The sequence below is a fragment of the Monodelphis domestica genome, chromosome 8 (assembly GCF_027887165.1).
Source record: "Monodelphis domestica isolate mMonDom1 chromosome 8, mMonDom1.pri, whole genome shotgun sequence".
Classification (NCBI taxonomy): domain Eukaryota; kingdom Metazoa; phylum Chordata; class Mammalia; order Didelphimorphia; family Didelphidae; genus Monodelphis; species Monodelphis domestica.
In genome coordinates, this window is record NC_077234.1 from 181627349 (window position 1) to 181699437 (window position 72089).

The window sequence follows — 72089 nt, forward strand, 5'->3', positions numbered from 1 at the left end:
CAGTCATCTGGGAAGAGAGCTTCCAGGATGAGTCTCTCTGTTGTCTTCGTTTTTGCAGTCAGGTGGCGAAGGTCAAATAGTGAGCCATCCAGTCAGTATTTGATGTAGACTCCCAGGTCTAGATCCATCACAGCATGTTGTAATACTTGGGTGAAAAATAGGTTGAATAGTACCAGAGCGAGGACACAGCCTTGTTTCACGCAATTGGAGATGTTGAAGTGATCAGAAGTCTCTCCACCAGATAGGACTTCCCCTGTCATGTCGACATGAAAGAGCTGGATCAGTTTGATGAGTTTTGCTGGGCAACTGAGCTTGCTGAGGATCACCCACAATGCTTCCCTGTTCACTGTGTTGAACGCCTTCGTCAGGTCTATGAAGACAATGTAGAGACTCAGGTTCTGCTCAAGGCATTTTTCCTGCATTTGCCTCACCGTGAAGACCATGTCGATGGTGCTGCGATCTGGTCGGAAGCCACATTGTGATTCAGGCAGGTTCTGCTCTGAAACAGATGACAGGAGTCTGTTGAGTATAACACAGGTGAGGATCTTTCCAGCAGTGGAGAGTAGTGAGATGCCTCTGTAGTTGTCACAGGCTGCTCGTGAGCCTTTGTTCTTGTATAGGGATACCATGGAGGCATCTCTGATCATTATAAAGATCATTATAAAAAGAGTTAGTGCTGGGTGGGGCCAGCTAGGTGTCTTGGGAGACTGAACAACAGACCTAGGGATGGGAAGCCCTGAGTTCAAATCTAGTTTTAGATACTTCCCAGCTATGTGACCCTGGGTAAGTCCCTTAATCCCCATTGCCTGGTTCTTACTACTCATCTGCTTGGAAGCAATACACAGTACCAATTCTAAGATGGAAGGTGAAGGTTTTTTAAAAAAGGGATAGTATTCCTCAGCTTTGATGGATAACCTACTGCTATGGGAGTCATCATACTGTGACAAGGAAATCACTTTAAAAGACTGATATATATTAATTTAAAGTCGCCAAGGAATTCAGCTATGTAATTCCTAAATGAAAACTCAAGTCAGCCGTCAACCTTTTATAGAGTTTAATTACAAACAGGAGGAAGAAAGGAATTAGAGATAGAGAGAGAGAGGGAGAGAGAAAGGGGAGAGAAGGGAATAGGGCTTAAATACCCCTTCTGTTTAGGCTGGGCCAAAAGGCCCAAGCCCTTAGATAGTTGGGGCAAAGAAAGGAGATCAGTCCCTATTACTCACGTGACCAAAATGGAGAAACAGTCTCAGGGCCCCCACCTCCAGCTTCCTTCAGAGCAAGCTTCTCAGAGCACCTCTCCAACCACTCAGAGCCAAAACTCTCCAACCACAACCACCCCTCAGTCCTCAGACCCCTCTATCTTTAAGGAAACCATCCAAGTTCCCTCCCCTCAGTTCTCACATCTACCAATCACTGTCTATGTCTTCCCTGTGCCAATGGTGGCTCTAGCTTAACCCAGGACCGCCCAGAGGTTTGTGGCTTTGCACATGTCTGTTGAAGGTCATATTCTCAAATAATTAAATCTTTGATCCTTTGCTACAGCCCTTCCTCAATCCTGTTAACCTGAGTAGGGTAGAGATTGGAATAATTAAATTTTGATCTATGCTGCAGCCCTTCCTAAATCCTGTTAGGACTGAGTGGGGTGGAAATTGTATTTTCCAAGACCTGGTTCTGTCATTCCAAGTATCTCTATTGTATCAATTCTAAAATCAATCATGACTCAAAGAAATCCCTGTTCTGTGCTTAAGCATAGGTCAAAGCCCTTTCCATTGTTCAGCAAAAGGTTTCTGTCCTAAAGTAATCTTAAGAAGGGAGGAGGAGGAACCTCCCATGCCAATGGGGTTCACATTCCAATAGACTATCACTAAGAAATTTTCCAAGTATGAAATTTCCCAATGGTGAAATTTCCAACATTTATAAGTCTAAGAAATTTTAAGGTTTACAATACCTATATGACTCCATATCTGGTGACCAGATATATTCCTGTACCGAGGTGAAAAGGGGTCCTGCCTACCAGAACCATTACTATGTCTTTGCTGAGAATCCTTTTCATGTTATTGTTAAGTAAACTTTGGGGGGGATGGATGTTAAATTATCTGCCAATGTCTCATTTCATTCCAGTCTTGAGCCTGGACCAATGGGCTGGCCTAAGTTATTTCTGGCTTACAACAAAAGCTTTAATATTGTACCAAAAGTTACCCCTTTCTCACTCCTTAGATTTTGGTCCTGTGCCAAAAACATCAACAAAGAGACAAGATGAGTATTTCCCAGGCCCCACAGATCTGGAAGATGATAGTTTAGGTGGTGTGCAAGTGCTTACCATTTGATTTTTCCTTATTATTTTCTTCCCTACAATGTTTAATTAAATGTCTTTGCATTTTGAGTTAATGTGTCTTTTGAATTAGTCTGAAAGAAAAGTGGAAGGTACTGACTGTCCTTTATTGTAAGGTTTTTGTCCTTTCGCCTTTCACAGGCGAAATTCAGTAAAGGTACACTGAGACGCGTGTTCTCCAAGCAAGATAACAATTTATTAACATGACACGAATATGATAATAAAAGGATCTAATGACTGCCTCAGTGAGCCAAAAGACCCCAGATGAAGACGTAACACATTTTTGTAAGGTTAGAACAAAGAAAAGAATGGGATAAGTGAGGAAATAATACAATTAGTTGTAGGTTGGTGACATCATGGGGTGGAGGACAATGTGATTGGGTTACATAGCTGAGGCACAGAGGACAAGATGATTGATTGGAAGTTTAAAATGAGGTTCTTTCAATTGCCTTGTCCTTCCCTCCCAAGACTAAGAAATATTCATTGTTCAAGTCCACCTGCAAGGTCAAAGGTAGTGAGCTAAATATTCTTGAGAGATAGTTTGGTGGTTTATAGATACAGGACAAGACTCCCTGGTATCCACCTGTGTTCCTCAAGAATACTAGATTCCCTTGAGGCAAGAATAGAACAGTGATCTAGCTAGAGAACAGAAATTGAAACTGAACTCATTGCAAACCAGATGAATTTCTGAACTAAGTACAGAGTCAAGAACCACTACCTGGGCGGTTAGAGGACCAAATCAACTAACCATAGGTAAGATGAATAAAAAAAGATACAGAATCAGTTTAATCTCAATATGGAGCATTTTGGTATTGAATGGGATAGAAAAAATTACTTTGCATAGAGACAAAAATTAAATTGACTTTGACTACTAAAAGGAGGAGGAAGAGAAACAAGAAAGAAGAAAAAAGGCCTAAAAACACAAAAATATTTGTAGGAATTCTTTCAGTGATCATCAAAGAGCTGGAAACCATGGAAGTTCCCATCATTTGGGGAATGGCTGAATTACCTGATGGTATATGAACATGATTGTTTATACTATTGTGCTATGAAATGATGGAGACAATTTCAGAGAAAGTTAAGATGAACTAAGGTAAAGTGAAATTAGCAGAGCAAGGAGCACAATTTATAGAACAACAACACTACAAAGACAGACAACTCTGAAAGACGGAAATATTCTGATCAAACAATGATTAGCTAGAATTCTAGAGGACCCAAATTTAATTAAACATGCTACCTATCCCATGACAGAGAGATGATAGCCTCAGGGTGAAGAATGAGATATATTTTTTTAGACATGAACAATGGGAATATTTGTTTTCTTTGATTGTGCATATTACATTATTACAAGAATTTTGTTTTTGTTTTTGAAGGCAGAAGGGGGGAAAATAGATGTTCATGGGTCAAAAAATTAATTTTTGAAAATGTTAGCTTATGTAAGGAAAAATAAACAGCAGGAGATAAAAAGGTCAATTCTGTCGGAAGTGTAAAAAGAAGCAGGTTTTGGAACAATCTTTACCTCTTCAACTACTCTTAAAATCCAAGTATACCGGGAGGGAAATATTTTGGAGAATAAGGAGTGAAAGAATGATAGGAGGGACTAAGGGAAAATGATAAAGGAGAACTTCACAGAAGGCTTCAGTTTGCCAGAAGAAATCGACTGAAAGCTACTTGTAATATTCATGAGAACAAGGACTTTTTCAATTCAATTTAATGTCATTCAATTTACCAAGCAATTAAGATCACTAATGTGTAGAAGGCACTCTGCAAAGGGTTCAGGATATAAAGACAAGGAAGAAGCTTTCTCTGTCTTCTAGAACTTTAGGACTTTCATTTGAGCTAAAACTTGGAGAAAGCTAAGGATTCTAAGAAGTGGAGGGAAAAAAGATGGGCATTCCAAATCTCTAATTTCAGTTAGGAGAATTACATGAGTTCTAGGAAAATTATGGGAGATCAGTTTGGTTAGGTTTCTAGAGGGCACAATGGGCTACATTTTCAAAATTCCTACAACATTTGTACCTTCTCATGCCCCTAGTAGATTAAATGAGTCCAGTAATGTTCAACATCAAATCTTTTTTCCTTGAGAAGAGCCTGGTACCAATTTTTTTTAAACCCTTACCTTCTGTCTTAGAATCAATATTGTGTACTGGTTCCAAGGCAGAAGAGTGGTAAAGGCTGGGCAATGGGGGTTAAGTGACTTGTTCAGAGTCACATATATAGGAAGTATCTGAGGTCAGATTTGAACCCAGGACCTACTGTCTCTAGGCCTGGATCTCAATCCACTGAGCTACCCAGCTGCCCCCTCTGGGACCAATTTTTAAAGAAATCTAATCTTCTAAAAGTGAGTATAGGTGGAATATGAAAGATACTCCCTTCACTTGAGAAGCTGCAAGGTAGAATAGAGAGCTATATGAATAGATGCCAAGAAAGAGGAAAAAGACCATAGAAAAGTTGGGATCCTTTCATTCTCTATTAGACAGTCTGGTACTATATGTGTGAAGACTAATTTTAGTTCTAGGAGAAAGGAGTCAAGGAGAAAAGCAACTACTAAAGTCCACAGTTTCATGATTAATGACCACAAACTTAAAGCCTGGGGGAAAATTCCATTTCAAAATGTCTGCCATACTTGTCAGCTTTTAGGTTCAATTGATTCAAATAGCTCTAGATACTAATCACAGAAATCAAGTTTAATTATGTTAACGCCGTGGATGTGCGTAGATTTCTAAGTTGAAATGACCATATTTGAGTTATTGATGACTATTTTTAAAACAGTAGAAAAAGCATTTCATCTCACCTTGAGAGTCATTACATTGAGGACAAGTTATAAATACATTTAGAAGCAATTTAAAATGCAATTTCAGTTAAATGACCAGTATTCTAAAGTCACATATGCCATCTGGACAGATGTCAAACACCATGCACAAGGACCCAACAGTGATGCTTTCTGTCTCACCTCACTTAAAAAAAAAAAAAAACCTTTACCTTCCATCTCAGAATCAATACTGTGTATTGGTTCCAAGGCAGAAGAGGGGTAAGGGCTAGGCATGGGGGTTAAGTGACTTGCCCAAGGTTACACAGCTAGGAAGTATCTAAGGTCATATTTGAACCCAGGACCTCCCATCTCTAGGCCTGGCTCTCAATCCACTGAGCCACCTAGCTGCGCCCTTCAATTCCCTTTTAATCCCAACTCTAGAAAATTGAAAAATTCTTCACAATCTATTATTTGTAGAACTTCATGAATTTGCATCTGCTAATGCCAGGAACACTGGTTCAACTAAAAAGGGAAAAAAACAACCCAGGAATCTGTTTCCTTGTTAATGAGCTGAAAAGCTGACAAGGCAAGTAATAGTCTCCCTGCTTACAAACTGCCATAAAAACTGTTCTTTTCAACCTGATTTCTGAAAGGCCTGTGCCCTTTTCATAACACAACCACTGGAACAAAACTTTTTTTTCCAAGTTATTTCTTATAGACTTAGTAATTATCAACAAAAACAAATCTTCAAATTCACAAATGAGAACTTAAAATACAATTGGACAGCTCCCGTTATTTACAGTCACTCAAAAATTTTAGGGTCATGAGAGAATAACAAAATTATTTTGCTTATTTCTCCTTTTGAACTTTTCTTTCTGTGTATTTTCCAGGGCTTCGTTGCTGTAATTGTATCCACATGGTCATAATCAGTGTGTATATTGTTTTTCAGTGTTGCTTTCTTTTTTTCCACTCTGTATCATTTCATATAATAAATATTCTCATAGCAAAATGAGATATTTTCTCTGAACAGAAATTTAAGGTGGTGGAGGCTGTCCACCAGTTTTCCAATTACCAGGTAGGTGGCCACTTCTTCTGCCTACTCCTGAGGTCTCTGAGGATTCTTAATAGGCCTTTATACAGACAGTAATTCAAAGAGGCTAAACTGAATCCCATTTTTGCTTTCTAGATGACTCTTCTTCTGTATGACATTTGACACTGGTTTCAGAGGAGGTCTTAGTTGTAGGATCGGAGTGCCCATAGAACGAGGAGCAACTTTCTATTCATTATTGTTAATGAGAGTTCAAGCCTCAGACTCAGTTATTTAAGAATCATACCCAGTTGTTCTAATTGAAAGTTAACTAATTCAGTTTTAAGTCTTTCTCCTGGGCATATGGCCACAATGTCACCCTCTTTGAGAAAAAGCATGACAGATCAGGAGCTCATCAATTTTGGGGGAACCTATATAGACCCCTTTGGCATTTTGATAAAACCAATAGACTCTTCGGAATCATGTTTTTAAAAGCATAAAATAAAGTGCACAGAATAACAAAGGAAAGAAAAAATAATGAAATAGAATGTTAAAATATATTTTTAAAAACTACATTCATGATCTATCTCCTGAGACAAACACAGGAACTATATGAACACAACTACAAAACACTCTCCACACAACTAAAACTAGACTTGAGCAATTGGAAAAACATTAACTGCTCATGGATAGGACGAGCCAATATAATAAAAATGATCATCCTACCCAAACTTATTTATCTATTTAGTGCCATACCCATTGAACTTCCAAAATATTTCTTTACTGATTTATAAAAAACCATAACAAAATTCATCTGGAATAACAAAAGATCAAGGATATCCAGGGAAATAATGGAAAAAAAACACATATGATGGGGGCCTTGCAGTCCCAGACCATAAACTATATTACAAAGCAGCAGTCATCAAAACAATTTGGTACTGGCTAAGAGACAGAAAGAAAGATCAGTGGAATAGACTGGGGGAAAGCGACCTCAGCAAGACAGTATACGATAAACCCAAAGATCCCAGCTTTTGGGACAAAAATCCACTATTCGATAAAAACTGCTGGGAAAACTGGAAGACAGTGTGGGAGAGATTAGGTTTGGATGAACACCTCACATCCTACACCAAGATAAATTCAAAATGGGTGAATGACTTAAACATAAAGAAGGAAACCATAAGTAAATTGGGTAAACACAGAATAGTATACATGTCAGACCTTTGGGAGGGCAAAGACTTTAAAACCAAGCAAGACATAGAAAGAATCACAAAATGTAAAATAAATAATTTTGACTACATCAAATTAAAAAGCTTTAGTACAAACAAAACCAATGTAACTAAAATCAGAAGGAAAACAACAAATTGGGAAAAAATCTTCATAGAAACCTCTGACAAAGTTTTAATTACTCAAATTTATAAAGAGCTAAATCTATTGTACAAAAAAATCAAGCCATTCTCCAATTGATAAATGGTCAAGGGACATGGATAGGCAGTTCTCAGATAAAGAAATCAAAACTATTAATAAGCACATGAAGAAGTGTTCTAAATCTCTTATAATCAGAGAGATGCAAATCAAAACAACTCTGAGGTATCACCTCACACCAAGCAGACTGGCTAACATGATAGCAAAGGAAAGTAATGAATGCTGGAGGGGATGTGGTAAAGTAGGGACATTAATTCATTGCTGGTGGAGTTGTGAACTGATCCAACCATTCTGGAGGGCAATTTGGAACTATGCCCAAAGTGCTACAAAAGAATATCTACCCTTTGATCCAGCCATAGCACCGCTGGGTCTGGACCCCAAAGAGATAATGGACAAAAAGACTTGTACAAAAATATTCATAGCTGTGCTCTTTGTGGTGGCCCAAAACTGGAAAACGAGGGGATGCCCATCAATTGGGGAATGGCTGAGCAAATTGTGGTATATGTTGGTGATGGAATACTATTGTGCTAAAAGGAATAATAAAGTGGAGGAATTCCATGGAGATTGGAACGACCTCCAGGAAGTGATGCAGAGTGAGAGGAGCAGAACCAGGAGAACATTGTACACAGAGACTAATACACTGTGGTATAATCGAACGTAGTGGACTTCTCCATTAGTGGCGGTGTAATGTCCCTGAACAATCTGCAGGGATCCAGCAGAAAAAACACCATTCATAAGCAGAGGATAAACTGTGGGAGTAGAAACACCGAGGAAAAGCAACTGCCTGACTACAGCGGTTGAGGGGACATGACAGAGGAGAGACTCTAAAGGAAACCCTAATGCAAATATTAACAACATAGCAATGGGTTCGAATCAAGAACACACGTAATACCCAGTGGAATCACGCGTCAGCTATGGGGGGGGGGGGGTGGGGAGGAGGAAAAGAAAATGATCTTTGTCTTTAATGAATAATACTTGGAAATGATCAAATAAAATATTATAAAATTAAAAAAAAAAAGAGTAGGATAGAGAGCCAAGTCTGAAGATAGGAGGACCTGGGTTCAAATGTAGCTGTGTGACCCTGGGCAAGTCACTTAATCACCATTACCTAGCCCTTTCCACTCTTCTGCCTTGGAACCAATACTTTGTAGCCATCAAGACAGAAGGTAAGAGTTTAAGAAAATAGTAGACACTTAATAAATATTTATTGAATTGAAAAAAAAATCTACATTCATGGGGGCAGCTAGGTGGCTCAATGGATAGAGAGTCAGGACTGGAGACTAGAGATCTAGCCACTCCTAACTGTGTGACTGAGCAAGTCACTTAACTAGTCCCCAGGTTAATAATCTCTGTCTTAGAGGATAGAATTTTGTACTTTGTGGAAGTACAGGAAGATCATAGGTTCAATTTTGCCTTCAGTACTTGTAAATTCTGTACTTGGGTCTAGTCATTAATTTCTTTCAGCCTCAGTTTCCTCATCTGACAAATGGGGGTAATAATATTATCAGTAGTACTTGTCTCACAGAGTAATTGATTGTGTCTTATGAGTGCTTTTTAAACCTTAAAGCACTATTTAAATATAATATGTTGATATAGACATATTTAAACATAAATATACAAATAAAGCACTATGTGAATGTCACTTATAATTTGCAAAATCCTCTGACAAAGGTTTAATTACTAAAATTTATAAAGAACTAAATCAATTGTACAAAAAATCAAGCCATTCTCCAATTGACAAATGGGCAAGGGACATGAACAGGCAATTCTCAGCCAAAGAAATCAAAACTATTAATAAGCACATGAAAAAGTGCTCTACATCTCTTATAATCAGAGAGATGCAAATCAAAACAACTCTGAGGTATCATCTCACACCTAGCAGATTGGCTAACATGACAGCTATGCAAAGTAATGAATGCTGGAGGGGATGTGGCAAAGTGGGGACATTAATTCATTGCTGGTGGAGTTGTGAATTGATCCAACCATTCTGGAGGGCAATTTGGAACTATGTCCAAAGGGCGATAAAAGACTGTCTGCCCTTTGATCCAGCCATAGCACTGCTGGGCTTGTACCCCAAAGAGATAATGGACAAAAAGACTTGTACAAAAATATTCATAGCTGCGCTCTTTGTGGTGGCCAAAAATTGGAAAATGAGGGGATGCCCTTCAATTGGGGAATGGCTGAACAAATTGTGGTATATGTTGGTGATGGAATACTATTGTGCTAAAAGGAATAATAAAGTGGAGGAATTCCATGTGAACTGGAACAACCTCCAGGAAGTGATGCAGAGCGAAAGGAGCAGAACCAGGAAAACATTATACACAGAGACTGATACATTGTGGTACAATCGAAGGTGATGGACTTCTCCATTAGTATCAATGCAATTACCCTGAACAATCTGCAGGGATCTAAAAAAAAAATACTACCCACAAGCAGAGGATAAACTGTGGGAGTAAAAACACCGCTGAAAAGCAACTCTTGACTACAGGGTTGGAGGAGATAAGACTGAGGAGAGACTCTAAATGAACACTATAATGCAAACTCCAACAACAGGGAAATGGGTTCGAGTCAAGAAAACATGTGATAACCAGTGGAATCATGCATCGGCTATGGGAGAGGGAAAGGCGGGGGGGGGGGGGGGTTAGGGGAGGGGAGGAAAAGAAAACGATCTTTGTTTCCAGTGAATAATGTATGAAAACGACCAAATAAAATAATATTTAAAAAAAATAAAATAAAATAAAAAATAGCAACTAAAAAAAAATAATTTGCAAAATCCTTCAGTCTATTTGAATGTATATTCAAGACAAGCTCTATAGAACATCTCTAATAAGATACCAGAAACATAACTAAAATAAAATGATGAGCTTTGCCCATGGTTGGCATATGGGAGAAAATGCTTCCTCCCTGAAATTGTCCTCCAGTTGTGGTCCCCGGGTCTCAGGGACTTGACACATAGCCATGTAATAGTGATGAATCCAGAGCATCATCCTCAAAGGTGCCATTGGTCTCTGGGGAGCTGCCTTCTCCCCATCTGATTCTACCCTTTCCCCCAGCCTCCTCCCAGAAAGCAGGAATTCAGAGACCAGCTATTCCACGGGGCTTGGGGCTATACACAATTCATGGTGGGTCATCCCTTTTCCTGACTGGTAAGACCCAACAAAGGTAGTTGCCTCTCAGTCCCAGCCCCAATTCAACTGAATTTCCCCCATATTTCAGAATTCCTAATTATAGCTCTGCCTTCAAATCTTGTTCAATAAGATACAATCTTATTTGTCTTGACAGTAGCAGTGGCTTCTTTATTTTGAGATACCTGGTAACATGTTACATATTTTAATGTGTCCATAAATCTGTGGGTATTCACTGTAGACAGATAGAAAGACAATAAGCATATTTACTATGTGTCAGACTCTCTGCTAAGCAAAAAGGGGGCCCTGCCCTCAAGAAACTCCCATTTTAAAGGGAGAGACAACATAAAAATAGGTGTACATAGAGGATATATACAATGTAAGTAGAAAGTCATCTCAGAGGGAAGAGGTTGTAAGTGAGAGAGATATTTTTAGAGAATGCAACCATCTAACAAACATTGCTTTCAAGAGGCAGGGCTTCATATATTCAGAACACTGATCTAGGTGCTGGGGAAACAAAGATGATAAAGAACAAGTCGCTTCGCTTTGTCTCTCTAAGTCTCAGTTTCTTTATCCGTAAAATGAAAGGGTTGCTCAATGACCCTGATGAATGTAACCATCTATCTTTCTTGATGAGAAGTGAACTGAGACATTCTATGGAAAAGACTTTCTGACAAGAATTCCTAAAAGGATGTGAGCCACCTTAACTGCCATCCTGAGAAGAATTCATATAGCTCTTATACCCTGATGAGAGATGAACAGTTAATTTATATTTCTAGGAGAGTTGAATAATCTGTCATTCTGAGATGAAATGAAAACAATATTCTAAAGAAAATGGAATTGTTGGACTGTGGTTCCATTGTTTGGGGAAGTGTTGGCAAGTGTTGATAAGTAAGAGGAATGGCAGTCAGTAACTTTTTTCTCTTGCTTTTCCTGAGCTCAGAGGTGACTAATTATACATTTTCTCATCGCATTGTTTGAATATCTTTGATTGTATTATTTGTTACTATTAATAAATCATATCACCAGTAACATTAATACTTATCTAAGTCAATAGGTTTCTGATGTTTTTTGTTCTGTAAACTCCTTTCAACAATAAAAAAAATATGCTGTGAATTTCCAGGGTAATTTAATATGCTACTAATAACATGTCAGGGGCATAGTGGATAGAGTGCTGGCCTGAAGTCAAGAGGACTCATTTTCATGAGTTCAAATTTGGCTTCAGACACTTACTAGCTATGTGACTCTGGTCAAGTCTCTTAACTCTGCTTCAAAAAAAATTAACATGTCAGTCAATAATAAGTCAAAAAACATTTGGGCAGCATCTATTATATGCCAGCCAATGTGCTAAGCATTAAGTAGTTACTATCAATTTATTTGTTGTTCTTCTATCATATTCAACTCTTTATGACCCCATTTTTTTTGGTAATAATACTGTAGTAGTTTGCTATTTCCTTCTCTAACTTGTTTAACAGATGAAGAAACTGGGACAAATACAGGTAGCTTGCCCACAGTAATACAGCTAATAAATGTCTAAGACCAGATTTGATCTCATAAAGATGTCTTCCCATCTCAGGCCCGGTACTCTACCCACTGTGCAATCCAGCTGCCCTTTTAACAGTTTACAGTACCATTAAATAATATTTGGCCTGAACCTCTTAGACCATTAGGTTCATTAACCACTAAATGGTTTTCCTTATACTAAACCATCTCTGCATTCCTGATATAAATCCTGTTTGGACACAGTTCTGTTTGTGACATATTTCCTGGCTAGTATTTTATTTGGGATTTTTGCATCCATATTTATTAATGAGAGTGGTCTATCATTTTCTTTTTTTATTTTGCTTTTCCAGGTTTAGGGATTGCCACCATTTTATTTCATAAAGGAAGTCTGGTTAAATTCCTTATTTATCTGTTACTTCAAATAGATTAGCTGACCTTAAATGTTTGGTAGAATTCACTTGTAAATCTATCTAGTCCTGATGCTTTTTTTCTTAGAAAGTTCATTTATGGCTTGTTCAATTTCTTTTTCTAACATAGATTCATTTAGATAATCTATTTCTTGCTCTGATATTGTAGGCAGTTCATCTTTTGGTAAGAATTCTTTCATTTTGAAATGAATAGGGCAGTTTTCACCTGATGAAATCCGAATTATCAATAAGCACATGATAAAATGTTCTAAATCCCTCCCGATTAGATAAATGAAAATTAAAACAACTTTGAGGTACCACTTTATACCTAGCATACTGGCCAATATGGCAGCAGAGGAAAGTGATAAAAGTTGGAGGAGATATGGCAAAATTGGGACACTAATACATTGCTGGTGGAGCTGTGAATTGGTCTAACCATTCTGGAGGGCAATTTGGAACTGTGCCCAAAGGGCTTTAAAAGAATGCCTACTCTTTGATCTAGCCACACCACTACTGGGTTTGTACTCCAAAAAGAAAATAAGGCAAAATATTTGCATTTTTAAAATGTATATGTGTAACTGCACTCTTTGTAGTGGCAAAAAATTGGAAAATGAGGAGATGTCCCTCAATTGGAGAATGGCTCAACAAATCGTGGTATCTGGTGGTGATGTAATACTATTGTGCTAAAAGGAATAATGAACTGGAAGAATTCCCTGTGAACTGGAAAGACCTCCAGGAATTGATACAAGAGCGAAAGGAGCAGAACCAGAACATTGTACACAGCGACTGATGCCTTATGACTCAATCAAATGTAACAGACCTTTCTACTAGCAGCAATTAAATGACCCAGGACAATCCAGAGGAATTTATGAGAAAGAACACTGTCCACATCCAGAGAAAGAACTGTAGGAACAGAAACGCAGAAGAAAAACATATGATTGATCACATTAGTTCAATGGGGATGAGATTGGGGTTTTGATGTTAAAAGATCTCTCTGCTACAAATGTGAATAACATGGAAATAGGTTTTGGAAATGATACACGTATAACCCAGTGGAACTGATTGTCAGCTCTGGGAGGAGGGAGGGAAGAGGGGGGGCAGAATAATGAATCATGTAACCATGAAAAAATATTCTAAATTTTAAAAAATTTAAAAAAGAATTCTTCCATTTCTCTTATACTTAAATTTGTTTTCTTATATTTGAGCAAAACAACTCCTAATAATTACTTTAATTTCATCTTCATTGGTGGTATATTTCAACTTTAAAGCTTGTGACTTGGATAAACCATTAAGTGGCAACCATTGGTCGAAGACTGAGTCTGTGAGAAAAAAGACAGCTTAAAGGAAAAGAAGTATTTCCAGTTTTTAAAAAAACAGGTTTGGAGTTCAGAAGATAATTAATTAATGAGAAATATTTTTGTTTTAATCAATTTCAGAGGTAATTTGAGATCACACCTACTAGATTGCCAGAGGGATCTGATATGTGTGCTTGAGAGCATCTGAGAGGTATTGCTATATTTTGTAAATTTTATGCATATATTAATAAGGGTTAGTGTATATTGAGTCTCACCCATGGGTTAGCTACGTGTGGCTTAAGAAAAAATCTTAGTTGAAAGGAATATCAGAAGAAGCAACAAGACTAAGCTCCAAAAAAATTGTGCCCTTCTTAACAAAATGTGATTTGGATGAACAAAAATGGCAGTCAGATATTGTTTAAAGTCCCCACTTTTCCTCCCATACAGAAGTTAGACTTAAACTATTGATGGCTCACACAAGTGCAGATAACAGCTTATTCAGAACAGAAGCTCCTTGAAGGTAAACATTCTTGTGGTTGTCATTTTTGAAATCCTGCCATTTATCACATTGGCACTTGTGGGCACTTAATAATTGCTTGTTGAATTAAAAATATCTTTCTGCCTTTTCCTCCAAATGCTAATCATTTACAAAATAAAAAAACCAATTGCTTAATTTGAAAGCTATAAAATGATTCTATTCTCCCAATATATGACATAAGGATTATAACTTCTCTTCTCTACTTCCCACTCCAGTAGCTAGAATATTTTTGTTGTTTTCATGGTTAACATTTCCCTGAAAAACAATAGTTCTTGGGGTTCCTCTACAAAAACATTAGTTGTAAATTAGCTTATACAGATTCCAACAAAAGTACATTGTTTCTGACCCAAACCTTCATTTTCCGTGAGGTCTGACGTGATAGCTTTGTAAGGACAAAGACAAAAATATGAAATTTATCTTTCTTCTCTCACAACTCCTCAGGGCTTCAAGCTCTGCTTTTCAATGTAATTGGCTTACTAAAACAGTAGAGATGTAACGGAGACACTATGTCACTCAATTTGTTGTTATGAAGTTACGGACCAAAACCTGGTTCAGACTATCTAGAAAAATAACAGCAAGTTAAAAACTCTTTCTGAGTGCCCTTGCTAACAACCTGCCATACATTTAAAGACCTGCTTTTTAGAGACTATTTATTTGTTCTTAATACTATGCCTGCAGTTTGGAATGCTGCCATTAGGTGACATGTGCTAAAGGATGAACCAATCAAGAGCTCTCCAGGTAGAGAGAATCTCAAATTGTGGCATACAAGTAATTCCGTTATGCTTGGGATTCTTATATATGGTTTAGTGGCTTCTATTTCTATTTAAGTTTGACACTATTGATCTAGAACAATTTGTAGTATACAGCCTATGGTTATGCATGAAAATGGGTGAGGCAAAAAGAAATCAACTGTTAGCCACAATTGCTTGAAAACTAGAGCTCTCTGTTTTATGCTTTGCTTAGTTGTTTTCAGTCATGTTTAACTCTTTATTATTCCTTTTTGGAAGGTTTTCTTGGCAAAGATACTGGATTGATTTGTTATTTCCTTCTCTAGTTCATTTTGGAGATGATAAAACGGAGGCAAACAAGGTTAAGTGACTTGTCCAGGGTCATATGACTATTAACTGTCTGAGTTCATATTTGAAGTTAGGAGGCTGTTTTTTCTTGACTCCAGTACAGGAACTCTATTCACTGGGAAACCTAGCTGCCTAGCCACATCTAGAATATTGATTTTAATTCTGGGCACCATGCCTTGGGAAGAAAATGGAAGACTTGAACATAGATAATGGAGGAGACAAAGACTGGAAGCCACAACATAGGTTTGGTTGAAGGAATCTAAAGAAAGTAAGACTTAGGGAGAAATGTCATGGCTGTCTTAACATATTTGAAGAACCATCCTATAGAACATAGATTAAACTTGTTTTTACTTGAATCCTGTGGTTAAGCCTAAAAACTATAGTTGAAGTTGCAGAGGAAGAAAGGCAGATTTCAAGTAAATACGAGTACTGCTGTAAGTGAAATAGGATGGCTTGGTAACTAGCAAGTTCTTCATCACTGGAAGTGTCCAAAGACAATGGCAATGAATAAAAACCAAAGGGTTGTGAACACTATGAATTGAAAAATCAAAATGTTCCAGATCTCAAAACAATGCAGACTAATCAATGATGGAACAAAGCCCAAATATACAACCGTAGTGGCTAAGGGAAATTCACAGCACACCTTAGGAAGCCAGGAATATGCCACGCTTAGTTCCAAAGGGGTGCAAGGAGGCACAGCAAGGGCTATTTCACCAAAAAGGGTACAGGGGTGCAGTTCTGGGGCTACTGCACATAAGATACTGAGAGAATTCTTAGTGGAAGAGATAGAATCTGGGGAGAAAGAGATCAAAAATAGAAAGTTAAAACATTGGGAGTAGGAAAAGGAAGAGAGAGATGCAAAAAGACATTAGACATACAAAACAAAATATTTGAATCATTCAGGGGCACAGAAGAGAGTAATGGGAAAAATAAGGAGTAAATTAAAAAATACCTAGAAATTTTTCTGATATGCAAATATGGATTGGGAATAGGGAACACAGGAGTTCATAACAAGTCCTTAAGTCAAATCCAGCATCACAACAGAAACATGAACAAATCTAAACATTTCACTAATTCTCCAAACCCCCAAAAGAAGGGAATAGACAAAAAGCAAGAGCACAAGAAAAGCCCAGAGTTTATAGCATGCAAAATTCCATACCCCCACTTTCTAAACAACAGCAAGCTTCTGCAGAGAGGGAACCAAAAGATTGTGAATAAAAATCCAAATTAAATCCTAAAGCAAGATTTCTTTTCCAAAACAACAATTGAACTACATCCCTCAAGTAAAAACACAGAAGCAGACAGTAGTCTCAAGCCAACACACGAGACCACTGAGAGAAAAAATTGGGAAGGGAAAAAGATTGTTCAAACTCCAAACCAAAAAGACATGCTATCCCAAAGACCAGTCATTTCCACAAACTCCAGGGAAATGGGTGAGGGAGGAAAGAAAGAGGGTCAAACAGCTGTACCTTCTTCAGAAAACTTTAACCAAGAGCTTATTCAAAATCAAGAAGCAGCTGTACCAGGAACCAGAAAAACCCAACATTAGACAATTTACACGCAAGTGATCCTACAAGGGGCACAGACATGAATACAGAAGATTGCACACCACTGCTCACATCACCTGATACAACATCATCCTACATAAATGAAAGCCAAACCATAATAACTTCACAAAACAAGGTAGAGAATCAATACCTAACAGAAGGTGAAACAGATTTACAAACTGCAGCCATGTGTCTAGAGCAAGAAATCACCGGGCAAGAGTTAATTCAAGGCATAGAAAGCACAGAATCATTGAATACAATGGTACCAGTTTTGCAAAGCAATCACAATCAAGAACCTTATCTGTGAATAAAAGTTGAGGAACAAAACTACAAAGCTTTGATTGATACTGGGGCTACAAGGTCTATTCTCAAATCATCCCCAGAGAATAGCATCATAGATAGGTCTGTGAAAATAGCTGGTACAACTGGGGAAATACAGAGGGTTCCAAAACTTAAGCCAAAGATGATAAAGCTAGGTCCTTTATCAATTGATCACACCTTCCTGCTAATACCAGGATGTAAAGGGTGAATCCCAAATAATAAAATACCCAAGTCATCTGCCAAATTTTATGGTGTTTTAATTGATATAGTAGAGAAGACTTTAAGAAGAAGGAGGAAAGAAGAGGCTAATACCAGGTAGGAAGATAGGAGAACTAGAAAAGGGTTTGAGTGTGAAGGAGGAAAGAATCAGTTTGACCTCCAAAGAGGCTTAGCTAAGATGCCCAAACCTGAAATCAGCTCCAGGGAAAACTCCACCCAACACTCCAAGATATTGGAACACTTAGCATGCTGCCAGCCAGTCATCTCTCCAGGGAAAGAGAGCAAGGCAGAAACTGACATGCCTTATATGGACACTTTTACATCACTTTTCTGCGTCTCATCTATACCAATGAGGACTTAGCTTGACCTAGGACAGCCCAGAGGTCTGTCCTTTTTCTGCACATGTCTATTGAAGGCCATCTCCTCAGATAATTAAATCTTGAGTTTGGTGCAGACCTTTCAAAATCTTGTTAAACTGAGTAGGGTGGAGAATGTGGGTTTCCAAGACCTGCTTCTGTTATTCCAAGCATCTCCATTGTTATTGATCAGGAAATAGCTAAATCAGATCTTCTAAAGAATGGTCTGATTAGGATGGAATAGTTGTAAAATTCACAATGATGCCTGGATAATCTTTTGAGGAGGGACTTTTTATGCAAAATTGGGGCAACTATTCAGTGTGAGAAATCAGGTAAAGTCTATTTGCATCTACCCAAGCAATCATTAAAACACTATCCACTTCTATTCAATTAGATGAAATGCTTGATGAGCTGCATATAGACAAACCTATATTTGAATTCCCAAAGATATACCAGAGGGCATATGGACTAGACATGCAAATGATGTAGGCAGAATTAAATCAGCTACACTAGTGAAAATTGAGGTGAAAGAAGGAACATCCCCCAAAATCCCTCAATATAAACTGAGCAAAGAGGCCACAGAGGGCATTGCTCCAATTATCAAGAGTTTACTGGATAGAGGAATCACACATTGCCTATGTGGGAGGGGTTGGGGGGGGGAGAAAATGATCTTTGTTTCCAATGAATAATGTTTGAAAATGACCAAATAAAATACTATTTAAAAGGAAAAAAAAGTTTACTTGAACAAGGCATATTAAGATCTACTATCTCAGAATATAATAGCCCATTTTTAGCAATCAAAAAGAACAAAACAATGGCTGATGACAAAAACCTTTGGAGATTTGTGGAAGATCTCAGGGTGATCAATAATTTTATAAAAAGAAGCCACACAATCACTCCATCCTTGAATGCTATAATATCAGAGCTATAATATCCCTAGTTCATTTAAATGGTACACCATGATAGACTTGGCAAACATCTATTTTACGGTCCCCCTTGCAAAGGAGAGTAAGAACATCTTTTCATTCCAATGGGGAGACATACAACTCTGCTAGACCTGATTAATTCAGGGCTGTGCTGTAAATGCATCAATATTTTGCTAGCTATTGAAGAGAGGCCTAAAATCAATAAAGTTCAAGCATAGCAAAATAGTGCACTATGTGGACGATCTTCTGCTTGCATCTCCATCTGCTCGAATCTGCCTGCAAGATTCAAAAACACCGCTAATTCAACTTTATAAGAGAGGGCACAAAGTTTTAAAGAAAAAAACTGCAATGGGTCTTACCAAAAGTAGAATATCTTGGCTTCATCTTAGAGAATGGCACTAGAAAGATCTCCACCAAAAGAATAACATATATCCAAAACCTAGGAGTGCCAAGAACAAAGAAGCAGCTAAGGGTGTTTCTTGGGGTTTGTAGGTTTTCAAGAAACTGGGTAATTGGGTATTCTAACATCTCCAAATATCTGACTGATTTAACTAAGAATAAAGTGATGAAGAATGAAGGGAAGAACCCTTAAAGCTCACAAAAGAACACTTAAATGTTCTATCACAACTAAAGCAAGCAATTTTGACAGCTCCATCCCTGGGAATTCCAGATTACACCAAGGAATTCCATTTGTATGTCCACAAAGCAAAGGGGATAGCTTCTGGAGTCCTAGCCCAGACTCTTGGACCACAGATGAGGACAATTGTATATTATAGTACCATACTTGACCCTGTAGTTCAAGGAATCATTCATTGCCTGAGGTGTATAGCAGTAGCCACTCTAATAGTAAAAAAAAAAAAATCTAACGAGCTAGTTCTAGGATGCAAATTGCATGTGTACTCTGCACATCAAATAGAGAAAATACCAAAAAAGAGTAACATGCAGGCATTTACATCTGCTAGATTATCCCATATGAAGTCATCTTGCTAGGCAAAGAAAACCTGTCCCTATGCTGATGTGCACCATTAAATCTAGCCACTCTTATCCCTGAGTTACCCGTAGCAGGAGAGCCACTGCATGACTGAATATAAACAACAGAGATAATGCAGAAATCCAGACAGAATTTAAAAGATACTCCACTCATGAATCCTAAACTGGAGATGTTCTCCAATGGATCTTCGTACTTACACCAAGGTACAAGATCCACTGGAGCTTCTGTAGTTACCCAAACTGACATGCTCTAGCAGGCCTCTCTGCCTAGCCATGTCAGTGCTCAAGGAGCAGAACTAAAAGTTCTTACCATGGCTCTCATCTTAGGGAAAGACAACACAATTAACATTTACTGCGACTTGCAGTATGCCTTTTCAGTTCTGCGTGGGATGGGAGATATATGGAAGAACAGAGGGTTCATAACATCTGCCGGGAAACACATAGCTTATGGGAAGCTCATATCGCAACTCTTAGATGAAGTTCTGTTGCCAAAAGAAGTAACCGTAATCCACTGCAAGGCTCACTACTTTGGCAAAGACAAAATATTCCAGGGAAATAACAGGGCTGACATAACAGCTAAATTTGCAGCTAGATTTGGTTCCATACATGTTATGAACTTCTCCCTAGTGGGGAAAAGCAAGATATCACAAAAGCTTACAATGAAGGAGAGGTTCAGTCATGGAAACAACAATTAAGAGCAAAACTAGTGTGTGGGACCTGGATAGCAGAAGGAGGGAAACCCATTTTGCCCAGAACATTGTATTACCATGTCTGCAATGTCATACATTTCAAAGGACATTATGGCACTCTCACCCTGTTAGACAAATAGAAAGATTTTTGGTTGCACCAGGGATATCTACATATGCAATAAGAGTATGCCAGACATGTGCTCTTTGCAAGCAATATAATCAAGAGAACTTTAAAAGCAAGGCATTAGGGAGTAGACCTTTAGCTTTTACACCCTTTGAATGCTTGCAAATCAATTATATCAACACATCTAGTGATAGAGGATATAAATATGCATTAGTGATCATGGACAGACTAACCTGGTGGCCAGAAGCATATCCAGCCAAGAAAAATAACCCAGCCTTTTATGTTAAATTAAATTGTGGGTTGGACTGAAATATATTATTAGGTATTCGCCAGGAATTTAATTTCTAAATCCCAAAATAAATTACTAAAGTAAATGGAATTCATGGTAGTGTCTTCAGTCTTTTTTCCCCCTCTATTTAAAAATCTTTTTCTCTTGTGTCACCACCTTAAATTTTCTCTACCAATCACAGCAGACACTTTTCTCTAGGACTGCCCATTCTTTAGTTCTCACCTTCTTTAGTTAGATTTTATCTTTTTGGGCTACATAAATCCTCTTTTTTTTAAGTTCACCTTTTGTAGTTACTTAACACCTTTTTATAGTTAAAATATAAAAATAGATTGTAGCTTACAATTCTAGCTTCACTATAAAAGAAGAGCTAAGTACCTTCATTGTCACAATCAGGAGATTATAATTTTATCTTCACAATAAAGAAAGAGCTAAGTATCTTCATTGTTACAATAAGGAGATATCTAAATCCAATATTCACACTATGTAGTTAAAACCCTCTTAAAAGAAATTGTCCCCATTTATGGCATTCCAGATAACACTGATTCTGATAGGGGAACTCACTTTACATCTAAAATCCTGCAAAAAGTCTATCAGAATCTGGGAATAAAGGGAAATCTCCACACAATTTATCATCTGAGCAGTTCAGGGCAGGTAGAACAAATGAACAGAGAGCTTAAGACCACAGTGAGGAAACTATGAGCTTAAACATACCTCAAGTGGACAGAAGTTCTACCACTTGCACTATTCCACCTAAGGACAAAGTCCAGGGGAGATTTACACATATATCTCTATGAATTACTGTATGGACAGCCACTTTGGCATGGAAGAACTGCAAAGCCATCTTATATTTCCATGCTGGGAGGGGAATGCCAACTACACATTTATTTAACAAACATACAAGACAGGCTGAAATAACTACATGATCTAGGCTTAATGGTCCAAAGGGTACCATTAGACTTTGCATTGCACAATATCAAATCCAGAGACGTGATGTATGTGAAAAACTTTATAAGAAGTACAATAACAGATTCAAAATGGAACAGACCATTCCAGGTTGCACTTACAACACCTAACTCGATCAAAATTATAGGGAAGGACCCCTGGTATCATACCTCACATGTTAAACACCAAATTGCCTCGACTAGCCCAAAAGACACAAATTCAGAAAACGCCACAGACCATACACAAGGTATACAGACCAGAGTGAAATTGACAAGAATAGGGAAAAACAAGCTACTGAGAGCCCAGAACAAAGTGATGCTAAAACATCATATATGACAGAAGGACAGACTGATTATAAACCTAAAAGCAGAAAAACCCCTTACTCTTACTATCTCCCTATCTCTCACTTTCATTCACTATCTCTCTATAACAAGAAAGATAGCACACACACATACATTAAAAAAATCTTATACCAACAAAGAAAAAACCCTTTACATGCATTCTTAATCATATTCACACAATCTTAACCAATATTACACATACACTCACCTGACTGGACACAAATCTTACCCACATACATGCTCTTGCAAAAGAAGACAGAAGGATCTACAATGAAGGTAAGACGACAGTCAAGCATGTTTCCCGCACAGACGAAGAGTTCAACTAAAGACCAAGGCCAGGAAGAATCCTTCCAGGACCATCATAGACTTTAAATGAACAATAAGAGGCAGACAAAAGAATTTTAACCCATGAACTATGTAGGAAAAAAGGAACTTCAAGGAACATGTTATGTAAGATGAAGTGCCGTACATATTAACTTCACATTAAGGATGCACATGCAACACACATAAACCCAGAATAAAAGGAAGATGGAAACATCAGTCAACATGGGAAGAGGATTCATCCGCAGGGAGTAGGTAGGTATATGCCACACAGCATATTTAGCACACAACCATAAAACACACTGATTTAGAGGCCTTGTTGTAAATAAGCAAGGCCCATGATAATGAAAAAGGTATATATTGTAAATAAAGTTTTTGAAAGACTCAAACAGGTAGAAAAGAACTAGAAAAAACTTCTCTGTCTGCTTGACTCCAAAGCAAAACTCGTGTATATATGTAATATGTATGTATCATATGTAATGATTATACAGTAAGCATACATGTACATAATGTAAATTTTAGAACACTAACATACTAATATAGGGTAGGAATCAACTAACAATCATAACATAACTTAGATCAGGGAAAGAGAATAGTCAGGGCTGAAAAGGGAAATTCAAAGCTTAGAGAGCCAGCAACAGGGAAAGCACAGGCCCATAATATAGGCAACTTAAATATCTTAAAATATTAAAGAATTTGTAATAGCTAGAGAAGTTAAGAAAACATAGGACAACATAAGAGTTAGAAAAATGTTATTATAGTGTAGAGGTCATCAAGATATTGTTGCCAAGTGTAACCCCGAAAATATGGGTTTCAAGACTGTGAATTGCCCAAATTGTAAGATAATTTTTAGCGTCTTGATTTTATATCAAAAATAAGTGGTCGCCATGGGAAAAATTCCCAAATATGAAATACCCAAGTCAGCTGGGTTTTATGGAGATTTTAATTAATATAAATGAAGGAATTAAGGAAAGGGAAAGAGACAGAGTAAAAGGAAATAGTAGGAAAAGGCTAGGGCCTAGGCCTTTTCTCTTTAAGAGAGAAACTAAGTCAGTCTTTAATCACTCACCACAAGATCTTTCCAAGCAAAACTCTAGTGTTCAGAGACCCAGCAGTCTCCTCTGACTCCTGACCTCCAGTTCAGCTACCAAAGCTGAACTAAATCGAACTACCTTGAACTGGTTCAGACAGCTCCTTTTAAAAAGAAATTTCTCTTATGTCACCTCCCCTAAATTTTCATGTCTACCAATCACAGTAGACACTTTTCCTAGGACAGCCTATTCTTAGTTTTTAGTTCTCACCTTCTCTGGGTAGATTATATCTTCTGAGTACTTCACACCTCTTTGTTAAGCTAGCCCCTTGCAAGTTGCCTGATCTTTTAGTGATTAATTTGACCTTCATAGGTACTTAGCACCCTTTTGTATTAGATCTAAAAATAGACCTAGCTTAAGGGCTTGGCCTCTCTATAAGTATGGGTTGGGGAATTTTTCTCATTGTTCCATCAGGAGTTTACAATTTTATCTTCCCCTAAAGTAAGACTAAGTATGGGTGGAGTAATGTTAAATTCCCAATACATTCCTGATCAAGTACTTCCATTGTTTAAATGGGGAATAGCCTTAACCAAATGTTCCAAAGTAGAGTCTGAGAAAATTTAAGATTCACACAAGTAGTTTCAAATCAATATTGTTGCATATTGTTCTGGGACACTGTTAGTCCAAAATATGTTATTCAATTGTATCAACCCCTTGTAACAAAACCACACCTACCCCAGATATTTTCCAAGAACCTTGTCTTAGTGTAGTCTTAGGTAGCTAAAGTAAGATAGGAGTAAGACATAGTTGAAGGAAAAGATTTTTTTTTTCTTTTGGGGGTGTGATAGAAAAATAGTTAAAACTAGGGTTAAGAACCAAAATATTGAGTTACTTATTAAACCCTGGTGCATTGTTTGGTTAACAATACACAAGATGAAAAGGGGGATTTGTAATGTAAAAAAGAAAGATCCAGGGGGTTGCAATAAGAAGCCAGACTAAAGGAGACATCAGCTGAAGAGCAGTGGAAGGGGAGCAGAGAGAGAAGCCTGGGAGTTCTAAAGTGGTTAGAACTCTGAAGCCATTGTCACGGGTCTTCCAGCCTAGGAGGTGGAGGAGTAAGGTGGTTTTCCTTGAAGCTGAGAAAGAGCCCATCCGTTTGGGACCTATTATTCCTTCTGGGACTCAAAAATACCTCCACTAAGACTCTTCAAGGACAGTTACCTGAATTCTCAAGGGGGGTTTGGATTTGGACTCACTCTGGCCAGTCATCCAGATCTTTTCCTGAAATTTCTCTCTCTCTCCCTGACCTATTCCAGGACTCCTGAATTAAGAGCAAGTTAACTGAGGAATAGGAATCAACCAGCAGCTGACTGGAAGAGGGATCAAGGCACTCAGCCTTGAACCCCAAGAACATGGGGGGGTCAGTCTACCAGAGAGGACAAGAGTTAGGGTTTTCTACTTCTCACTTTCCTTGCCTGACACCCTTACCTCCCCTTCCCTGCATGAACCCAAATAAATTGTTTACTACTTTAGAATTAGGTCTGGCTGGTTTCTGATACTAGGAAAGGGGGCAGAAGATTTGGGGAGAATCACATCTCTCCCCAAAGGGGAAGGTTAGCTTAGGATCTCAGTGATCCAAACTGCCTACCCCAAGGAACAACATCTCTCCTTGTTAGTGGGGTGACCCCAGGTTTCTGAAGGGAAATGACAGTGGGTATCCCTAAGGAGACCACTGGCAGAAGAATCCATCCTGCCTCTCAACAATAACTGGAACCATAGGGGAGTCAGTGGATCATCTTTTTTTTTTTAATATTTTTTTTGATCATTTCCAAGCATTATTCACTAAAGACATAGATCATTTTCTTTTCCTCCCCCCATCCCCCATAGCCGACGGGTAAATCCACTGGGCATTACATGTTTTCTTGATTTGAACCCATTGCTATGTTGATAATATTTGCATTAGAGTGTTCATTTAGAGTCTCTCCTCTGTCATGTCCCCTCAACCACTGTATTCAGGCAGTTGCTTTTCCTCGGTGTTTCTACTCCCACAGTCTATCCTCTGCTTATGAATGGTGTTTTTTTCTCCTAGATCCCTGCAAATTGTTCAGGGACATTACACCGCCACTAATGGAGAAGTCCATTAAATTCGATTATACCACAGTGTATTAGTCTCTGTGTACAATGTTCTCCTGGTTCTGCTCCTCTCGCTCTGCATCACTTCCTGGAGGTTGTTCCAGTCTCCATGGAACTCCTCCACTTTATTATTCCTTTTAGCACAGTGGTATTCCATCACCAACCATTTTAATATATCTCAGTGCATAGTTTTAAGTTCTTTGTTCATCCTCTCAACTTGGCCTGAGCTCTGGGGATGATATGGAACATGGAATTTAGGAGTTATCCCTAAGCAAGAATATATTTGGTTTAGGACAGAATCAGTAAAATGACTTCCTCTATATGAATCAATATTTTCTGGCAGGCCAAAGCAAGGAATAATTTCTTTTAAAAGTACCTTAGCAACAAAAGCTGCTGTGGCTCAGGTCGCAGGAAATGCTTCCGGCCATCTGGTTAGTTCATCTACAATGACTATACAAAATTTATAATGTCCAGCCTTTGGCATTGTTATGAAATCTATCTGTAGATGCTCAAAAGGTGTGTAAGCCAGAGGACACCTACCAAAAGCTTTGCCATGAAAGGCATGTTGGTTATATGCTTGGCAGGTAGACCAAGCTGAACATACTTTAGAGGCTATTGTAGTTATACCAGGGGCTATCCATACTCTCTTAAGAGAGTCCACAATGCCCTGGGTACCAAAGTGACCATTTTTAGGAATAGATCGGCAAATTTGGTAATAGAAAATTCTAGGGAGGAGGGGTTTTTCCTCAGATGACACCCATACTCCATTAATCTTTTTTGCTTTGAATTTTTGTTTCCATTTTTCCACTTCCTTTTCATTATAGGAAAGTGATAAATTTAAGTCATCAGTGGTTGTTAATGTTAAAATTAATTCAGGCCCTTCTGTGGCTGCTAGCTTTGCAGCAGTATCTGCTTGATCATTTCCTCTAGAGACAGGGTCAGTGCCACCTGTATGAGCAGAGCAATGAACTACAGCTAGGGCTTCAGGCAGCTGTAGAGCAGAAAGAACTGCATTAATAATTTCTGCATTAGCTATAGATTTTCCAGCTGAGGTTAAAAATCCTCTCTGGAGCCATAGCATTCCAACTGAATGACAAATGCCAAAAGCATATCTAGAATCCGTATAAATTATTGCCTTTTTATCTTTGGCAATTATACAAGCATGCTTCAGAGCTATGAGTTCTGCTCCTTGAGTGCTAATATTGTGAAGCTGACCACTCAGTGGCAAATTCTGAGACTACAGCAGCTCCAGTGTAGCATATGCCATCTCTCATAAAAGAGGAACCATCAGTAAATAAGATCAGATCTGCATTGTCTAAAGGAGTATCCAAGAGATTATCTCAAGGCTTTTCTGCCATGGACACTAATGTTTCACAATTGTGTAATGGTTCTCCTGAAGTTGGTAAATCTGGAAGCAAGGTGGCAGGGTTAAGGGTTGTACAGCACTTCAAGGTAATGTTTTTGCTATTTAATAAGGTTATTTCATACCTTGTTATTTGCTAATCCGAGAATGCCTGTGTTCTATGCCTTAGCAACAATGCTTCTACCTCATGTGGGCACATAGTTGTTAATGGGCATCCCAATACTAGCTCAACAGTTTTTGTCACTATTAAGGCTGTAGCAGCTACTCAACTAAGACATGGTGGTGCTCCTGATTCTACTGGGTCCAGTTGGGCAGAATAATAAGCAATTGGGTGCTGAGAAGGCCCCAAAGTCTGAGTTAAAACACCAGAAGCTACACCTCTTCACTCATGTACATACAAAGTAAATGGCTTGTTGTAATCTGGGATGCCTAGAGCAGGGGCAGACAGGATAGATTTTTTTAGATCTGATAGAGCTGACAAGTTTTCAGGCTCTAATTTGAGGGGTTCCGGGACCGAATCCTTTGTTAGTGCTATAAGGGGTTTAGTAATTTCCCCATAGCAAGGAATCCATTGTCTGCAAAACCCTGTTGCTCCTAAAATTGCTCTCAACTGTTTCTTAGTGGTAGGAGGGCTTAAATTTTGAATATTCTCAATTGAATTTAGAGAAATATAGTAAGCACCTGCAGTAAGAATGAACCCAAAATATTTTACTTCGGGGAGACACCACTGAACCTTATCCTTCGAGATTTTATGTCCTCTTTTGTGCAATTCCAAAAGAAGGTATTTGCTATCTTCCTGACATGTTTCTGTGTCTTTTGAAGCCAAGAGTAGATCATCTATATATTTCATTAATTTGCTATTTTTAAATGTTATATTATCTGTGTCTTGGCTCAAAATTTGCGCAAATAAATTCGGGCTTTCCACATAACCCTGTGGCAAATGACTGCATGTATATTGTGAGCCCTTCCAGGTAAAAGCAAAAATATGCCTGGAGTTCTCATGTATAGGTATGGAAAAGAAAGCTGAGCACAAGTCTACTACTGTAAAGTATGTAACTGTGCTAGGAATAGAGGAAATAATAGTATTTGTGTCAGAAACTACGGAGTGCCTTTTTATAACATGGTTATTCACCACCCTCAGATCCTGTATGAATCTATAGAGGTGCTTGCCATTGGGCCCTCTTTTTGGTTTTTTAACGGGTAGGATGGGCATTCAGATTCAGATTTGCAAGGGATTATTATTCCTTGTTTAATTAATTAGTTAATGACTGGTGTAATACCCTCAATTGCCTCTTTTGAAAGAGCATACTGAGGAATGGAAGGAGGTGGGCTAGATTTAGTTTTTATCTGCACAAGAACAACAGATTTAAGTAGGCCTACATCAGAAGAAGATGTAGCCCAAAGAGACTCTGGTATATCCCTAGGTATTTCAAAAGTGGGAGGCTCTTTTGCCTCCTGGCTCTCTGAGAGAAGTACAGGGAGTAAATTTAAATATTCCTCCAGTACTTCCAATGTTAAGGAATCATCTGGGGAGCAAGTTATTGTGGCTCTGAGTTTGCATAGAAGGTTCCTCCCCAGCAAATTTAAAGGGGAGTCAGGCATCAAAAGGAAGGAATGTTGTACCTCTAGGGGTCCTACAGACACCATTCTAGTGGGAAGTTTTTTAACTCTTTGGGTATTCCTGATACTCCCACCACACTTTGTGAGTCAATGGAATAACAATTTAAATCAAGTACATTTTTTAATACAGACCTGATAGCTCCAGTGGCTAAGAGACAATCATAATAGGTGTTACCCACCTTTTAGGTAACATGGGGTTCATTAGTATGGGGAGGGCAGTGGATAGGGACAATGCATAATAGGACATCAGGGTCTGGAAAATCAAAGGTTGTATCCTCTGATTCCTGTGCCCCAGTCCCCCCCACACACACCTTCATTGTGTTTGGGACATTCCTTGGGCACCCCCATGAAGGGCACCCCCCTGAGGGGCATTGTTCCATTGGGAATTTTACAACTTTATCTTCCCCTAAGTCACTGTCTGAGCAGGGTGGAGTAATTTTAAACGTTCTCACATTGTTACAATAGGGTAATTTGCTTAACCAAATCTTCTAAGGTACAGTTTGGGCAGTTTTAAGATTCACACTGTATTATTCTATTTTGCTTGGTGGAGCTCTCTCTCTTTCTCTCTCTCTCTCTCTGAACCCTTTATCCTGATAAGGAAGAAGCATGGTATAATGGGAAAGGAGCTATATTTGACATTGTTGTTCAGTCATGTTCAACTCTGTGATGCTATGAACCAAAGCTATCCATGAGGGTTTCTTGGCAAGGATATTGGAGTGGTGTGCCATTTCCTTCTCTTTTAGTCAAGCAATCAGAGGTTAAATGACTTGCCCAACGCCACATAGCTAGGAAGTATCTCAGGCTAGCTTCAAACCCGGGTCTTCCTGATTCCAAGCCAGTCCTCTTAGTCATTGAGGCACAACTGCCTCCATATTTGACATTAGGGGGTTCATGTTCCTTCCTATCCTGGCTCATTGTTACTTATCACTTGGGTGGCCTTATTCAAGATCTTTAATTCTATGGGCCAAATTCCTTTATTTATATAAATGGGGCAGGTAGATTAGGTAGTAGATAACCACTAAGATTTCTAGCTTGAGATCTATTCTCATATTCTGGCATTTTCGTTAGTGTAAGGAAGAGTCACTCTCTCTTGATATATTCTCTTGGCTTTTTAACTGGTTCTAGCCTTGTTTATGTGCTGGATGAGTATACCCTGGTCTGGCACATAGCCTTAGCAAAAATTCTTATCCAGAAGGATAGGACATTTTCAGAAAAATATCAAGAATACTGTCAACCAATCAAAACCTTTACAGATTTACATTCCTCTTACTTTAACTGAGAAAAGATAGCTTCCCTATGGGAGAAACCTTCATGGATCTATCAAAATTAGCAGGTCTTTCTTAAATTTCAAGGTAAATTCATATGTTTATGTAAGTGAGCCTTCATAGGAATTCTAAAGGAGGTTTCTTGAATAGGGGTTCTCACCTGGAGTTAATAGCTCTCACTGAAAAAGTGCTTTTGGTTGATGCAAAGCTTTCTTCATTACAGCCTTGTTGGGTAGTAATAAAAATATTCCCACTTATGGATTAAGATACAGATTAAGTGATTTCTTCATCACCTTTACCACTAATCAGTGTCAGACCCAGGATTTGAACCCCTAACGCTCTTATCCAGCTTGAAATATATTATCCTATGATCCCAGGTTCCCCAATTCCTAACCTAGGGCTTTTCCCACCATGCTATGTCTTATGCTCACTCCCAGGCCAGTAAGGACAGGCAGAATTTTCTAGAAGGCTGTTACCCATTTAAAGTCCTAATCTTTATACCTTCATACTCTTTCCTGAAGCCACGATATATGCCTTCCCAAAGTAATACATCACACCCTCCAGTTAATGAGTGCAGATGTCAGCAATGTAGCTCCATACCTATGCAGTCGTCAGGGGATTTCTTTCCCTGTAATTCTCCCATTTCTTTCTTGCTTCCTCTCTTCTATTTGAGGTCCTTCTGGCCTACACGTTTCTTTTTTTTTTTCAATTTTAGATCTCCCTTGATAGTAAGTAAATTTCCTGCTAGTGTACCTGATTCAAGCTTTTTCAATTACCAGCCCTCTAAAGTAATCCCATTTTTTTCAAGCACTTACTTCATTTCCAATCTTCTTTCTCTCCAATGAATATCCATACCAAATAATGGGGAGGCTGTCTGGATTCCTTTTATGCTGAAGGCTGGAATTCAGTTTTTGTATTCATTACCCTAAACCTGAAGCCTGGGGCTTCCACACAGTACCATGATGGTGATCAGATAATAGTGGCAAAAAGTTACTCTTCTGGGTTTCCCTGCTATTCTTCCCTACTTTGTTCTGACAACTGTTCTATTTAAACTTTAAAAGAAATAGTGATTTTTGGATTTTAGGAGCCTATATACGGGAGACATGTAGCAGGAACTGATTAAAAAAAATTCAAAATGATAACAATAATAAAATTGATTTTAAGACTGTGAACATTATCTGATCGATCACAGAAATGTGATCATTAAATTTACCCAAGAGTTCTTATGGCAGGAGTATGGCAGGAGTGTGGTAGTAAACCAGTTCTCCAGAGGAAAAACAATCAATACGGTTATCAAGTGCCTACTAAGATACAAAAAGAGGCAAATGTCAGTGCTTGCCCTCAATAAGCTTCCAATCTACTATTCTAGACACATTTAAATTAAATGTGCATTAACCTTTCCTCCATGAGCCAGTTCAAGCTGGTTCCAGCACATCCTTGGAGTAAGAGTACGTTGTAATATGATTTTTATTGTCATTTCTCAAGAAGAGGCTAGGGGCGTCTCCAACTCCTAAGTTTCTATTCCAAAGTTCAATAATACTCCTAAGTTCTTCATAGCCAATCTATAGCCTGCCTTTTTTTTAAAAATCCCATGTTCTTTAAAACAAAGCAAAACAGGGGGGCAGCTGGGTGCCTCAGTGAATAGAGAGCCAAGCCTAGAGACAGAATGTCCTGGGTTCAAATCTTGACTTAGACACCTCCTAGCTGTGTGACCCTGGGCAAGTCACTTAAACCCCATTGCCTAGCCCTTACCACTCTTCTACCTTGGAACCAATTCTATAGCAGAAAGTGAGGGTTTAAAAAAAAAAAGCAAAATAATGTTCTAAATTGACTAAATTTATTCAAATTTTAAAAAAGCAAAATAAAAAATTTTTCTTGGTCTTGCCTTTACATCACTATCATTTCTGCCTATACCTCTGCATCAAAACTGAAAACTTCATTGTAATGAATATATCTGACAGTGCATGCCATATTCTGTGTCCCTTCTTACACACCTCCCCAACTTCTTTCTGGAAACAGAGATATATTTTAATAACTATTCTCTAAGACTAATTTTTTATGACTCAGAGTCTGATTTTCTTTTAGTAATTTTCCTCATAATCTGTCAAATTCATATATATTGTTGTTTTATTCTGCATCAGTTAACAGAAATCTTCCTGTGTTCCTCTAAATTTCTCATATTTGACATAATAATAGCAAGCATTTCTATGATACTTGAAAGTTTATTGACCACTTTCCATATGTTATCTTATTCAAACCTTATAATAACCTGTGAAGGTGCTATGACTATCCCTGCTTTACAGACGAGGAAATTGACAGTGAAGATGTTGGCCAGGGTCACATAGCTAAGAAGTATCTGAATCAGGTTTTGAATTGAAAATTTCCTGATAAGGCCAGCACTCCTTCTACTGTGTTCCCTCCCTCATTTCTCAATGTAATATTCCATCAGACTCGCATTCTAGCTTGTTCAGACATTCTCCTTTTTTTGCTCTGACTTTTTAGAGTCTGTTATTGATACTGGGGTATGTGTCATAACTAAAAGTGTGCAAAGTATGGGCCAAGTTTGTGTGGATCTGTCCACACACCCTGGAGCAAACATTACCATGACCCTTCATTTGAGGAACCTCTGGGTTAAAGAGTGACATTTTAATCACTTTTCTTGCACATATTTCTTGTACATTCTAAATAATGATCCAGAATAGTTGGGCCACAATTCTACTTATAGAGTATGAGTATATTTTTCACATTAATTTATTTATGGTCTGGTTTTGGGGTTTTGGTTTTGTATTAGTATTTTCTTATAGTGACCAATATGGACAATATGTTTTGCATGATAATACATGTATAACCCAGGTCAAATTGCTTACCATCTCTGGGTCAGGGGAGAAAAGGGAGAAAGGGAATCAATTTGGAACTTATAATTTCAGAAAATACGTTGAAAATTGTTATTACATGGAATTGTGAGAATAAAGATCTTTTATTTTAAAAAATAGTGATTGAATATGTTTCTTTCCAAGGTCTTCTAATTCTGACTATTCCCATTTTGCACATGTTTAGCAATTTACAGGAATGAAGTAAAACCTAGAAAATGTTTCAGTTTTCATTTCTCTTATTTTTCATGATTCAGAGCACATTTTCACAGGTCAATGGTAGTTTGAAATTTTTATTTTTCAACCTGTTTGTTCACATGTTTTGACCATTTATTTATGAAAGACTGATTTTTTCATTTAAACCTGTGTTCTAACCTCAGTGAATAAGGAAGAGCTGATCATCATCCTTGACATATATTTGAGCATAAATCATTTTTTCAGACTCCATTTCTAAAACTTCTTCCATATATTGAACTAGGACTCAAAACTTATCATTCTCCCCTTTCTCCAGGGATATGGATCAATATACCTTTACCAAGTTGTAGACAACAGATATGTTGTTTGAATAGTTAATAAAAATTATTAATGTCCAAATGCAGTTGAGAGTTGTCACTTCTAACTAGATCTTAAAATACAAATTAAAAGATTCTTGGGCAATGCAGAGTTAGTACTTTTTTTTTCTATTCTTTTACCAGTATTTTCTGGAATTTTTTGTTTATTGTCTCTGGGGCAATCTTCTTGACACTGCCCCTTTCCAATCCTGTTTGCTACCATTCCCAAATCTTAGATGTTCTTCTAATGATTTGTAGTTGTAGGTCTTCACAGCTAGAGGTTATTAACATATTCCCAAGTAGCCTTCCTAGCCCTAATATAATTTCAGATTTCTGTAAAGATCAGTTTTTAATAATACTGTCTCAATTTTGGCTATATGGAGACATAGGACAGAGATAGACTCTTGTATTGATAAGGGCATTGGATTCAGGGTTAGAAGATTTGGTTTTAAATACGTTCTACTGCATACTACATGGGATTTCTTGGGAGTTATAGCCCTTATCTAAAACTCTGTTTTCTCTTCTGCAAAGTGAGGGAATTAGACAATATAATCTCCAAGTTCCTTCTAGCTCTAAATATTTTGACTTTGTTTTTTTGTTTGTTTTTTTCTTGATATCTCCTGGAGTCATGGGAGTTCCCATTTTCCCAATTCCAATTTTTAAGGAATTATTTTCTACAGTGAGCTTTTGCATCACTTTTTTTCTATTTGGTTAATTCTGCTTTTTTTTTTTCTATTTTAAACATTATTTTTATTTGGTCAATTTCAAACACTATTCATTGAATACAAAAATCATTTTCTTTTCCTCCCTCCCCTCCTGCCACCCTTCCCATAGCTGACACACTATGAGTATCACATGTGTCCTTGATCCAAACCCATTTCCATGTTGTTGGTATTTGCTCTAGGATGTTCATTTAGAGTCTACATTCCCAATCATATCCCCGCAGCCCCTGAAGTCAAGCAGTTGCCTTTCGTTGGTGATTTTGTTCTACCTGTTTGTCCTCTGCTTGTAGATAGTGTTTTTTCTCATAGATTCCTGCCGGTTGTTCAGGGACATTGCATTGACACTAATGGGGAAGTCCATTACGTTCTATTGTACCACAGTGTATCCATCTCTGTGTACATTGTTTTTCTGGTTCTGCTCCTTTCGCTCTGCATCACTTCCTGGAGGTTGTGAAACTCAAATTTTTAAAAAATGGAATTTCTCTTTCTAATTCCTGCTGCTGAGATATGTTGGAGATATATAGAAATGTTGATAACTTATGTGGGTTTATTTTGAATCCTGCAACTTTGCTAAAGTTGTTGATTATTTCCACTAGCTTTTTAGTTGATTCTCTAGGATTCATTAAGTAGACCATCATGTCATCCACAAAGAGTGATAGCTTGGTCTCCTCGTTGCCAATTTTAGTGCCCTCAATTTCTTTTTCTTCTCTAATTGCTACTGTTTGTGTTTCTAGTACAATATTGATTAATAAAGATGATAATGGGCATCCTTGTTTCACTCCTGATCTTATTGGGAATGCATCTACTTTATCCCCATTGCAGATGATGTTGGCTGATGGTTTTAGATAGATACTGTTTATTATTTTTAGGAAAGATCCTTCTATTCCTATACTTTCTAGTGTTTTCAGTAGGAATGGGTTGTATTTTGTCAAAGGCTTTTTCTGTGTCTATTGAGATAATCATGTGATTTTTGTTGGTTTGCTTGTTGATATGGTCAATTATGTGGATGGTTTTCCTGATATTGAACCATCCTTGCATTCCTGGTATAAATTCCACCTGATCATAATGAATAGTCCTCATGATAACTTGCTGGAGTCTTTTTGCTAGTATCCTGTTTAAGATTTTTGCATCTATGTTCATTAAGGAGATTGGTCTGTAGTTTTCTTTCTCCGTTTTTGGCCTGCCTGGCTTTGGGATCAATACCATATTTGTGTCATAAAAGGAATTTGGTAGAACTCCCTCTTTGCTTATTGTGTCAAATAATTTGTATAGTATTGGGATTAGCTGTTCTTTGAATATTTGATAGAATTCATTTGTGAATCCATCAGGCCCTGGGGATTTTTTCTTAGGGAGTTCTTTGATGGCCTGCTCAAATTCTTTGTCTGATATGGAATTGTTTAAGAATTCTATTTCTTCTTCTGTTAATCTAGGCAATTTATATTTTTGTAAATATTCATCCATATCACCTGGATTGGCATATTTATTGCCATATAATTGGGCAAAATAGTTTTTAATGATTGCCTTAATTTCCTCTTCATTGGAGGTGAGTTCTCCCTTTCCATCCCTGATACTGTTAATTTGATTTTCTTCTTTCCTCTTTTTTATTAGACTGACCAATATTTTGTCTATTTTGTTTGTTTTTTTTCAAAATATCAGCTTCTAGTCTTATTTTTTTGTTCAATAGTTCTATCACTTTTGATTTTATTAATTTCTCCCTTAATTTTTAGGATCTCTAATTTGGTTTTCTTCTGGGGGGTTTTAATTTGTTCACTTTCAAGTTTTTTGATTTGCATGTCCAATTCATTGATCTCTGCCCTTCCTAATTTGTTAATATATGAACTCAAGGGGGGGGCAGCTGGGTAGCTCAGTGAATTGAGAGCCAGGCCTAGAGATGGGAGGTCCTAGGTTCAAATCTGGCCTCAGCCACTTCCTAGCCGTGTGACCCTGGGCAAGTCACTTGACCCCCATTGCCTAGCCCTTACCACTCTTCTGCCTTGGAGCCAATACACAGTATTGACTCCAAGACAGAAGGTAAGGGTTTAAAAATATATATATATGAACTCAAGGATATAAATTTTTCCCTGAGTACTGCTTTGGCTGCATCCTGTAGAGTTTGAAAAGATGTCTCATCATTGTCATTTTCTTCAATGAAATTATTAATTGTTTCTATGATTTGTTCTCTGGATAGTCAATTTAGGAGAATCATATTATTTAATTTCCAATTAATTTTTAATTTGCCTCTCCATGTACCCTTACTGATCATTATTTTAATTGCCTTATGATTTGAAAAGGTTGCATTTATTATTTCTGCTTTTCCACAGTTGTATGCCATGTTTTTATGACTAGTATATGGTCAATCTTTGTGAATGTGCCATGTGCTGCTGAAAAGGTGTATTCCTTTTTGTCCCTATTTATTTTTCTCCATATATCTACTAACTCTAGTTTTCTAAGATTTCATTCACCTATTTTACCTCTTTCTTATTTTTTTTATTTGATTTATCTAAATTTGATAGTGGTAGGTTCAGGTCTCCAACTAGTATAGCTTTACTATCTATTTCCTCCTTCAATTTTCCTAGTTTCTCCATTAGAAATTTCGGTGCTGTACCATTTGGTGCATACATGTTGATTAGTGATATTTCCTCATTATCTATACTCCCTTTTATCAGGATGTATTTACCTTCCTTATCCCTTTTAATCAGGTCTATTTTTACTTTTGCTTTGTCAGACATCATGATTGCAACTCCTGCCTTCTTTCTGTCAGTTGAGGCCCAATAGGTCTTGCTCCACCCTTTAATTCTGACCTTGTGAGTATCTACTCGCCTCATGTGTGTTTCTTGTAGACAACATATGGTAGGATTCTGGATTCTAATCCACTCTCCTATTTGTCTACATTTTATGGGTGAGTTCATCCCATTCACATTCAAAGTTATGATTGTCACTTTTGAATTCCCTAGCATTTTGAAATCCTCTCCTAGTCCTGACCTTTCTTCTTTTGCTATATCCTTTTAAACTAGTGGTTTACTTTTAGTCAATCCCCCTATTCCCCTCCCTTTATATGCTTCACTTTCTGTCCCCTCCCTTTTTATTCCCTTCTTGTTTTTTTAGAGTCTGTTAAGTTCCCTTCTCCCTCTCCTTCCCTCCCTTTCTTTTGAGCTTCCTCCCCCTAACCCCCTTAGTTTTCCCTTCTTACTTACTCTGTAGGATAAGATATACTTGAAGATCTCAATGGATCTAGAGGCTCTTCCCTCTCAGAATTGATTTCACTGAGAGTAATATTCAAGTATTACCTATTAGCACTCTCTTCCTCTCCCTCTTATAAGAGTATTCTTCCCCTCCCCTTCCCATGTGTATCTTTGTGTGAAAAAGATTATTCAATTTATTTTATTTCTTCAGGTATCTCTTTGTACTATCCTTGATTCCCCCTCACCCTTTTTTATGTCATTTTATATCTTTTAATGCCCCAATCTTTTGCTATGAATGATTATTCTATTTACTATAATAATGAAAACATATTTGAGAGTTACAAATAACATTTTCCCCATATATTAGTATATATAATTTGATCTAATTGTTGCCCTTAAAGAAGAGAGTTTGAATTAAAAAAAGAAAAAAAACATTTTTCTCCTTTTCCCTCTCTTTCATATTTACCTTTTCATGTTTCTCTTGATCTTTGTGTTTGGATATCTAACTTTCCACTTAGTTCTGGTCTTTTCCTTACAAATACTTGGAAATCTTCTATTTTGTTGAATGTCCATACTTTCCCCTGGAAGTATATAGTCAGTTTTGATGGATAGGTGATTTTTGGTTGAAGACCAAGTTCTCTTGCCTTTCTGAATATTGTGTTCCAGGCCTTGCGGTCCTTTTGTGTGGAAGCTGCCAGGTCTTGTGTGATCCTGATTGGTGCTCCTTTGTATCTGAATTATTTCTTTTTGGCTTCTTGTAGGATTTTCTCCTTAGCTTGAAAGCTCTGGAATTTGGCAATTACATTTCTGGGAGTTGTTTTCTTGGGGTTTAGTATAGAGGGTGTTCTATGAACTCTTTCAATGTCTATTTTGCCCCCTTGTTTCAGAAATTCAGGGCAATTTTCTTGGATGTTCTCTTGTAGTATGGTGTCAAGGTTTCTGTTTATTTCTGGCTTTTCAGGTAAACCAATGATTCTCATATTGTTTCTCCTTCCTCTGTTTTCCTGATCTGTCACCTTGTCAGTGAGATATTTTATGCTTTCTTCTATTTTGTCAGTCTTTTGACTTTGCTTTATTAATTCTTGCTGTTTTGCAAGATCATTGGTTTCCAGTTGCTCAATTCTGGTCCTTAAGGCCTGGTTTTCTGTTAAAATCTTTTGGTTTTCTGCTTTAACCTTTTGGTATTCAGCTATGATTTCTTCATTTTTTTGAACCATTTCCCACTTCTCTTTCAGAAGGCTTCCATCTTTTTGATAAGCTCCAATTGATATTCTTCCAGGTCTTGTGGACAATTTCCATTTTTTTTTTGGTTTTGCCTTTGTTTGAGTTTCTTCCAGTATTTCCTCTGTAGCCTGGGTTTTTCCTCTGTAAAAAATTTCAAGGGTCACATCCTTCTTTTTAGTTTTTTTGGAAGGATTTTGAGGCTCCTGTGCATGATTAGCCATTTTTCTGGATGTTTTCCCTTTCCTCTTTAGTCAGAAATCTGAGTCAGCTGGGCAAGTTCTTTGGGTATGGAGTTAAGGAGCAAGGATTTTGCCTTAGGTAAGCTCTTGATTCTCCACAGTACTTTGCAGCTCTTCTTGGTGCTGTTACAGACAAAAGAGTGGTTGCCATAAACTTTGACTGCGAAAATATGGGTTTAAGGCTTTGAATTGCCAAAACTGCAAAGATAAATTTTTAATGTCTTGATTTTATATTAAAAATAAAGTGGTTGCCCTGGGAAAATTCCCAAATTTGAAATACCCAAGTCAGCTGGTTTTATGGAGATTTTAATTAATACAAATTAAGGAATTAAGGAAAGGGAGAGAGAGTAAGAGGAAATAATAGGAAAAGGCTAGGGCCTAGGCCAACAGCCTAGGCCTTTCTCTTTAAGAGAGAAAACTAAGTCAGTCTTTAATCACTCACCACAAGATTTTGTCCCAGGCAAAACTCTAGTGTTCAGAGAGATCCTCCAGCTCAGCTCCTGAGCTCAATTGATCCGAACTCCCCTGAACTGGTTCAGACAGCTCCTTTTAAAGAGAATTTTCTCCTATGTCACCTCCCCTAAGTTTTCACATCTACCAATCACAGTAGACATTTTCCAAAGGACTGATCATTCTTAATTCACATCTTGTTATCACCTTCTCTGGGTAGACTAAAACTTTTGACCTTCATAGATACTTAGCACTATTTTGTATTAGATCTAAAAATAGACCTAGCTTAAGGGCTTTTGCCTCACTATAAGTATGGGTTAAGTACTTTTTCATTTTTCAGTAAGGAGTTTACAACTTTATCTTCCCCTAAAGTATGCCTAAGTATGGGTGGAGTAATTTTAAAGTTCCCAATACATTCCTGATCAAGTACCTTCATTATTTAAATGGGAATAGTCTTAACCAAATGTTTTAAGGTAGAGTTTGAGCAGTTTTAAGATTCACAGTGCCACCCTCCCAGGGGCACTCAGGGTCTGTTCTCTCCTGCCCACCTGGGTTTCTGGTCTAGCTGCTTTCAAGGGTAAGTCCCCGGGGGGTACTAGTCACTCCCAAGGATTCTGAAGTGCTCCCTGCTTGCTGCAGAAGCACTCCTCGCTCCCTCCCTGGCTCTAGGCACCTAAGGTCTGTGCTCTCTCATGGGCTGGGGTTTTCCACCTAGCTGCCTTCAGGGGTGGGTCCCCTGCTGTCCTAGTCAGCTCCCAAGGACCTAGAGGTGCCCCCTACTCACTCCAGAGGCACCCCTTGCTCGTTCATCTTGGCATGTGCAGGCTCTGGTTCTGTAGGTGGGATGGGGGAGGGTGGATTAGCTCGCATTTGGGTGGAAACCCTTTCACCCTCTTATAGACTGGGAAAGCCCCAATCCCATGCACCTTCAATGCTGCACCCCACTTTACAGCTCCTCCGCTCCTCTAACAATGATTCTTAAGGTCTTTTGGGGCAGTCCTTGTTGGTGTGTGCTGGAGAGAGTAAGTAAGCTGCATTTAGATTGCTGCCATGCTTATCTGGAAGTCCCAATTCTGCTTTTTAATGAGTTCTCGTCAGTGGATTTTTGTGCCTCTTTTACCATTTGGGCAATTCTGATTTTTTAGGTGTGATTTTCTTTCATTTTCTGGGCCTCTTATGAAAAGGTCACTCTCTTTTCATAATTTTCTTTCATCACTCTCCTTTCTCATCCCAATTTTTTCTCTACCTCTCTTATTTTACTTTTAAGATCCATTTTGAACTCATTCAGCAATTCTTGTTGGGATTGTATCCAACTGACATTTTTTTCTTTGAGGATTTGCTTTGTAGTAATTTTGATACTATTGTCTTCTTCTGAGTTTGTGGCATAGTCTTTGCTGCCATCATAGTTTTTTATGATCATATGGGGTTTTTTTTGGTAATTTGATTATTTTTCAGCCCTTTTCTTGACTTTTAACTTTATATTTAAGTTGGGTTCTATTTGGCTAGGGGTGGGGTTCAAGATTCAAGGTTTTTTTTTTGTGCTCCTGTTTTCAGAACTAGTTCTGGAGTTCTGTAAGTTTTCTGTGCTTCCAAGGTGTTATAATCTAAAAAGAGGTGTGGTCACTGCTCTCCTGACCTATGCTGTGGACTTTACCCAGGAAGGGACCTTGTTTCTCTTTAACCACTAGTGTTCTCCTCCTGGCTCTAGAAGTGTTACCAGATCTCCTGCTGTCCTATAGTCAAGTGTTTCTCTGACCTAGAACTGTGACCAGAGCCCCCCACTTTCCTATGTCATAAGAGCTAATCCTACTCTTCTTGGAACTAGGACCCACAACTACCTATGAGCAATACAACATGGTCCCAAAACCACTGCCAGAAAAAGGTCCCCTATAATATCTTTTTAACTAGTTTGTCTGACCCTTCATGGTCTGTGTGCTGAGCACTCCCAAAGCTGCTGCTGCCACTTTTGCAGTTGTCTCCCAGGACTGCCATTGGTGTTGCAGTGGTATCTCCTGCATTGTGGGCCAACCACCATCCTAGTATTACAGGTCTTTCCTGCTGACCTCCTCCATTGTCCTGGGAAGAAAAAATGTCTTCCCTCAACCTTTTCTTGACTCTGTTGATCCAGAATTCAAGTGGATGCATTATTTTAGTGTTGTTTAGAGGGGAATGTTAGAAGAGTTCAGCTAAGTTCCTGCCTCTCCTATGCCATCTTGGCTATCTGTCATTTATACAATTGTTACCATAGAGGTAGATTGCTATTGTCATTGCTACAAGGAAGACCACTGAAAAACCCTGAGAGGATTCTAAAAAGGGATCATTCCCCAGTGAGAAGAGTAAAAACCAGCACCAGGCCCTGGACAAGTAAGACATTTGAATTGTTCTCCAAGAAGATAAGGACTTAGCTATATTTCAAAAAATATCCTAAGGCTAAGGCTAACAGGAGGGCCTCCACATCAAACACTAATGGGAGATGCCACAAAAGGAACCAGTTTTAATGCTACAAAAGATAAACAGGCTGGCTCAAAGCCTCTAACATAGCAAAACCAGTCAAAATTCTGCAAAAATTAAAATTGAATCTGAGATATTAAAATGTTATGTTTTAGGAGGTTTATTAATGATCATTAGAAATCAAGGAATAAAGAGGATACAAAATAAAGACCACATGCCCATGGCTGAGTAGCCCATTTAAAATCCCTGTGCTTAGTTTACCCCTGCCACCATGCTGGATGCAAGTCCAAAAAAGAGATCCAAAAGGACCGTCCACTTGCTAATATCCTCTGTCTACAGGAAGTACATAATGACAGGAAGTCAGTGGGCTCCTGGGGAATGTAGATCTTTTTTAGGGTAACAGATTTTCAATTATTCAACTCTTATGGCCTAGAAAAAAGTAAGGCTGGTACTAAATAAAATTGAGACAAGTAAGCTATGCAGAGAAGAAAGAATCAGGATTGGCTCAATAATGCACTATTTGAAGAAAAGGGAGGGACAACCAAGACCCCTTGTGCTTCTGAATTAAATGAGTCAGGTATCAAATAAGTGAAAGATAAAATCATCTAGAACAGTAACAGCAGGGGAAGACATTTCCAGCTTTCAGAGAGACTTTCTCTTTTATTTATTTTGTATTTTCATCTATTTTTCTTTAATTTTAATATCTGAAAATACCCTTCAATTTTTCATGAGTGTCATTGTCACCTACCACTCTCTCAGTGAGCTTTTTTTCCCTCCTAATAAGGTTCATCAACCTTTTTGAGTCAAGAACTCCTTTGGCAGTATGTGAGATAAACCCCTTCTTAGAATAATATTTTCAAATGAATAAAATTAGACATGTAAATTTTTTTAATTTATATAATAAAAACATACATATAAAATTACCAAGGGAACAATTTTATTGAAATAGAGTTGTAATTTTATTTCTCAACTAAGTTCAGACTTCATGAGATCTATGGGTACCTGCAAGTTTAAAATCTCTCCCATCAGACAAAGAAAAGGCAGGTAAGTAAAAGTAGCTCTCAGGATGATTACTCCTGACACTGTCTGCAGTACTATAAAGCCTCAGTCACTCAGAGAAAATCAACTGCATCTTCCCCAACTATGTTGCTGCATCCTTTTGTGCTTGGACTGGATCCAGTGGAAGAAAAGAGTCAGATAACGAGTTGTTAAACTAACTGTAAAAATGAGGCCATACCAATTGATTCCTTTATGAAGTGTGAACAAGTCTCTTGCATGATAGGCCAGGTGACCTTTAAAAGTCCGTTCAGTCAGTACAAGAGTTCAGACTCCAAGAAGAACCTGGCTCCTCTGAGATGCACAGAAGACAGAGAAGCCCCTGGGAGCCATAGAGGCAGGAGAATTCATGTGGATTTGGAAGATCAGAAACATGGGAAAAGAGATCCACTAAGAAAAGAAAGGATCCAGCACCCACCCCTGCAGCAAGGCTGTTTTGGCTGATCAGGCAGGAGGAGTATCAGGACAAATGCTAAGTTACTAAAATGCCCCCACGGTGCCCAGTCCCCTCCCATCAGGCAGTTGCCAACATAGAAATACTGTATATTCTTTGTCTTCTTGGATTCCCTAGAGAAAGAAGGAAGCCTTGCCTTTTGGATTCAGGAAAATTCTGTTTGCCCTTCTTTGATTTAAATGTTTATCTTTTATTAACAGTCTTAGCTATGGGCATTTTTCAGTCTAGATGTACTTATTGGGAATGCAATGGTAATTGGGTAATAGGAGGCAGGGAGAGAATCCTTCCAGAAGAGGAAAAGATAGATCTAATGTGATGGTATTTTGCCATAGTGCTGACTCTATTTGGAGGCTCAGAGGCAAAAAATATAAAGAGAATTATCTGACTTCCCAGAGCAGAGAAGGGAGATAGATAGATAGATAGATAGATAGATAGATAGATGGATGGATGGATGGATGGATGGATGGATGGATGGACAAGACAGACAGACAGACAGACAGACAGACAGACAGATAGATGGATAGATAGATAGATAGATAGATAGATAGATAGATAGATAGATAGATAGATAGATAGATAGATAGATGGATGGATGGACCAGACAGACAGACAGACAGACAGACAGACAGACAGACAGACAGACAGACAGACAGATAGATAGATAGATAGATAGATAGATAGATAGATAGATAGATAGATAGATAGATAGATAGAGATAGAGATAGAGATAGAGATAATATATTACACACACACACATACACACCAGAAAATTCATGTAGACACCAAGTTAGTATTAGGGTGAGGAGGAAAAATTAGATGCGTTGAACAACCTTGCTTACTACCTCCTTGCCTACAATTGCTACAGGTAAATAAGCTCATTATAACTGCATAGCAGCTCCCATATGAGATAATACATTTTTAAAATTAAACCAAAACTTACTAAATGCCTACTAGGGACAAAGTGCTTGGTATTCTGTTTATTTTTCAGTCATGTTCAGCCCTTTTTAAAGTGTTCTAGGAAAAAATATTGAAATAGTTTGCCATTTCCTTCTCCAGCTCATTTTATAGATGAGGAAACCGAGGTAAACAAGGTTAAGTGACTTTCCCAGGATTATTCAACTAGTAAGTGTCTAAGGCCAAATTTGAACCCAGAAAGAGGAGCCTGTGGGCTGGAATCTGTTCCAGGGCAGAAGAGTGGTAAGGGCTAGGCAATTAGGGTTATGTGACTTGCCAAAGGTCACACAGCTAATAAGTGTCTGAGACCAGGTTCGAACCTAAGGTCTCTGGACCTGGCTCTTTATCCAATGAGCCACCTAGATGCCCCTAATAAATGTTTTAGGTACACAAATTCTTAAAGAGAAGATCCTGAAATAATGGAACACAGAATTTTGGGGAGAATAAAAGAAAGAGTTCTAGGAAAACAATCAAAGAATTAACAGAAAAAGTGGAAAGAAACTAAAATACAATTAGCCTGTTTTATGTTTATTTCCTAGCTACTACTAACAGAGACATTTTTTCCATCTTCACTAAGAAATTATTCTGACAACAATATTAGGAGTGAAGGAAACCACTTTAAGTTTTATGGAAGGATATGTGACAGGGGTTCCTAATCCCTCTCTACCCAGTCCAAGTGTGTTTACAACAATAGGAGCTAATACCACTTTTTTTTTTTTTTAAACAACAGATGTTCCAGAAAGCAGTTCTTAGTCTTTTGAATAACTAAGCTCAGTTCCTCTGATAGGAGAGAGAATTACAGAAGAAATAGAAGATGAAGGGAAAACTGGAGAGAACATAGGTTATTCTCCCCAAACCCAAAATTTAAGAGTAAAATGCTAGTGAGGGATCTAAACTCTTTGAATGCCGGGGAGAGAGAAGGCAAATGGCAATGATTTATCATAACCCTACAGGGGTTTAAAGACAAATCCACATGAAATCTACACAAATAAGGGGTTTCTTATTCCTCTTCCCAGAAAAAGACTTCTTGTGCAGTATTTAGAGCTATGTAAGAAAGAAGGTGAAGATTAACAGAGAAATGCTTTTTTTGTTTGTTTTATTGATACCTTTTATTTTTTTATAATTCATTTCCCAGTGAGAAATTAAAATTAATTCTACTTTGTAATTGATTCTATATTGCATTGGTTTAATATTGTAATTGATTCTCTATCTGCTTAAATTTCTTTTCTGTGTCCTTGAGTTGAGTTCAGGAATTAAGTTTTCCCTATGAGTTGGTTTAAAGTTATAGTTAATGGGGAAAACTTATATACCATACATTCAACCCCTAGTTGCTTTATTAAATGCTTTGCAAATTGGGAAAGATAAATGGGTCAATATTTACACAGATTCCCAGTACGCATTCTCAGTAATTCATGCTACAGCAGAAATTTGGAAACATAGAGGATTTTTGATAAGTGCAGGCAAAGAGATCGCATATTCCAACTTAATAATGCAACTTCTTGAGCCGTACAACTGCCCAAGGAAGTGGCAATAATCCACTGTAGGTCACACACAGGGGCTAATGATCATGTGTCTTTAGGAAACCATAGAGCTGACATTACAGCAAAATTTGGAGCTAGAGAAGGACCTCTACATGTATCGAATTTCTCAATAGTTGAGCAGGTCAATCTAACTAATGCCTACAATAAACAGGAAATTCAACCATGGATAAAAAAAAAACTTAGGGGCAGAACAAATAAGAGGTATATGGTTTTTGCAACTAGGCAAGTCCATCCTGCCTCGAATGTTATTCTATCACATGTGCAATGCAATACATGCACAAGGACAGCATGGAACCTAAACCATGATGGATTCAGTGAGACGATTTTGGATTGCACCTGGAATATCCTCATATGCCTTAAGAGTTTGTCAAAAATGTAAAATTTGTACAAGTTCAATCAGGGAGTTTATAAGACCAAAGGCTTAGGAGGTCATCCCTTAGCATATACTCCATTTGAATGCATACCGATAGATTTTATCAATATGCCAAAAGACAAAGGATTTAAGTATTGCCTTGTCATCATAGACAGACTGACTAGATGGCCAGATGTTTTTCCTGCCAAAAAGAACAACGCGAATTTCTGGTCAAAATCCTATTAAAAGAAATCATACCTAGATTTGGGATTCCCACAAAATTGAACTCAGATTGTGGAAATCACTTTATTCAATCAATATTAAATGAAATTAATAAAAATCTAGGAATACAAGCAACATACCACACACCATATCATCCCCAAAGTTCAGGGCAAGTGGAAAGATTAAATAAAGACATTAAAACATTGATAGGAAAATTTTGTACAGAAGCACACCAAAAATGGGCAGACATTCTGCCATTAGTTCTGTTCCATCTTAGAACAAGACCCAGTGGAGATTTGCACATCTCTCCATTTGAGATGCTATATGGACACACAATTTGGCAAGAAAGGACTTGTAAACCAGCTTACATTGCCATGATAGGTGGAGATTGTCAATTAACAAAATATATACAAGCTTTACAAACAAGAATAGCAGAATTGCATGAAATGGGATTGATACAACAAACAGTAACTCTGGATTACAATTTGCACAACATCAAATCAGGAGACATAGTATACTTAAAATTTTCAATAGAAAATTGGCTACAGTCATAAAATGGACTGGACCATTTTTATTGCTTACTCCCCTAAAAGCTATAAAATTACAAGGAAAGACTCATGGTTCCACTGTTCTCATGTAAAACCAGAAAAATTCAACATCACTATAACAGACATAGAAGATAATTAGACAAAAGATAATGCTGAGAAATGAAAAAAAAAGCGATTAACATAAAAAAGTACATCACAAAGAAACAATAGTGACACATAATGTTTGAGACAACAAAATCCCAGCAGTCAAGCATGCCACAACGAGAAGGCAACTTTCCAGCCCAGAGGAAAAGCATCCCAAAGGAAAAGCATCCCTGAGGAAAAGATTTTAAACCAGCCCAGAGGAAAAGATTTCAAACCAGCCCAGAGGAAAAGACTTTAAACCAACCCAGAGGAAAAGCATCAAGAAAAGCTGCTAGAGACAAAAAACAAAGAGAAAAGATGAAATGGACAGCTAAGACTTTGAACTTTGTAAATTTGTTTAATAACTACTAGAGAGAAGAAGAAAAAAAGCTGAAATGGATAGCTAAGACTTTGAACTTTGTACATTTGTTTATACAAGAAGAGGACAGACAGAAAATGAGACATATAACTGAGTGCATCAAAATAAAGCAAAATTAATTTCACATATTAGGGAAATAGCATGCAACATTACATAACTTGGAAGAAAGAAGAGATCCATCAGTCAACATGAGAAGTGGAAATCTGAAGAAACTTGATAAGTATTAATTCAACACAAAACTATTAGACACAAAACACAGAATCACAAACTGACATATATTGGGAGACCTTGTTTAAATAAACAAATGTCTGAAATTGTTATTATGCAAAATGTAAATATGTATATAGTTAGTTCCATAAGGTCTTAGGCAAATAGAAAGATCAATAGATATTTCTATTTGACTGACATCAAGATTAGGGAACAATGTATATTATTGAATTATATGTAAATAATCTCTATAAATAATGTATATGCTATAATGAGGTTAGTAACATAGTGATAGAGTCTTTAAATATTTAGCATAGCATGTATATATGTTATACATAAGATTAAGTTATAGATTAGCCTAGGGCCTTAGAGATTAGTTATAATAAGTAGGGAATAGATTAGGAGTAGGTTAAGTTAAGCATAGCATAGACAATTAGTTATACATAGGAATAGACTTAAGCTGCATTTGCAAATAGTAAACTTTAATTGTTTATTGTAAAGCTGATGCTGAAATTGTATTTAATGGAAATATATATAAATAAAATAGCTTGCAAATAATAATAGATATATAAAATAGGAAAACTATTTGTTTTAGTTTAACTTTGCAAGAGTAAGAAGTATTAGTAATACACTAAGATTCCAATTTTTTTGTAATGGTTTTGTTCAAACATTTATTGTACTGAATTTATTGTAAAATCGTAAAACTACCCTAACCCAAACTTTCCTGCATAGAATTCCTTAGAGTAGATAAAGTTAGCATAGAATAGTTATAGAGTAAATGAGGGAAGTTTATTATTTGGGGGGAAGTAGTTAGAAATTAGATTTAGCAAAGGTTTAATTACTCAAATTTACAAAGAACTAAATCAATTGTACAAAAAATCAAGTCATTCTCCAATTGATAAATGAGCAAGGGACATGAACAGGCAGTTCTCAGCCAAAGAAATCAAAACTATTAATAAGCACATGAAAAAGTGCTCTACATCTCTTATAATCAGAGAGATGCAAATCAAAACAACTCTGAGGTATTACCTCACACCTAGCAGATTGGCTAACATGGAAAGTATAGCTATGGAAAGTAATGAATGCTGGAGGGGATGTGGCAAAGTAGGGACACTAATTCATTGCTGGTGGAGTTGTGAATTGATCCAACCATTCTGGAAGGCAATTTGGAACTATGCCCAAAGGGCGATAAAAGACTGTCTGCCCTTTGATCCAGCTATAGCACTGCTGGGTTTGTACCCCAAAGAGATAATAAGGAAAAGGACTTGTAAAAGAATATTCATAGCTGCACTCTTTGTGGTGGCCAAAAATTGGAAAACGAGGGGATGCCCTTCCATTGGGGAATGGCTGAACAAATTGTGGTATATGTTGGTGATGGAATACTATTATGCTAAAAGGAATAATAAAGTAGAGGAATTCCATGGAGACTGGAACAACCTTCAGGAAGTGATGCAGAGTGAGAGGAGCAGAACCAGGAGAACATTGTACACAGAGACTGATACACTGTGGTACAATCAAAGGTAATGGACTTCTCCATTAGTGTCAATGCAATGTCCCTGAACAATCTGCAGGGATCTAAAAAATACTATCCACAAGCAGAGGATAAACTGTGGGAGTAAAAACAATGAGGAAAAGCAACTGCCTGACTACAGGGGTGGAGGTGATAGGACTGAGGAGAGACTCTAAATGAACACTCTAATGCAAATACCAACAACATGGAAATGGGTTAGAAACAGGAACACATGTGATAACCAGTGGAATCATGCGTCGGCTATGGGAGAGGGAAAGGTGGTGGTGGGGGGTGGGGGGAGGAAAAGAAAATGATCTTTGTTTCCAGTGAATAATGTTTGGAAATGACCAAATAAAATAATGTTAAAAAAAAAAAGAAATTAGATTTAGTAGATTGGTAACTATAATAAAAATAAGTGACCTTGGGAAGGTCACAACAAAAAAGGGGACAATTGAGGAAAGGAAAACTTTGTCAAGTTCTGGACTTTCTGCCATTGAGTTGGAACAAACAACAGTGGTAATATTGGAGAGAGAAGATGTTGACAAGACAGACGGTGGGGGAAGGGGCCACTGGGAGTGTCAGTTGGTCTTGTGACAAGTACTTCCTTCCTAGCCCTGGAACTATGAGGAGTCTCTCCCTCCCTATCTCTGTATAGAAGTGCCTCTATTTTCCTGATTTTCCCAACTATGTGCTCTCCCTGGATTCCTGTGATTGTGTCATCGACAAAAGCACTTAAGGGAAGCAGTTTGAACTGTAAGACTGGTCTTTAGGGGCATCAGCCTGAAGAGACAGACCCAACCAGCTCTTAAAGTCAGAACTTTTCTTCCTTTCACTGCCTACTGCTAAAACTTTTTAAATTCAGAAAACTAGCACAGATTAGCATAGACAGGAATAAAAGAAACCCTCCACCAGCCTGTAAGGCCTGACCTCAGCTCAAAAAAGCAGAGAGAGACTCAAACCTCATTTAGGGAATCCCTCCTTCCCTCTTCCCTGATACCTCCCCAATCCAAACTTGTTATTAAAATTTATCTTTATTTGGATATCACAGTCAGGTAAGAGGACTAACATTTCAGGGGACATAGAGGGAGCTGAACCTCAGGACAGTCAGTCAACTATAAACAGTCCTTATTAGAACCCTGCTGGGGACTAAGTCTGGGGGCAGGCTTGACCCTCAGGAGGGTCTGTGCTAATCTGCTCTGGGGTATCTTCTACATCATTCTATAGAGAAGACATCCCCTCAGGGTATCATAAGTGACCCATTTCTCAGGAACCCCATTTTTCAAAAGTCTCTTGGCAGGGGGCATCTATCTCCTTTTTCCTCGCCAGCAGCCATATTCCCTCTCTCCCTTCAACTCCTCCATTCCTTGCTACAAAACCTTCCGTATCCCCTGTTCTTCATATCCCACCCATTTTCCCTATAAATATTGCAATACCATATATTCAAACCCCTGGGAAAATACCAAGACATTATCTTTAAGTTTTGAAACTAGTTATAAAAGATACATTGTCCCTTAACTGTCCTTTCACCATTAAGGAAAGCCATTATCTCTATAACAAACCTTTCTAGGTTCCAGTGAATCTACTAACATGGGTCCACTAACAAGGTCTGCAATATGCAGATGGTTCCCATAAATCAATCAGTCTTCCTTAAAGACAAAGGGAAGTGGTCACTAACCCCACATGGGTACTAGCCCAACTTCCTTGATGTAATCAATCATATTGTCCCAACCCCATAATTTTGTCTATTATCATATAACCACTTGCATTATCTTCCCCACCCCACCCCCCCAAAAAACAAACCCTACCTTGCATTCATTGGTCATTGAGAGAGGCCATTGATCAAATTCATTGGTTACTGCTAGCCTAACTAACTTATAAACTGATTATGCTCAGATCTTTGTCTCTCAGTTTATCTTCATTTTCAAATATAACAGCAGGTTAGGTCCCTATCCCCTACTCCGTTAAACTCTCATTATAACATGGAGAGAAGCTACACAAAATAAAACAGGTCTGACTTTATGTGCAATATTCTTCATTTATGGTTCCCTATTTCTCTATCAAGAAGAGGCAAGTGTGTTTTGCCATCTGGTCTCCACAATCGTCATTATACTTAAGAATTCAGCTGCTATTTAGTGTTATTTTTCTTTACATTGCTGTATTTATTGTATATGTAATAGGAGGACCAGTCAGGGAGGGCTCAGTCCTTTGAGAATGCACAACATATTCCACCTGGTACCAATCCATGTCAGAGGCGTGGTGAGCCTGCTTCTGGGCACGGAGTATGGAAGTATCTGTTCACCCCTTTAGCATATGCATAGTTATCTTTTTTTCTGTTTCCTGGCTTATGGGGTGGTGACCGAAAGCATTTTAGCTGGCTGCCAAGTCAAAATAAAATGTCCACAAAGAAAGTTTGAACAAATAGAAGAAATTTCTCTTTCCTGGAAGCTTTAGAATGATTAAGAAGAAGAAATTCTGTGAGCCTCATGGCGAGAAGGAGGCAAAAGCAACAGGAGAAAATAGTACTTTGACTTCCATATCCCCTACTTAGCTTTCCATGTGGCCCAAAACACAGGCTACCTTTTTGTTTGTTTGTTCTCACTATGTTTATTCTTTCCTGATCTTCATCAAATAAATATTGGATATGGACAAACCAGGTTAAACTCTGTGAGCTTTGAAAAGTCTAAAAGAGCCATCAGAGGTCCAGAACTGAAGCCCATGAAAGTAGCTGCTAGTAGCTGCAGCAGCCATGCCTGATAAGGAGTCAGCTTTGGGGAACAACCTGTTTGACCCAAGCTCGAATGAAGTGGCCAGCAGCTGAGATGTTCTATCTTCCAAGCAAGATTGCTTTCCATAAGGAAACAAGTAAGGATTCACCCTGTAGTAAGCAAAAAGGATTGCAAAATGATTCTGATGGACAGGGACGTGACGCAGAATCACTTGAGAGCCTGGGTCAAGATTCTAAGGTCCCAAATGAAAAAAAACAGACTTCTGGGGGAAGTTTTTCTTCTTTCTGGGATCTCCATCTTTCTACAAGATTTCTGGCCCTTTGTGAGATACCAGCTTGAGAGGAGAGAAAGACTGTTTGAACTGGTTGCTGGCAGCTTGTTTGAAGACCAAGTAGAGAAGCATCAAATCTCTCCTGGACCTACTTTGGACTTTTCCTCTGGGATCTTGGCTCATTTACTGGACTCAGTTGTGAGGTTCTGTTTGGGGAAAACTTAACTTATTTAGCCTAGATAAGTCAGCCAGTAGGATATTAATAATGGAATTTAGGTTTCGGGAATAAAATTAAGAACTTTTCCTTCTCCCTTGTTACCCTCCTTCCTCTCCCATTTCCCATCAATAAACTTAAAATATTTAGACGTTTCCCTCTTGTCTCTTTCCCTTAAACAATCCCATAATAACAACCCACTAGTTAAGCTATATCCTAAAGTGAATTTGGCAATAGGACTATTTAGTAGACACCACCTTATGTTTGAATCCATTCTCCAATAGACCAAAATGATAGAGGTGGCTCCAGAAGCTTTTGAACCTTAATTCTTGCTATATATTTTCATTAAAATCAGTTGTAAAATTAATTGATGTTCACTGGTCAATTGATATTTGATAGATATTAAGTGGTGATTTATAGAAAACATATTAGATGGGGGCTTATGAACAAAAGGACTAGAAAAGCACCAACTACTCAGAGGGGTGAGAATTGGGAGGGTATACCTAGGCACTATTTGTCATCCAGGTTGTCTCATGCTTTTTTGAATGTCTCTCCTTTTTTTTTTTTAAATTTGGAAAATTTTATTTAATTCATTAATTTGGAATATTTTTCCATGGTTACAAGATTCATGTTCTTTCCCTCCTCTCCTGCCCATTCCTGTAGCTGATGCACAATTCCACTGGGTTTTACATGTGTCATTGATCAAGACCGATTTCCATATTATTGATATTTACATGAAGGTGATTGTTTAGAGTCTACATCTGCAATCATATCAACTCGACCCATGTGATCCAAGTAGTTGTTTTTCTTCTGTGTTTCTACTCCCACAGTTCTTCCTCTGGATGTGGATAGTGTTGTTTCTCATAAGTCCCTCAGAATTGTCCTGGATCATTGCTTTGCTGCTAGGAGAAAATTCAATTACATTTGATTGTATCACGCTGTATTGGTCTCTGTGCACAACGTTCTCCTGGCTCTGCTCCTCTCGCTCTGCATCACTTCCTGGAGGTTGTTCCAGTCTCCATGGAATTCCTCCACTTTATTATTCCTTTGAGCACAATAGTATTCCATCACCAACATATACCACAATTTGCTCAGCCATTCCCCAATTGAAGGGCATCCCCTCATTTTCCAATTTTTTACCACCACAAAGAGCGCATCTATGAATATTCTTGTACAAGTCTTATTCCTTATTATCTCTTTGGGGTACAAACCCAGCAGTGCTATGGCTGGATCAGAGGGCAGACAGTCTTTTAGTGCCCTTTGGGGAATGCCTCATTTCTTATAGAATAGTAATATTCTATTACATTCATATGCTACAGTTTCCTCAGTCATTCTCCAGTTTTAAAATTCTCTATTTTAAAAAATGATCTCAAGATTAAAACTATCTCAAGAACCTGATTTTTAATAAGAATGTAAATTTATTAATTATTTCAGGTTTATTGGTTAGGCCAATATCATAAACCAATAAAGTGATGTAAATCTCCATGGTTGTCTCATGAGAGACACCAGAGACGACCCCCACTGGATTAGGCAGCCTGGTAAATAAATTTTTAGGAGCTCATTATCCAGCCCCTCCCTTGAACATCCCAAGACATTTTTAATTGGTGATAGCTGGTTAAGAGGTGGTCCATCCACCTATCCACCCCTCTCCATCCCCATATCATAGGAAATATGTACACAGGAAAAGAACCCTTGCCCCTTTCAATTATTAAGCAAATTCTGTCAAAAAGGAAGATATTCCTTTGGATTCCCAAGGACAAAGAAAATGCAAAAAGTAGCATACTAGACAGTATTTCTGACTGAGATCCTAAACACAGAAATGCATAGTAATTTTCCCTTATATATAGAAATGAATATAGTATATGAAAAATATATTTTTACAATACTCTTCATCTCTTCCAGGAATTCTAATTGAATTTGTACCAACGCTATATTTTTGAGGCCTTGATTTTAGATGTTTTGGAGTCATTCTATCTTTCTGGGTTTGTTTTTTGAGTATTCCTCACACTATGGTAACTTTTTAAAAATAGGATTCTTTTTTGTTTACTCATTCTTCCAGTCTATTTCCTGACTTAAAACTTGATGTTAGGACCAGGCTCCTAAGGGAATGTATGAACTGGGTCTCCTGCTTCTTTCTTGAAATATTGAATACTATGTTATTTTAGAATTTCAGAGACAAGCACTAAACTGGAATAATATTAATTTTCTCTACCTAGTCTAGGGTATAATAGTATAGTAGGTATATAGTATACTTGTCTAGGGTATATACATATATATATGTATATATATAGTATATATAGGATATAATAATATAATAAATGCAGAACAAAAGCTAATTCCTTAATCTCTCAGCCCAAATTTCATATCGGTTAGCTTGGCCTATTTTCATCAAACACTGGTTACAAAAAAAGACAATCACAAATAGCAAAGAATGAGTAAACCCATTTACCCAAAGAAACAGCAAACAGAAGTCAGAAGAGTTATCTGGATTATAAAATAACAAGAAAGACACCATAGTAAAATAAGTTTTGGGAAGTGGGATATGAATGAGCTGAAATCTTAGCTGAACCAAGAGAGAGGGTCCAGTATCCTCTAAAAAGAAAGTCTTTCTAAATGGTCTCTAGGGTGTGTTAGGGTGGGATTGTTAAAGGGGAAGGAGAAAGGAGGAAACATAAATATTTTAAATTTGTTGATGGGAAAGGGGAGAGGAAGGAGGGTAACAAGGGAGAAGGAAGTACTTTATCTTATTCCCCAAACCTAAATTCACTTAATACTATCTTAATGGCTAATTTATCTAGGCTAAATAAGTGAAGTTTTCCCCCAAACAGAACCTCACAACAGAGTCCAGTAAATGAGCCAAGATCCCAGAGGATACGTCCAAAGTAGGTCCAGCAGAGAAGGGATGGGTCTTCTTTGGTCTTCTGTCCAACTGCCAGCAGTCAGTACAAGCAGGTTTTTCTCCACTAAAGCTGGTATCTTACAAAGGACCAGAAACCTTGTAGAAAAGATGGAAATCCCCACTATCTCCAAAAGCTTCCCCCAGAAGACTGTTTTTTTTTCAGTTGGGACCTTAGAATCTTGACCCAGACTCCCATGCGATTCTGTTACATGTCCCTGTCAATCAAAAGCAATTCATTTTGCAAAATCCTTTTGCAATCTTCCTTTGCTTACTACAGGTGGCAATCTAGAAATCAGAGACATATTGAGAGGTTGGCTTCCCTTGCCTCTGAATCACATGTGCTTCTTCCCACAAAAGTGCCATCTCTCGAGATCTGTCCCCAACTCCATCCCTCACACAGACACAAAGTGTCTCCACATTCTTTAGACCAATTACAAGTCACACAAGTGTCCCAGGTAAACGAATAGAAGAGACAGACAGAATGTTGCACATGGACTGTTTGCTGATGGTTTTTACTTTTAAGTCTCAATAATTTCTGGATGTTTCCATTCCCTCCCTCTGTCAGTACATTCATCAAAATTTCCCTCTTATATCAAAGGAAAAATGATGGACTTTTACCAGTAGTTATAATGACTATTTCCTATCTACTTTTCCAGACTGCTCTTGGTCTCTGAATTACTCAAAGCTAGGCTTTCTTTTAGTAATCCTTTAGTAGAATTATAATCACTGTATGTGTTATTCTTCTTATTTTGTTAGTTTCATCCATCATTAATTTATACAAACTACATGTTTCTCTGAGTTCTTCACATTTTTCATTTCATTTTTTTAAACCCTCACCGTTCGTCTTAGAATCAATATTAAGTATTGGTTCCAAGGCAGAAGAGTGGTAAGGGCTAGGCAATGAGGGTCAAGTGACTTGCCCAGGGTCATACAGCTAAAAACACAGAACCTCTGGTCTCTAAACCTATCTTTCTATCACTGAGCCACCTAGATGACCTCCATATTCTTCATTTCTTAAGATACAAAGATTTCTTCCCAAGCCACAGCCCCTTCTTGACAGGGGTTTTATTGGTGGTACGAGGCATTTATTTATTCTGCCTTCATCAAAGAAATGTTAAAGATACAAAAGACTCAGAACCATGTGGTGAGGAGAAATTAAAAGATGTTTCCATAACTTAAAACTGCTATTGTATTTTCTCATGAGGTTCAGACTTAAATATCAAAACACGAGAGACATTTTGTGTCTAATTGTAATGAGCAAAAGATGAAATGACTGAGGAACAAAGGCTTGATCTTCTGAGCATACCAATTTTTTAAGTACTACATGCCAAATGCTTAACAAATTGAGACCAAGCCCAACAGTGTTCCATCATCATCATATACCACAATTTGTTCAGGCATTCCCCAATTGATGAACATCTCTTTAATTTCTAATTCTTTGCACCAAAAAAAGAGCAGCTATAAATATTTTTGTACAAGTGGTTCCTTTCTCATTTTTTTATCTCTTTGAGATACAAACTCAATAGTGGTATTACGGAATCAAAGGGTAGACATTCTTTTATCGCCCTTTGGGCATAATTCCAAATTTCCCTCCAGAATGGTTGGATCAGTTCACAACTCCATCAGCAATGCATTAATGTCCCAACTTTGCCACATCCCCTCCAGCATTAATATTTTCCTTTATTCTCATACTGGCCAGTCTGATAGGTATGAGGCGGTACCTGAGAGTTGTTTTAATTTGCATTTCTCTAATCAAGAGTGATTTAGGACATTTTTATATGATTATTGATAACTTTGATTTCTTAATCTATAAACTGCCTATTCATATCCTTTGACCATTTGTCAATTGGGGAACGACTTGAATGCTTATAAAATTTGACTTAGTTTATTATATATTGAAAAATGAGATCTTTATAAAAATATTTGTTATAAAATTTCTTCCCAAAAAAGAGGGAAATCATAAACAAATGAGGTGAACATAGAATACTATACCTGCCAGATCTATGGGAAAGGAAGGAATTTAAGACCAAGCAGGAAATAGAGAACACAACAAAATGTAAAATGAATAATTTTGATTATAGTACATTAAAAAGGTTTTGTACAAACAAAACCAATGCAACCAAAATTAGAAGGGAAGCAAAAAAATTGGGGAAATATTTTTATAACAAAAACCTCTGACAACGTTCTAATTTCTCAAATTTTTAAGGAGCTAAATGAATTGTAGAAAAAAAATCAAACCATTCCCCAATTGAAAAATGGGCAAGGTACATGAATAGGCAGTTTTCAGATGAAGAAATCAAAACTATCAATAAACACATGAAAAAGTGCTCTAAATCTCTCATAATTAGAGAAATGCAAATCAAAACAATGCTGAGCTACCACCTCATATCTAGTATATTGGTCAATATGACAGTAAAGGAAAATAATAAATATTGGAGGAGTTGTGGCAAAATCAGGACACTAATGAATTACTGGTGGAGTTGTGAATTAATCCAGCCATTCAGAAAGGCAATTTCAAATTATGAGCAAAGGCCTTTAAAAGAATGCATACCTTTGATCCAGCAATACTACTACTAGATTTGTACCCCAAAGAGATAATAAGGAAAAATATTTGTACAAAAATATTCATAGCTACACTCTTTAAGGTGGCCAAAAACTGGAAAATGAGGGGATGTCCTTCAATTGGGAAATGGCTGAACAAATTGTGGTATATAATGGTGATAGAATACTATTGTGATGTAAGGATTGAACCTCAATGAACTGATGCAGAGTGAAATGAGCAGAACCAGGAGAACGTTGTACACAGAAAATAAAATATCATGGAACAATAATGAACTATGTTACTAGGATCAATGCAACAAGCCAGGACACTCTAGAAGGATTTATATGAAAGAATGCTATCCACATTGAGAGAAAGAACTATGGAAATAGAAATACAAAAGAAAATCATATGACATCACTTATCACATGTATATTTGGGCATGGGATTTGAGTTTTAGGCTATAAAAATTGCTCTTTGGCAAAAATTAATAATATGGAAATAAATATGAAGTGATAACATTTGTACAACCCAGTGGAATTGCTTGTTGGCTCTGGGAGAGGGGAGGGATAGAAAATAAATCATGTAAACATGGAAAAACACTTAAAATAATTTTTTTATTATCAGCAGTATTTATTTATTGATTGATTGATTTTATTTAATTAGTCAATTTAGCTGGTTACAAGTCATGTTCCTTCACTTCCCTCTCCCTCCCATAGCTGACCCACAATTCCATTGGGTTTTACATGTGTCCCTGATCAAAACTTATTTCTATATTGTTGATGTTTGCACTAGATGTTCATTTAGAGTCTACATCCCCAATCATATCCTCATCGACCCAAGTGATCAAGCAGTTGTTTTTCTTCTGTGTTTCTACTCCCACAGTTCTTTCTCTGGATGTGGAAAGTGTTCTTTCTCATAGATCCCTCCAGGTTGTTCTGGATCATTGCATTGCTGCTAGTAGAGAAGTCCATTACATTCTATTGTACCACAGTGTATCAGTTTCTGGGTACAATGTTTTCCCGGTTCTGCTCCTTTTGCTCTGTATCAATTACTGGAGGTCTTTCCAGTTCACATGGAATTCCTCCAGTTTATTATTCCTTTGAGCACAATAGTATTCCCTCACCAACAGATACCACAATTTGTTCAGTCATTCCCCAATTGAAAGGCATTCCCTCATTTTCCAATTTTTTGCCACCACAAAGAGCGCAGCTATGAATATTCTTGTACAAGTCTTTTTCCCCATTATCTCTTTGGGGTACAAACCCAGCAGTGCTATGGCTGGATCAAAGGGTAGACAGTCTTTTATCGCCCTTTGGGCATAGTTCCAAATTGCCCTCCAGAATGGTTGGATCAATTCACAACTCCACCAGCAATGAATTAGTGTCCCTACTTTGCCACATCCCTTCCAGCATTCATTACTTTCCTTTCCTGTCATGTTAGCCAATCTGCTAGGTATGAGGTGATACCTCAGAGTTGTTTTGATCGGCATTTCTCTGATTATTAGAGATGTAGAACACTTTTTCATGTGCTTATTAATAGTTTTGATTTCTTAATTTGAAAATTGCCCATTCATGTCCCTTACTTATTTATTTATCAATTGGAGAATGGCTTGATTTTTTTGTACAATTGATTTAGCTCTTTGTAAATTTGAGTAATTAGACCTTTGTCAGAGGTTTTGTTATGAAGATTGTTTCCCAATTTGTTGTTTCCCTCCTAATTTTGGTTCCATTGGTTTTGTTTGTACAAAAACTTTTGAATTTAATGTAATCAAAATTATTGATTTTACATTTTGTGATTTTTTTCTAACTCTTGCTTGGTTTTAAAGTCTTTCCCAAATATCTGACAAGTATACTATTCTGTGTTCACCTAATTTACTTATAGTTTCCTTCTTTATATTCAAGTCATTCACCCATTCTGAGTTTATCTTGGTGTAGGGTGTGAGATGTTGATCCAAACCTAATCTCTCCCACACTGTCTTCCAATTTTCCCAGCAGTTTTTGTCAAATAGTGGATTTTTGTCCCAAAAGCTGGGATCTTTGGGCTTATCATAGACTGTTTTGCTGAGGTCGCTTTCCCCCAGTCTATTCCACTGATCTTCCTTTCTGTTTCTTAGCCAGTACCATATGGTTTCGATGACCACTGCTGTATAGTATAGTTTGAGATCTGAGACTGCAAGGCCTCCTTCCTTCACATTTTTTTTCATGATTTCCCTGGATATCCTTGATCTTTTGTTCTTCCAAGTGAACTTTGTTATGGTTTTTTCTATTTCAGTAAAAAGTTTCTTGGTAGTTTGATGGGTATGGCACTAAATAAGGAAATTAATTTGGATAGGATTGTCATTTTTATTATGTTAGTTCATCCTACCCATGAGCAGTTAATATTTTTCCAATTATTTAGACCTAGTTTTAAGGAAGAAGCACTCACATCTGCTTTGCTTTGGGACTTTTCCATCTGACTTGCAGTTGAAATCTTCCATATGTGCCACATATCTTGTTAGACTATAATCTCCTTGAGAACAGGAATTGTCTTGTATGTCCAGTGTTTTGCATATAGCTTTGTTTAATAATAATAGTTAACATTTCTATGCTGCTTACTATGTGCCAGACATTCTGCAAGTGTTATCTCATTTGATCCTCATAACCCTAGGAATGAGCTTCTTTTATAGTCCCCTAGTTACAGATGAGAAATCTGAGACAGAGGGTAAGTGACTTACCCAGGATCACACAGCTAGTAAGTGTCTGTGGAGGGATTTTTGAAACTCAGATCTTCTGGATTCCAGGCACAGCATTCTATCTACTGTGCCTACTAGCTACCCAAGATTGTTTAGTAAGAGCTTTATTCATTCATTCCAATGTTATTCTACTGGGCAGAGGAATAGAAACAAAATAAGAATAGGAATTGTTCTGCTTTCTCTCCCTCCTCAATTATCACCATTCTGTCCACAGTCAGAAGTGTTTCTACTCCTCCTTTCCAACAAATAGCTACAAAATCAAACCAACAAAGCTTTTTGTTTGCCTTGACAGTCTCAGTTCCTTCTGAACTTGAGCCATCTCTGCCACTGTTCTCACAGGATTATATTCATCTGTTGCTATCTGCCCTTGTTTTCTTTTTTTGTCCATGTGTTTTGAAAAATCTTAGTTGGATGGCTAATATGGAAATGTTTTGCCTCACTGCACATGCATGATCTATATCAAATTGCTTGGCTTGCTAAGGAAAAGAGACAGGAGGGAGGGAACTCAAAATGTTTAAATGTTAAATTGTTACTATTTGCTTAGAAAAAATAAAAGTCAAATGAAAATTTTAAAAAGAAAGAAAGAAAGATCATGGTTGATTCATGCCTTGCACAGCAATCATTGTCTCTTTCGATACCTCCTCTCTTTCCTCCTAAACAGAACTGTTTGTTTGTTTCAGAATATAATTCCATAATTCTTGGGCTGGGTCACTCTTTAGAATTTAAGGCAATATGATCCTATTTATTTTCCCCCGATCCTTCTTAAATCTGTTCCCCTAAGATGTGGGTGTGTGACAGTATATGAGCTTCCCTCACTTTATCTCAGATTCTAAGATGAAATAGTCATTTACCTTCAGGGTACCCATAATTACTATCCCAGCAAGGAGTCCTCTCCTGGAAGGAAGAATCAGATCCAGAAGAGAATTTCCCTTTGTTGGCTCCTCCCCCAACCTCTTTGAAAAGTATGAAATTATAATTAAGGTAAATCGAGAAATTATTAGCTCCTCTGCTTTTAGCAAAGAGAGAAAGAGAGGCAGACAGACAGAGACAGAGAGAGGGAGGGAGGGGAGTAAGGACAGAGGGAGGGATGAAGAAAGGGAGGGAGAGAGAGAGAGAGAAAGAGAGAGAGAGAGAGAGAGAGAAAAAGAGAGAGAGACAGAGAGACAGAGAGAGAGACAGAGAGACAGAGACAGAGAGACAGAGAGACAGAGAGACAGAGAGAGAGAGAGAGAGAGAGAGAGAGAGAGAGAGAGAGAGAAGAGAGAGAGAGAGAGCGCTCCAAAAGGTGTCCACAGAATTCGAAATCCCCCAGCTCTACTTATATCATGTTTCTTAGTCAGAATTATGCTCTCCCTCCCAACACCTTCATCTGTTTTCTCTTTCCTGGCCAGGAGGTCTGCTAATACTCCACTGACAATATTGCAGCTATTTTTACCTCTGTGGATCTTTATTGGAAAACTCTTTATCATTCCCCACCCCACTCCTCTTCAGTGCCTAGATTTTAAAATATAAATATTTCTTAGGATAATAAATTTAGAGATAGAGGGGGACCTTTTTGTTATCATTGTTCAATTATAGCCATCTCTTTGTGATCCCATTTGGGGTTTTCTTGGCAGATACTGGAATGGTTTGTCATTTCCTTCTCTGGATTATAATGCAGATGAGGAAATTGAGGCAAATAGGGTTAAGTGACTTGCCCAGGATCACCCAGCTAGTAAATGCCTAAGGCTGGATTTGAATTCACCAAGATGAGTCTTCCTGCTCCAGACCAGGTAGTCTATCCACCAGGCCACCTGGCAGCCCAAAAGGAATGTGAGAGGTCACCTAATACAACTTCCTCATTTTGAAAGTAACAGTTATTCTGCTAAGACTTGACTACCTTGTGAGGAAGCCTAAGAGAATAAAGGTCCTTGGAATTCTATTTTTTCCCAGAAAGAAATGGGAAGAAACGAAGTTCTCTATCAAAGGACCAAAACTGAAGGGTAGTTTTCCATCTGCAGTGGCCTTTTTAAAATGTCTCTGTAAAGAGAAACATTTGCTTCATCACAGGGTTCAATGGGGATATGATTGGGGTTTGGGCACTAAAAGATCACTCTATTGCAAATGTAAATGATATAGAAATGGGGTTTGAACCCATTTTTGGGTTCAAACCCATAATTGAACCAATTATACATGAATACATATATAACCCAGTGGAATTGCTCATCAGTTGGAGGGGGGAGGAAGGAAAAAGGGAGGATCGTGAATCGTGTAACCATGGAAAAATCTTCAAAATTAATTAATTAATTGAAACGAAAAAATAAATACATAAAATATCTCAGTAAAGAGAAAGAGAGAGCAGTGGTGGAGACAGGAGCAGCCACAAAAACAGTAGATGCAAAACATTTTCTAGGAGATTTGACTCATAAAATGTTTTCTTTCCTTGGTTTATTGCTTGACTTCTTGAGAGAATCCATCAGGGCAGCTCGATGGCTCAATGGATAGAGAGCCAGGTGTAGAGTTTGTTGGAAGGTCCTAGCTTCAAACTTTCTAGTTTTGTGACCCTGGGCAAGTCACTTAATGCCAGTTGCCTAGCCCTAACTACTCTTCTGCCTTGGAATAGAAAAGGCAGATGGCATTAAGGGTTTAAAAGAGAGAGAGAGAGAGAATCCATTAAAGAGTGACTGAAGTATATCAACTCAAAGAGACCACTGGAACAGTGATGAATTTACTTCACTCTATTTCTGTTGTATTGCCATATACAAAAAGTGGAATGGGGTTTTTGCTAAGTGCTAATTAAAATTTGCTTACTGATTGGTTATTTGTATTTTAAAATCATGTCTAGATAAAATTAAGATCATTTTAATTGTGTCTCAAAGTGATGTTTTTGCTATGTAGCGCAAGTTTTAAGAAAGACCAGGGGGTTGGGGCAGCTAGGTAGCAGACGGGTCACTCTGTGCCTGGACCTCTGGACTTCCTCCATCCTTCCACAGTAAGAGAGACTAGGGGTGGAGATGTTATGAGAAGACCACATTTTGGTCTGGCACCAGTGGGTAGAGACAGCTGTGGTTCCTGATGATCCCTGCCAGCCCTTCCCCAACGTGGAGGGGACGGTGCCATTCACCTGCTCTGCCCTTCACCGTTACATCTGTTGGGAAGGAAACCAATGGCCAGGACCATGCAGACAAGTGTCAGAACCAAGACTTGAACTCTGATCCTCTCATCTCAAATCCAGTACTTTTGCACTATACCGTGCTGGTCCTTAGTAGGGCAGGGCTCCTCTGCTTCTGACTTTTTTAGGTCCTGTTCCTTCATTAACACAGAACTAGAACATGGCTCTAGAAGCATCTCTATCCCACTAAATCTCAGCGATAGTTATGAGGTCAAATCTGCCTCTTTGCCTGAGTAGTTTGGTTTTCTTGCTCGCCTTCGTTTCTGCATTTGTGTCCAGTCATGGCTTGAATTGCTTGTTCCTTTCTTAGATTTTCTCTCCTGAGTATTTCTGGGTATTTTATCCTTCCTACATTACAGTTACTCTCTATGACATCTATCTTGGGAGGTGGGTCTATGCAATTATCTTCCCCCTTTTCCTTTTTAGCTTAAAACCTTTTTGATGACATTTGAAAGACTTTAGACAAATATGAATGTATTAATGCTCTTCTCAGACCATATTAGATGTACTCTGGACAAAAGTCACTTCTGTATTTTATTCCCTGGATCAGAAATCCAAATCCTATTCTCAAACACTTCTTAATCTGCCCAAGACAATCTGAGATCATATTTATAGGAATCTTTAAAAAGGAAAATGGCACAATTTCTTAAAATAGAGTTTGGGGTTAACATTCCAGGAATACTCACTTAATATTTAACTAGAACTACTCAATTCCTTCCTTGACCGCTCCCTGGAAAAAAATAGACAAAATTTAAAAACCTACCAAGCTTTCCTCAGTGAAGGTCAGGACTATCACGCCACCACCAGTCCCCCTACAGCTTCCCCCAGGCCCTGGCAGCCTGTCTTCCAGGGTCCTCGAGGGACTGAGGTTGGCACTGGGTCATCCCCCTCTCTGGTCTCAGTTATCCTCCCTTCTCTGGTGAAGGGGTGATATGTATTCTGGGGGGGGTGCACTTCTCCGGGGTGCCTCTCTGACATCAGATCTGTCCATTCTAGGGTCTTTAAAAAACAACAAAACTCTTAATGTCATTCATTTCTGTACATATTGCCTGAAGATTTGAAAAGAATAAAAAAACCAAAATGATAGCAAAAAAAAAGCTGTAAATAGGCTCCTCATTTCAAAATAGATTCTATATTAAGTGATTCCTAAATTTCTGCCTGTTTGTGACCAAAAAGTACAGAGAGGGAAATGGTCAAGAAAAGGCAAATTGGGCATCTGGGAAGCCTAGAAAATTACCAAGATAAGGTGCTTAGATGTTTTAGGGACAGCCAGAAAAACCTCTCGACAGATATTTGAGGAAATGTGCGGTCTGCCCATCCTCTTTCACCTCACTTAGTGGTAGCAGCATGTAGCAGCTCTAATAAACCTTCCTTTTTTTAGAACATAGTAAATTTGTCTTTGCCTCTACCAAGCCTCCATTCATTTTCAGTTTACTCTGAAAAAAGGATCTGATACTTTCTTGATCTGATTTGATTAAATCAAACTTACCTTATGATATAGTTGTTTGTTCAGTCCTTTTTCAGTCAAATCCAACTCTTTGTACCCCCATTTTGAATTTCCTTGGCAAAGAAACTGGAATGGTTTTCCATTTTCTTCCCCGTTTCATTTTATATTTGATGAAACTGAAGCCAACAGGGCTAAGAAACTCACCTAAGATCACACAGCTAGAAACTGTCTCGGGGTAGATTTGAATTCAGGAATATGTCTTCCTCACTTCAGGGCCACCACTCTGTTCACCAAGCTATTTAGCTGACCTTTTATTTGTTTATACCTTAATATAAATTAAGTCTCTCTTTTGAAGTAACCGTGAATCAAAGGCTATCGCATCCCTTTTACTTTAAAAAAATGTTTAAATTGTGCATAATTCCAAATTGTTTTCCAAAATGACTGCATCAGTTCAAAGCTCTACCAGTAGTGTATTAGTGCCCTCTCTTTTCCACATCCCCTCCAACATTTGATATTTTGCTCTTTTATCACTTTAGTCAAACTGATGAGTGTGAGATACCTCAGAATTGTTTTGGTTTGTATTTCCCTAATCAACAGTGATTTAGAACATTTTTTCATGTACCTATATATGGCTTTGATTTCTTTATCCAAAACCTGTTCATATCTTTTGTCCATTTATCAATTGAAGAATGGCTTATTCCCATAAATTTGACAAAGTTCTCTGTCACTTTCATATGTATTTATATGTTACACACATACATATATATATATATATATATATATATATCCCTTACTTTCCATCTTAGAATCAATTCTGTGCATGGGTTCCAATACAGAAGAGTGGTAAGGGCTAGGCAATGGAAATTAAGTGACTTGCCCAGGGTCACATAGCTAGCAAGTGTCTAAGGACATATTTGAACCCAGGACTTCCCATCTCTAGCCCTGGCTCTCAATCCACTGAGCCACCCAGCTGTACCCTCTACATATATTCAATATGAGACCTCTGAGAGGTCTATAAAAATTTCCCCCTAATTTTCTGCTTTCCTTCTAATCTTGGCAACATTTGTCTTATTTATACAAAACTTTTCAGTTTAATGTACTCAGAATTATCCATTTTATATCTTACAATGCTCTCCAATTCTTATTTACTCATAAACTTCTCTTCTATTGATTGCCTTAATTTCCTCTTCATTTGAGGTGAGATCCCCCTTTTCATCCTTGATGCTATTAATTTGCCTTTCTTCTTTCCTTTTTTTAATTAAATTAACCAGTACTTTGTCTATTTTGTCTGTTTTTTCAAAGTACCAGCTTCTAGTCTTGTTTATTAGCTCAATAGTTCTGTCACTTTCTATTTTATTAATTTCTCCCTTAATTTTTAGGATCTCTAGTATGGTTTTCTTCTGGGGGTTTTTAATTTGTTCATTCTCAAGTTTTTTGATTTGCATTTCCAATTCATTGATCTCTGTCCTCCCTAATTTGTTAATATATGCACTCAGGGATATGAATTTTCCTCTAAGTACTGCCTTGGCTGCATCCCATAAGGTTTGAAAGGATGTTTCGCCGTTGTCATTTTCTTCAACGAAATTGTTAATTGTTTCTATGATTTCTTCTCTAACTATCCGATTTTGGAGTATCATGTTATTTAATTTCCAATTAATTTTTGATTTGGGTCTCCATGTACCCTTGCCGATCAATATTTTAATTGCCTTGTGATCTGAAAAGGCTGCAGTTAATATTTCTGCTTTTCTGCATTTAAGTGCCATGTTTCTATGACCTAGTGTATGATCTATTTTTGTGAATGTGCCATGTGGTGCTGAAAAGAAGGTGTATTCTTTTTTGTCCCTATTTATTTTTATCCATATGTCTATTAATTCTAATTTTTCTAAGATTTCATTCACCTCTTTTACCTCTTTCTTATTTATTTTTTGATTTGATTTATCTAAATTTGATAGTGGTTGGTTCAAGTCTCCCACTAATATGGTTTTACTGTCTAATTCCTCCTTCAATTCTCCTAGTTTCTCTATTAAAAATTTGGATGCTATACCATTTGGTGCATACATGTTGATTAGTGATATTTCCTCATTGTCTATACTTCCTTTTAGCAGAATATATTTACCTTCCCTGTCCCTTTTGATCAGGTCTATTTGTACTTTGGCTTTGTCAGATATCATGATTGCAACTCCTGCCTTCTTTCTATCGGTTGAGGCCCAGAAGGTCTTACTCCAACCTTTAATTCTAACCTTGTGAGTGTCATCCCGTCTCATATGTGTTTCTTGAAGACAACATATGGTAGGGTTTTGTGTTCTAATCCAATCTGCTATTTGTCTGCGTTTTATGGGTGAGTTCATCCCATTCACATTCAAAGTTATGATTGTTATTTGTGGATTCGCTGGCATTTTGATGTCTTCCCCTAGTTCTGACCTTTTTTCTTTAGCTTTCTCCTTTTGAACCAGTGATTTACTTTAGGTCAGTCCCCTTAGTCCCCTCCCTTGAGATGCTTCCCTTTCTAGCCCCTCCCTTTTTATGCTCCCTTCCCCTCCCCCCTCTCCTTCCCTCCCTTTTTGTACTCCCTCCCCCCTCCCCCTCCTTAATTTTCCTTTCTTTCTTGCCCTAATGGATAAGATAGAATTCAGGATCCCACTGGATCTAGATGTTCTTCCCTCTCAGATTTGATTTCACTGAGAGTAAGGTTTAAGTAATTCCACTTCACGCTCTCTTCCTCTCCTTCTCATATGAGAGTTCTTCCCCTCCCCTTCCCATGTGTATCTTTATATGGGAAAGTTTATTCTATTGATTCCCCCCCTATTTCTTGAAGTTAATCTTAGTATTATCACGGTTCCCCCCTCCCTTTTCCTTTTTTTGCCCCAACTTTCCCCAAATCTTCTTAATTCCCCAATCTTTCCCTATGCATGTTTCTTCTAACTACTCTTATGATGATACAATTTATGAGAGTTACACAAAACATTTTCCCCACATATTAATATATATAATTAGATGTAAATGTAGTCCTTATAGAAGGGAGTTTGACTTAAAGAGAAAGATAAGATTTATCTCCTTTTCCCTTTCTTTCATATTTACCTTTTCATGTTTCTCTTGCTTTCTGTGCTTGGATATCGAACTTTCCACAGAGCTCTGGTCTTTTCTTAGCAAATGCTTGGAAATCTTCTATTTTGTTGAATGCCCATACTTTCCCCTGGAAGTATATAGTCAGTTTTGCTGGGTAGTTGATTCTTGGTTGGAGACCCAGCTCTCTTGCCTTTCTAAATATCGTGTTCCATGCTTTGCGGTCTCTTAGTGTGTTAGCTGCTAAGTCGTGTGTGATCCTTATGGGAGCCCCCTTATATCTGAAGCTCTTCTTCTTGGCTTCTTGTAGGATTTTCTCCTTTACTTGGAAGCTCTTGAATTTGGCAATTACATTCCTAGGCGTTGTCTTTTGGGGATTTAGTATAGAAGGTGTTCTATGAATCCTTTCTATTTCTATTTTGCCCCCTTGCTCCAGAACGTGGGGGCAATTTTCTTTTATAATCTCCTCTAGAATAATATCCAATTTGTTGTTTACCTCTGGTTTTTCTGGGAGACCGATGATACGGAGATTTTCTCGTCTTCCTCTGTTCTCCAGGTCCGTGACCTTCTCAGTGAGATATTTTATGTTTTCTTCCAATTCATTAATTATTTGGGTTTGCTTTATTGATTCTTGCTGTTTTATCATCTCACTTTCTTCGAGGTGCTTAATTCTGGTCATTAGGGACTGGATTTGCTTTTCAGCCTTGTCTGCCCTTCTATTGGATGCTTCGAGTTCTTTTTCCAATTGAGCAGTCTTATCTGTCAGACAGCTGATCTCTTTCTCCCATTTTTCTTTCCAGAAGGTTTCCATCTTTTGGATAAGTTCCAGTTTGAGATCTTCCAGAGCTTGTTGATAGTTTCCATTTTGGGAGGCGTGTTCTGAATTTTTTTGGATTTCCTCCTCATTCTCCTCTTTTCCTTGGGTACTTCCACCATAAAAGTTTTCAATAGTCACTTTTTTCCCTTTCTTCCTGGAGGCTTGATTTTAGGCCATGTGAGCCATCCCTTTGGTGGTTTTATTTCCCTTTCCTTTTTGGTCTGGGGTCTGGGTTATAAGAGCGGTTTTTCTGTGAATTTAGGTTGCTTCAGACTAGTTCTTCCCAGCCTCCGAGCCCAGGTATTCAGCTCCGCCCAGATAATCAGCACGCGTTGTTCAGCGCAGCCCGCCCCAAGTCCAGGTCCACTGGATTCTCCAGTGAAAGCGCCCTGAGACGTTTTTTCCTGGCAGTCCCCAGATCCCAAGGACCCTGGAGTGCCCCCCCAGACAGAGACGCTCCCCACTCACTCGCTGTCCCGGTGAGCGCTCAGGTAGCTCACTCTGGTTTAGTGGGGGAGGTGGGGTGGGGGAAGGGCGGCTCAGTTCACTTTTCTGTGCAAGCTTTTCCTTCTTATTTTAGTGTGGAAATGTTCAAGCCCCACGTACCTTTGCCTCTGTGGGGTACTGGGGAGTCCTTCTGTTCCTCCAAAGGTGATTTTATGCTCCTTTGATGTAGTCTATTTCGTTCGGTGCTGGGGAGAGGAAGCGTGCGGCGTCTAGATTGCAGCCATGATTACCTGGAAGTCTAAAGTCAAACTTCTCTTCTATTAATAAATCTGATAAGTACTATTTTCTCTTTTCTTCTAATTTGCTTATGATATCTCCTATTATGTCTTGATCACATATCCATTTTGGTCTTTTAGTGTATGGAGTAATATGTTGGTTTTTATCTAGTTTATGCCAAACTACTTTCCATTTGTTCCAGTAATTTTTACAAATCAGTGATTTCTTATTCCAATACTCTGGATCTATATTTTTGTCAAATATAAGGTTACTATCATCTTGTACTACTGTTAGTTGTATGTGTGCTCTGTTCCACTAATTTACCTTTCTATTTCTTAGCCAATACAACATATTTTTGATCATTACTGCCTTATAATACATTTGAAAATTTGGTATGACTAGATCTCTGTCCTTTACATTTTCCCTATTAATTCTTTTGCTATTCTTGATCTTTTCTCCTTCCAAATGAATTTTATTGTGGTTTTCTAGCTTGATAAAATAATTTTTTGGTCATTAGATTGGGATGTCATTGAATAAGTAGATTAGTTTAGGGTAGGATTATTATTTTAATTATATTGGCTCGGCCCATCCATGAACAATTAATATTTCTCCAATTGTTTAGATATGGCTTTATCTGTGTAAAAAGTGTCTTATAATTATGTTCATGTAGTTCCTTAGTTTTTTGAAGCAAGTATACTCCCAGGTATTTTATTCTATCTATAGTTATTTTAAATGGAGTATCTCTACCTCTTCTTGTAGGACATTTGTTAGTAATATATAAAAATATATTATATCCCCTTTAAAGGAATTTCAGTTAACAGAGGAATCTGTGTTTAGTGAAAAAGGTTCCTGATCACTTACACATTTTTATTATATATGAACTTCTGTTTGAGTCCTAGACCTGGTACTTTCTAGATGTATATTCTTAGGTAGGTTGCTTAACCTTTCTGATTTTTAGCTATTTCTTAAAACAGGGATAAAAATACCTAGTGTTCTCTATCAACATTCAGAGAAAGAACTGTGGGAGTAGAAACAGAATAAAAACAACTGCTTGATCACATGGGTCAATGGGGATATGATTGGAGATGTAGACTCTAAGTGATCATTCTGGTGCAAACGTTAATAATATGGAAATAGGTCTTGATCAATGACACATGTAAAACCCAGTGGAATTGTGTATCAGATATGGGAAGGAGTTGGGGGGGAGGGGAGGGAAAGAACATGATTTTTGTAATCCTGGAAAAATGCTCTAAATTAATCAATTAAATATAATTTAAAAAAATATCTAGTGTTCTACTTCGAAGGGTTATTGTGAGGCTCAGATCACACTCAAATCAACCAACTGATGTTTAAAAAATAGATGATAAACTTGCCCCCCCCCCCTCTGAATTTAGCTTGGTTTTCTTAGTCTTTTACCCTTGCCCACTCATGTATATGGAAGAGAAGGAGTTTGGGAATGGAGAGCTGGGAGTGCCTCAGACCTTGACAGTTTTTGAGGGGGCAGCCTTGAAATGAAGGCATTGAGGTGTGGTCTAGCCATCAGACACCAATGAGGAGGCAGAGAATACCCACTGGAATCTAGAAGAGAGAGGAACGCCTCATTTCCAAGAAATAGGGGACTAGTGAGACAGCTAGAAACGTCCCTCTGACCTGTGTTCAAGAGCACTTTTAGCTCTCGGCAAAGAATCTTAAACTGGAGATTAAAAAAAAAATCTCTAATCAAAATGGAAAGAAATGAGAATCATCACTGCTGGAAAGGAAAAAGAAAAAAACAACCCAGGAAGGTTTGTGGTTTTTCTTTAAGTGTGCTGGTCCTCCAGCTGAGAGTGTCATCATTCTAAAAGAGTTATAGAAAGCCTCAGGGCTTGGAACCTAAAAGAAAAAAAGCAGCTCTCTTCCTTGTTCCCCCAAGCATCTTATAGTAAGGAAGAGAGGACTCCAGCTAAGGATTCCAGATGAAACCCAAGCTGGAAACAGAGAGATTCATCCACAGCCACATGGGCAAGGGAGCTGTGCATGATAGGAAGACTGGTCACCCAACAAGGACAGCAAACACTCTGAAAGAGCTAACTTGTGCAGGGGAGCACGGTCAAAGCAAGAGAGGTTTTGCAGACACCAGTGTGGAACTGGCGGGGCAGGAACAGCATAATGGCATGGCCAGAAGACATCATTAACCCTGAGGAGTCCTGAACACTGGTGTTACTATGGGTTATTATTTATCTTTTATTAATCTTGTTTGAACCTAACTTTATGTGCACTGTTTGCACCCAGAAGATCACTCTGATCTCAGTAACTCTCAAGGAATGCTAGAGATTGCTACAAAGAAACTGGGGTTCCCCCAGGTCCTGAATCCACCCAAAGTACTCTTGTTTTGGGTTAACCCAAATTTGCGTTTTGAGTTCCTCTCATGTGATTCATGGGTGATTTGTGTATAAGAAACCTTTGTCAAAATCCTATATAATAGGGGCTGCTGGGTAGCTCAGTGAATTGAGAGCCAGACCCAGAGATAGGAGGTC